This window comes from Gossypium hirsutum, chromosome D12 (assembly GCF_007990345.1).
Source record: "Gossypium hirsutum isolate 1008001.06 chromosome D12, Gossypium_hirsutum_v2.1, whole genome shotgun sequence".
Classification (NCBI taxonomy): Eukaryota; Viridiplantae; Streptophyta; class Magnoliopsida; order Malvales; family Malvaceae; genus Gossypium; species Gossypium hirsutum.
In genome coordinates, this window is record NC_053448.1 from 3,967,288 (window position 1) to 4,038,142 (window position 70,855).

General features: G+C 33.3%; 6 protein-coding genes and 2 non-coding genes across 14 annotated transcripts; 5 read left to right on the plus strand and 3 right to left on the minus strand.

Annotated features, from left to right (window-relative positions):
* The first annotated feature begins 6,095 nt into the window (after positions 1 to 6,095).
* LOC107945026 (phosphatidylinositol/phosphatidylcholine transfer protein SFH3) lies at positions 6,096 to 9,901 on the plus strand. The gene is made up of 15 exons (XM_016878837.2): positions 6,096 to 6,256; positions 6,383 to 6,541; positions 6,779 to 7,043; positions 7,127 to 7,226; positions 7,342 to 7,608; positions 7,705 to 7,782; positions 7,859 to 7,960; positions 8,041 to 8,090; positions 8,187 to 8,286; positions 8,383 to 8,454; positions 8,539 to 8,583; positions 8,728 to 8,842; positions 8,936 to 9,318; positions 9,427 to 9,501; positions 9,593 to 9,901. The coding sequence occupies exons 2-15, from the start codon at positions 6,496 to 6,498 to the stop codon at positions 9,614 to 9,616; spliced, it is 1,722 nt and encodes a 573-aa protein (XP_016734326.2). The 5' UTR covers positions 6,096 to 6,256; positions 6,383 to 6,495; the 3' UTR covers positions 9,617 to 9,901.
* A 101-nt stretch (positions 9,902 to 10,002) lies between these two features.
* LOC107945024 (phosphatidylinositol/phosphatidylcholine transfer protein SFH6) lies at positions 10,003 to 15,476 on the minus strand. 3 transcript variants are annotated; one of them, XM_041108257.1, is made up of 14 exons: positions 15,010 to 15,476; positions 14,723 to 14,818; positions 14,035 to 14,338; positions 13,527 to 13,626; positions 13,183 to 13,449; positions 13,006 to 13,083; positions 12,792 to 12,893; positions 12,615 to 12,664; positions 12,336 to 12,435; positions 12,129 to 12,227; positions 11,905 to 12,018; positions 11,337 to 11,469; positions 10,815 to 11,218; positions 10,003 to 10,398 (listed from the first exon to the last, which is right to left on the minus strand). In XM_041108257.1, the coding sequence occupies exons 2-14, from the start codon at positions 14,754 to 14,756 to the stop codon at positions 10,234 to 10,236; spliced, it is 1,950 nt and encodes a 649-aa protein (XP_040964191.1). In that variant the 5' UTR covers positions 14,757 to 14,818; positions 15,010 to 15,476; the 3' UTR covers positions 10,003 to 10,233. The 3 variants fall into 3 exon arrangements, with proteins under 3 accessions (XP_040964191.1, XP_040964192.1, XP_040964190.1); XM_041108258.1 differs by having other exon boundaries at positions 14,723 to 15,012; XM_041108256.1 differs by lacking the exon at positions 15,010 to 15,476 and having other exon boundaries at positions 12,985 to 13,083; positions 14,723 to 15,009.
* A 5,135-nt stretch (positions 15,477 to 20,611) lies between these two features.
* LOC107945023 (chaperone protein dnaJ 10) lies at positions 20,612 to 24,430 on the plus strand. 2 transcript variants are annotated; one of them, XM_041108260.1, is made up of 10 exons: positions 20,612 to 20,922; positions 21,290 to 21,402; positions 21,621 to 21,680; positions 21,873 to 21,955; positions 22,105 to 22,276; positions 22,367 to 22,496; positions 23,138 to 23,296; positions 23,415 to 23,587; positions 23,849 to 23,929; positions 24,057 to 24,430. In XM_041108260.1, the coding sequence occupies exons 2-10, from the start codon at positions 21,316 to 21,318 to the stop codon at positions 24,138 to 24,140; spliced, it is 1,029 nt and encodes a 342-aa protein (XP_040964194.1). In that variant the 5' UTR covers positions 20,612 to 20,922; positions 21,290 to 21,315; the 3' UTR covers positions 24,141 to 24,430. The 2 variants fall into 2 exon arrangements, with proteins under 2 accessions (XP_040964194.1, XP_040964195.1); XM_041108261.1 differs by having other exon boundaries at positions 20,833 to 20,922; positions 21,256 to 21,402.
* Positions 24,431 to 25,543: 1,113 nt separating this feature from the next.
* Positions 25,544 to 28,668, plus strand: LOC107945022 (uncharacterized). 4 transcript variants are annotated; one of them, XM_016878832.2, is made up of 5 exons: positions 25,544 to 25,754; positions 26,366 to 26,772; positions 27,160 to 27,206; positions 27,299 to 28,166; positions 28,403 to 28,668. In XM_016878832.2, the coding sequence occupies exons 2-4, from the start codon at positions 26,457 to 26,459 to the stop codon at positions 28,145 to 28,147; spliced, it is 1,212 nt and encodes a 403-aa protein (XP_016734321.2). In that variant the 5' UTR covers positions 25,544 to 25,754; positions 26,366 to 26,456; the 3' UTR covers positions 28,148 to 28,166; positions 28,403 to 28,668. The 4 variants fall into 4 exon arrangements, with proteins under 4 accessions (XP_016734321.2, XP_016734319.2, XP_016734320.2 ...); XM_016878830.2 differs by having other exon boundaries at positions 26,373 to 26,772; positions 27,299 to 28,668; XM_016878831.2 differs by lacking the exon at positions 25,544 to 25,754 and adding an exon at positions 25,757 to 26,192 and having other exon boundaries at positions 27,299 to 28,668.
* A 2,337-nt stretch (positions 28,669 to 31,005) lies between these two features.
* TRNAF-GAA (transfer RNA phenylalanine (anticodon GAA)) lies at positions 31,006 to 31,078 on the minus strand. Its single transcript has one exon. It is a non-coding gene; the product is annotated as a tRNA-Phe (tRNA).
* A 2,454-nt stretch (positions 31,079 to 33,532) lies between these two features.
* LOC107945021 (embryogenic cell protein 40) lies at positions 33,533 to 34,468 on the plus strand. Its single transcript, XM_016878829.2, has 2 exons — positions 33,533 to 33,958; positions 34,070 to 34,468. Exons 1-2 carry the CDS (start codon positions 33,641 to 33,643, stop codon positions 34,337 to 34,339), a joined length of 588 nt encoding a protein of 195 aa, XP_016734318.2. The 5' UTR covers positions 33,533 to 33,640; the 3' UTR covers positions 34,340 to 34,468.
* Positions 34,469 to 46,472: 12,004 nt separating this feature from the next.
* Positions 46,473 to 51,534, minus strand: LOC107945020 (SUMO-activating enzyme subunit 2). Its single transcript, XM_016878828.2, has 11 exons — positions 51,269 to 51,534; positions 51,082 to 51,171; positions 50,659 to 50,742; positions 50,351 to 50,569; positions 49,435 to 49,536; positions 48,823 to 49,272; positions 48,509 to 48,738; positions 48,167 to 48,260; positions 47,902 to 48,084; positions 47,666 to 47,763; positions 46,473 to 47,134 (listed from the first exon to the last, which is right to left on the minus strand). Exons 1-11 carry the CDS (start codon positions 51,299 to 51,301, stop codon positions 46,762 to 46,764), a joined length of 1,956 nt encoding a protein of 651 aa, XP_016734317.2. The 5' UTR covers positions 51,302 to 51,534; the 3' UTR covers positions 46,473 to 46,761.
* Positions 51,535 to 60,410: 8,876 nt separating this feature from the next.
* Positions 60,411 to 60,517, plus strand: LOC121224705 (small nucleolar RNA R71). The gene has a single exon (XR_005922450.1). It is a non-coding gene; the product is annotated as a small nucleolar RNA R71 (small nucleolar RNA).
* Positions 60,518 to 70,855: the final 10,338 nt, after the last annotated feature.

Consider the following 70,855-nt stretch of genomic DNA (forward strand, 5'->3'; position numbering starts at 1 on the left):
TTCACTTTTCAAATAAATGGGCTCATATTTTTTTTCAGAAATGCAAGAAATTCAATCTCAATTTTTGTTAGCAAGGCTCTAATAAATCACCTTCTTTAAGAACAATTAGCACATGATAATTCCTTAAAATGAAGAATCTTCAGGTTCTTTAATAAATATCCATGTAAATTCTCATTTATCGCATCATTGTTGATTGGGATGATCTAACCGATTGGGATGATCTAACCGATCATGTCAACTAATTAGTATATTTGGACAAGTAAACTTCTGGTTTACTATATATATGATTCAACAATACTAATGTAAACTTCTAATTTACCATCTCATATTATTTAACCATACTAATATATACATAGCACCAACTAAAGGAAAATGCGATAGTTTTCCAATACAAATTTCTTACCCAATATAATAGATTTAATTAATCATCTCCTCATCCATAGCCTCAATATGATATCCATTAAAATGTATATCCTTTTAAAACAAAATAATTTATTTGAGATTATCTAGAACATAGTGTATTAATTATCACTTTATTTCTTCAGATAACAATGTATTAGCTCTTCTGAAGCCTTGAATTAATTTTGTACTATGAAAGATTAACATGTTTCATTACCACATTGAATATAGGGTAACAATATATTAGATCTTCTAGAGTTTTAAATTAATTTTATACCTCCAAAGATTGGTTCGTTCATTACCAAACAAAAAAAAATATTTTTTATCCCAAAAGATGGTATGCACTGCTGTATTGTCTATAGAGCATATGTTTTCTTTCATTTAAGAACCGTTAATTGAATAATAAAATTTCAAGGTGTACGACAGGTACATAACCAACGACTTTTCATAAATTGTCTATTTCTTTGAAGAGTAGTATTAAGAACTCCTATTGTTCTCTTATTTATATCTATGTTTTCACTTTTAGTGGTCAAAAGTAATTATTACTAATAAGAAATTCAATAATCAACTAATGAATGCTGTAATTACAAAAAAGGATGCAACTCATACTTCTAAAAATTTTATCTTAACAAAATACATACAATCCATACAAAAATCAAAATCAAAATATAGACTTAAAGTTTAGTAATGAATAATAATAACAATTATAGCAACAAGTTCCTCAATATGAATTATAAAAATCCTTAAAATTAACATGCTAGAATTTAAAATGATAGCATCATAAAGACAATGCTAATATCTCTTTACTATTTAGGTTCCTCATGATTACCAATTTGGTATGCCAAATCAAATTTAACATCATTCTTATTATTCGTTTCCACATTGTCTTCATTTCCACATTGTTTCCCTTTCGTTTGATGGAATATTGATAAAATTTAACCAAATGGTTAGACGTACGACAGGTATGCAACCAATGGCCTTCGATAACATAAGTTATTTCCACTCCTTAAAGGGTTTTATTAGGAATTCTTGTTCATCTTTTTTCTTATCTTTATATTTTATGATTATTATAGTTTCACCTCCACATCCACAATTACATCTTTCGGATTTATTATGTATTGCTATATTCACTTTAGGGGATGGAGTAGATCTAGTAGGACAAACTTCATGATTTTCTTTAATATCGTGTTATTTTATTAAAGCATAAGTAAACATTCAAAATATATCTTAAAATCTTTTTCACAATATTTCTATTGTAGGAGCATGTTTGAAATATGAAAAGTTAAAACAAATTCTCTAACAAGTTTTTATTAGTAATATTCTTCTCATATGAATTTGATTGAGAACTTAATCTTCCCACATTAATTTAATTGAGAACTTATCTTAATAACTATAGCGTTATATTCACTCACAATTATAAAATCTTGCAACTTCTGAAGCATCTAATTATAACGAGCTTTAGATAAGAGATTTTGTAACTTTAAGTGCAACAAATTATCATATTTCGATGATCACATCTTTCAGAGTTGCACATTTGCATGAAGAAAGCTCACATCCGAAATATAAAAATCCGACATAATTTTTTCATAACCACCATCACAAACATGCATTAATTTCAATTCAAAATCTAATTGTTCATGTTTTTGTCGTGATTAGTCTCCAATTATAATAAACATACTATAATAAAATAAATCATAGTGAAATATACCTAAAGATCTTTAATATCATCGTATCACCCTGGCTATTATCACAAGCACTATTTACTTTCAGAATAACATTTATAAACTAATAGTAAAAACCATATATAAAACAATCAATTATTTTTTGTGTACAATGCTTGAAAGTTACCCAATATATATTGTATCAAATTTCAATACCAAATATATGTTATAAAATCTTATGATGCTCTAATAAAATATTTATAAATTATAATTCAACTTAAAAGATATAATACAGTCAATCAACAATAGCATCTTAATAAGACTTAATTAGATACCATCGACGATAATATTTTACAATGTTTCTCTTAAATCTATATTTATAAGCGTAAAGAGTATGCATGGTATAAAACTCTACTTCTAATAAACATTAAAATCCCAATGTATATTAAACTTATCTTAATATTGATAGACATCCCTTTAATAATAAAATATTTATAAGTCAACTTTAACTTTGTCAGTATTTTTTAAATATTATTCATTAATAAAGCTTTTACTATTTTATAATCTAAATTAAATTATATTAGAAAAAATCTAAATTAGAATTTGTAAAATAACATAAAATTAATTAAAAGTAAATATGTTTTCAAACATAATTAAATTTAACTTTTCAATAATAAAAAAACCTTTTTTTGGAAAAATGTGCAATCAATTTTGCAACAGTTTTGAAGTTTTCTTAATAACCTTAGTTTGCAAAAGTATAATATTTTTTAGATCTAAATTTTTAACAAATAGTTTTAAAATTTTTAAAATTGAAATATGACTTTATGAATAATATTAAAACTAAATTTGTTTTCAAATAATTCAACCTACAATTTTTTTACATAATAAGGCATTGTAAATTCTAAAATTAATTAAAAAATATTTTTAAGTGTATCACTATTTTTACAAAATATGTTTTAATTTCATAACCACATTATTAGAAAAAGATTAAAAAATTAAAAATTTTATAAAATAACTAAATGTAAAATAATTAATACATTCAATTGACCCATGCATTGCACATGTAAAAGAAAACTAATTATATATATATATATATAATTTTTTAACAATTTTAAATAAAATCTTAAGTACAATTTAAAAGAGTTAGATAAATTTTGAAAATTTTACCTCATTTTTGTATGTAAGGAATAAAATATATAAAATTATCATAATGATAAATAATATTACCATAACTTTCAATATTATTCAATTATCATAAAGACAAATATCATTTATCTTAATCTAAATTTGTTATCATTAGATTTTTTAAAAATTACCATTAGCATTATAATTTATTTTTATTTTAATTTTAATTTAAGATAAAAAATATATAAATTTTTAATTTTTAAATATTCTAAAAAAATCTATATAAATATCCACAACTATTATATTAATACATATAATTAATCTATGCATCACACGAAAAAAATTAATATATATTATATGACAAGATATGCAAGCATGATATTATGAGAAATGACGCTTTTGACATGTCATTATATAGCAATGGATAATATGGTTTTAATGATAATTTTAAATATATAAATAAACACTAAAATTTAGATAAATATTTTATCCTAAAATTTATTATTTGTATGAAATTTAAAATTGTACTATTAGGATAAATTACTTATATATTTAGAAAATTTTCTAAATTTTTTAGATAAAACTAGTTGTTTAAAATATCCTGTTAAAAATATTAAAATAAATATTTTTAAAAAACTATTGAGATAAGTTTACAATCCTAAATTTAATGATTAAAATATTATGTTATCCTCATTGTAAATTCCATACGAAATATTTAGGGGCACTAAAATATTTTTGGGAGTGGAGATGACAAGGAGTAAGAAAGAGATTTTCCTATCTTAAAGAAAGTAAGTGCTTGAATTGTTAACAGAAACAAGGAAAATAGGAGTCAAATCGGGCAACACTCCTATGATTCCTACTCTACATCTCACAAAAGAAGATGGTGGTTTATTTGAGAACCCTAAGAGGTATAGAAGATTGGTAGAAAAGTTGAACTATCTCACACTAACCTGTCTAGATATCGCACATGCAACCGGTGTTGTTAGCCAATTTATGACAACTCCTATGATTCCTAATCTACATCTCACAAAAGAAGATGGTGGTTTATTTGACAACCCTAAGAGGTATAGAAGATTGGTAGAAAAGTTGAACTATCTCACACTAACTTGTCTAGATATCGCATATGCAACCGGTGTTGTTAGCCAATTTATGACAGCTCCAACCATTCATCATTGGGCAGCTCTAGAACAGATTTTGTGTTACTTAAAATGAGCTCCTAGAAAAGGCATACTATACAAAAATCATGGGCATACTAATATTAAGTGTTTTATAGATATTGACTAGGCAGGATCTAAGGTTAATAGAAGATCCACCACAAGCTATTGTGCATTTGTTGGAGGAAATTTGGTGTCCTAGATGAGTGAGAAACAAAATGTTGTATTTCAATCTGGTGCAGAATCGGAATGCAAATTAATGGCTTAGTCTATTTGTGAAATTATGTGGATGCATCATCTCATGACAAAAATAGGCTTAAAGCTTCATTACCAGTAAAATTATGGTGTGATAATTAGGTTGCCCTTCACATTGCCTCAAATTTAGCATTTCACGAACAACTAAAACATATTGAAGTTTATCGTCATTTTGTTCGCGAAAAAATCCTAGAAGGATTGATTTATAATAGTTACCTAAAAACCAAAAACAACTCTAAGATATTTTCACAAAACCTCTTACTAGGAATCAGGTTCAATATCTATGTAACAAGTTGGCCATGATTGATATATATACTCCTGGGATGGCTCCAAATGGAGTAGATTTTTTTCTTGAAAAGTAGACGCGGGTGGGGCGGGATAGATTTTTTCTTTTGGATAGTGAGTATGGAGGTTACAATAATTGCTTACCCCACCCAAACCCATTCCACTATATAAAATTACCATTATATTATATATATACTATTAAAAAGGTAAAAGTGTAATAACATAATATAAAAAATATATTTTATGTTAAAATATTATATTTAATAATTATGTTTAAATATTTTACTTGACTTTAAAAAAATAAAAAAATAAAAAATAAACAGCAAAAATTAGATTGAAGCGAAGCAAGGATGGATGCATCTAACATCTATGGAGGTGGTAATAGTTTTCAAAATTATACATCCCTAATGAAACAGAGTGAATAGTGAAGCAGAACATATCAATTATGGAGTGATAGTGAATTTAATAATATTCGCCTCCACCACGCTTCATTGCCATCCCTATATATTCTAGTTTGAGGGGGAGTGCTAATAGGTTATAAATACATATATTTAAGGATTATAGATGATATTTAGGGATTAGATTTTATGCTATTTTCATATTCAACTAATAATATATATTCTCTTGTAAATCAATAGAGAAAGATAACTTATTCTTTCTAAATATCACTATTTTAACAAACTTAAATATTTAATTGCAGAACAAGAATATATTTTTTAGATGAATATTTAAATAAATAAACAAATAATTAGATAATTTATGCAATTGGTTTAATTATTTATGTAATATATATTACCTAAATATATTTCTCCCACGATATGGGTTGATGTAGTATATATAAGTCCGGAATTTAGGAGCAGTTTAGCATTACTTCTAAAAAGATTTTTGGGATAAAAAGCACTTATAAAAGTTTTGCTAAATAAAATGCTTTTAAATTTTTCGAAGGTGCTTTTAAGGAAAAAAATGATTTGTAAAAGGATTTTTTTTAATTAAAAGCAGAAACAGAAAATTTTAACTTTGGCTCAAAAATACTTTTTGAGAAGCAAGATTAAACTAAATAGTGTTTCAAATCTGGATATCCATGTTTCTAGGCTGCGACATCGGCCGAGAAAAAAGGTGAAGACAGTTAATAAGTTAGTTAAAGATAAAAAGACTGGAATGGTTTTTGAATGGAGTTGCATGCATGTCGCCAAACCGGAACAAATTATGTTTAAGCTTCTTCTCAATAATAGTAAAGCTTAAACATCTATGTTAAGCGAGAACTATATATGACAATACCAATCCTGGGGAGTTGTTTTTTTTATAGTTTTAGTCGGGTGTTATTTAAACCTATCCCTTTCTCCATTAGCCCTCAGAGTCTTAGACTCCTATCATATGGTATAATCATAATCTTGTTCTCTTCAATATTGATTGGATAACATTTCTGTCATTGGATTGGTTCAATCTTTTTCAGCTTTTTAGTTCTTTGTTATCATATTTGATTTCACTGGGGCTTATTTGCAGATGTTCGGATTCGATTCTGCAGGCCGTTAATATTGAACATCTTTGTCTGAGTGATAACATCTTGAACCTGCTGCCCTGTTTTGAGCTTAAACGGAGTCCTCAACATTGTATTCATGGCTGACACTTTGTCTCAACCTGTTGAACGACAAGTTAGAATAGGTGATCTTTTACAAACATTTTCAGCTTTTCTTTTATTTATTTATTTTCCATTTACTGCAATTCATGTACACTAATGGTGGATTTAGATGCATGCCAGATATTTGACTATGGTTTTAAATGGTGAAAGATGAATCAAGAACCCAAAAGAAACGCAAATTGCGTGCATGAAATTCAATGATATTAATAATTCTGGGTTTGTTGATATAATTCGGGGTTTGAGAGTGGCTTGTTTTACAGGTGCAGAAAAAATTGATATATATAACTCGGAGGATGAGAAGAAAAAAAAGCTTGGGTCTCTTAAGAAAAAGGCATTGAGTGCCTCTAGCAAGTTTAGACATTCAATGAGAAAGAAAAGCAGAAGACATAGTAGAGTAATGTCGGTTGTTAATATAGAGGATGGCCTTGATTCTGAAGAGCTGCAGGCAGTGGATGCACTCCGCCAAGCACTCATCTTAGATGAATTACTGCCTGCTAAACATGATGATCATCATATGATGCTAAGGTCACTATCTTCCATTCAACAATACTAAGCTTCGATACGAATGGCATTAGGTTAGGCCATTAACTCATTCTTTGATCATACAGATTTCTTAGGGCCAGGAAATATGATCTTGATAAAGCAAAGCTCATGTGGGCTGATATGCTCCAATGGAGGAAGGAGTTCGGGGCCGACACGATAATGGAGGTATATCCACATGTCTCTGTGTGTGTGTGTGGAAACTGTTTCCATATTGCAGAACATATAGAAATGCAACTTTTAAAACTGTCTGAAATTTTCTTCCTGGGACTTCTTTGTTAAGGATTTTGATTTCAAGGAATACAGTGAAGTGGTTAAGTATTATCCGCAAGGATATCATGGAGTTGATAAGGATGGCCGACCTGTTTATATTGAAAGGCTTGGCCAAGTTGATGTTAACAAGCTGATTAAAGTTACAACAATAGACCGCTATTTGAAGTACCATGTAAAGGAGTTTGAGAAGACCTTTGCTGTTAAGTTCCCTGCTGCATCCATTGCTGCCAAAAAGCAAATTAACCAGAGCACAACTATATTGGATGTGGAAGGAGTGGTATGTTATATTTTCTGCTTATATATATATATATATACACACACGCATATTGCTTCACTGCAGTTCTAAGACCTGGCATCATAAATGAATGTTCAGGGGCTTTCGAGCTTCAACAAGTCTGCAAGGGAGCTCCTTCAGAGCCTTCAGAAGATTGATGGTGACAATTATCCTGAGGTACTGAATACTCATTACTCCATAAGCTCAGTTTTACGTGTCAGGAGATGCTAATTGGATGCTTTCTATATTACAGACATTGAACCGCATGTTTATCATCAATGCTGGCCCTGGATTTAGGATGTTATGGGGCACAGTTAAATCGTTCCTTGACCCGAAGACCACTGCAAAGATCCATGTAAGTATTGATTCACCATTTTTACCTGACAATACATTTGATTTTTGCTACTATAATGTTGCTAAACAACTTTTCACCAGGTTTTGGGTAACAAATACCAGAGCAAATTGCTTGAAGTAATTGATGCAGAGTGAGTGTTTTTTTTCCCCATTAGTTGAGAATATTATATTCCATGAATTTCAAACTTTCTATATGTAAAGCATTTATTTCTTGTGGTTTTCATCAGTCAATTGCCAGAGTTTTTGGGGGGTACCTGTAATTGTGCTGACAAAGGCAGTTGCATGGTCTCCGACAAGGGTCCATGGAACGATCCCGACATATTGAAGGTAATCAACTTAAGCTTGAATGATATTTTGGTGAAATATCTATGTTATATTATACTTGGAATAATGAAATTGAATACATCATTTTCATGAGCTTAGAAGGTTCAAAATGGTCAAGGCAAGTGCACAAGGAAGAATATAACAGATGTTGAGGAGAAAACAAGTGAAGAGGTAATCCCTCTTAGCCAAGGCTCTGCCATCTCAATATCTAGCGCTCTACAAAATGAGTGCCTAACTTTTTCTTTGATATTTTAGGACATGAAGAAGAGCTGCCATGCAAAGACAGCTACAATGCCTGAAGTAAGTTTAGTCGTTCTCATGCCATGTCCACAATGGAAACATACGAGATAAATCATGATTCATGCAGCTAAACATTGCAATCAGTTTCTGCATCTATGTGAATCCCATCAGTCAACATAAAAGTACATGTTTTATATATTGCAGAATCCCATCAAGAGAAAGACCCAGAGCTCCTTTGCCTGTGACAAGTTTATGCCGCTGGTTGACAAGGGTGTACATCCTTCCTGGCCTGATGCTGAAAATTTTGGCATGCCCAAAGGTAGATATTTTGCATTTGAGTACGTTTTCTTGAGTTTTAAAGAATGTAGTAATAACACCATTCGTTTGTGACCCTTTTTTCCCAAAACTGTAGATTGTTACCAGACGAAGGATGTTAGGATGGCTACTCAAGGAATGGGCACCAACATTTTCGGAGGAATTGTGGCCTTGATTATGGGAATTATAGCGCTGGTTCGCTTGTCCCGCAAAATACCTAGGAGACCGACTGAACCTCTTTTGTATGGTAGTCAAGTTTACTATGCTAACCCAATGATCACAGGCCCTGCCGCTCAACAAGCACCACCTATTAATGACGCTGACATCTTTGCCATGATGAAACGCATGGCTGAATTGGAAGAGAAGGTGACTGTACTTGTCGACAAACCAGCAACGTTGCCACCCGAGAAAAAGGAGATGTTGAATACTGCTTTAAGCAGGGTCGGCACCCTGGAACAAGAGCTATCTGTAACTAAGAAGGTACATAATTACAACTTGGCCATCCTACTGAAGAAACCGATGAAGAACACAAATTTGTCACTATCTTTGAATCTTTAATTGATTGTGTTTCCTTTCTTGCTTATACAGGCACTTGAGACAGCCATTGATAAACAGCGGGAGCTTCAGACCTACATTGACAAGAAAAAGAAGAAGAAGAAGTTTGTAAGTTATCAAAAGTCAAATCATGCAAACTTTATATATGTATATATAGGTGTATCCCTCACATCTAATTTTCTTGGATTTGTGGCTGCAGAACCCATTTCGCTGGCTAAGATGAAAATTGGGTGCTGGATGGCGTTGGTGATATGCACTGAGATTTCAGCCCATAGATGTATTGCTTGCCTATATTGTTTTGCTTTGTAAAATATTCAATTCCAAGCCCCTTTAAGTCAAGAGTTAAGCAAATTTCTTAAAAGATATTGTAATATGTTGAACAATTATTGGCTCAAATGGTGGTCTTCTTGGTCGGCCCAAGTTGTAATGTTCTTCAAGGTTAATTTTGTGATTAAAAAAGTGAAGAAAAGAACTGCTCAAATCTTAGCTAAATAAGAGGATTTTAAAGTCCATTTCTCAAGTTTCCACAATTTTATGAACATTAACCAAGTTCCGGACATTTATTTGGCAAACGCGATATAAGTGAAACTCAAACTTTTGACAACGAAGTTCCGAAAGCGAAAAAATATATGAATCCCCTTTTACTTTTGAAGTACAGCAATTTCAAACATTACATGGAAGGAAGGAAATGAGACGAGCCTGAGAGAATTGACGGTTTCATTAGTAGGATTTATATTCGATTCTGAGCGGATAGGTAATTACATTGCTCGTGGATCAACATAGGCCGCTCCATAAAACCGTAAGCGGTTTTGTTTTTAGTCCCTTCATCAGCAGAACATATCACCAGCAAAACTTCTTTTTCTGAAACCAAGAGGAATACCAGTCACAACCATAAAAAGTGAGCACAAATCTAGAAACGTACATAAACAAAACCAATGAAAACCAAGTTGCACTGTCTAGGGATGCAAACAGCTCCTCTTGCCTCATCAAAGCTTCGTGAAGAGCCTATTTAATACAGCACATACATGCAAAAGAATGAAAATTTGACAATGAAAGCAAGAATGGCCATAACTGCAAAACTCTTAGAGAAAAATAATTAATTAATTAAAAGCCTTATCAGCAAGCCATACCCAAAATAAGTGATTAATCAGTTGATAATGAATATTCCATAGAAGACACTGAGATTTCTAGAAAAATGAGCAATCTGGGAAGCCAGTTAGCCTAATAGGAAATAAATCCAAATTCCCGAGAAGAATTATCAGAGCTTTGCACTAATGCAAAATGCAATCTCATTAGCCCAATCAAATACTTTACTGAAAATATTATTTAATGGTTTACATCACTCACAGGATACGGTTCAGGGAGAGAAATATGGATAATATTTGGAAAAGTAATACCATTATTAAGATTGCCAACAGTACCTTCTTGGCAGCAATGAGCTCTGCCTCTAGAGCTTCAACACGACATACAGCAGAATTCAACAACTCCTCTTTCTCATAAGGCATCTTAGATGGCTTCGCTTGTAGTGTACCAACTTTCTCTTCAAGCTCACCCAACCTCTCAATAACAGAAGATAGAAGATCTGCCTGAGTCTGAAGAGCTGTTGGAGAAGGGGCGCGACATTCTTCCTTTTGAGTTGCATTAGGTTTAGGTTCAGTAACATTTTGACAATGACCAGAAACTGAGTTAGGTAGCTTTCTGGTTATATTCAGTGCCACTGAGTGGAAGAGAGTATAAAGTGTCATGAAAAAAGCCATGAGCATCAGCAAAATCCAAGCTCGAATTCCTTCCTGGGCCTTGGGAGTTTCAGGAGCTGCTAATGTACCTGATTATGAAATAGCATATCATTTTCCTAAGCATGTTATAAAAGGTCTAAGCATGTTTTAAAGAAGAAATGTAGCTTATAAAAGGGTAAACCAGTATGCAAGAGTACATTTGTTAACCTTTGGAAGCAGAAGGCCTCAAGAGGGAGGTTTGTTTCTTCCAACTAGAATCAACAGCTTTATCAACCATGGGAACAAATTCATCATAGCCTGAGAAGTTGCCAGCATAGCTTGTTTTTCCAACTACCTTAGTCTGCATAATTTACAAAGCCAAACAAGCGAATTAGTTACTTCTAAAAAATGCTAATGATCCTAAACTTGGGTTTAGAAACTGATAAGATGCATAATGAAGTCTTTATCAAGTATCCTTGTAAGTCATCATGAAACTCATAGGTTATAAAATATTGTTAACTAACCACCAAAAAAGTAAAAGCAACTGTTAAAAGAATGCAAATAGCTGATCCAACAAGAATAAATCAAAACATCTAGTCAAGCATTCTTCTATTAAGGAACCCAGTACTCCAAAGCATTTTGAGTGTTCCAAAAGCAGAAATCCATGTTAAAAGCTCTTCTACCCAACCATGTATATCACTCATTATGAATGTAGTCTGACACAATTATCAGCTACAAGCAAAGTACTTCAATTCCCAAACCCGACAAACTATTAGAAGGTAAAATGGAAACCCACTTCTTCACAAACAGGGGTCAGCAGAAGTTGTGAATAACTCTTCATAGCTTTTGGGGATGCAATATCTTCAGCCTCTGATCCAGATTCTGCAGTGGATGTATCACTACCTTTCAACTGTCATACATCCCAAAAAGCAATGAGATAGCGCAATATTTTTACCTCAAAACAGGAATATCACTAAGCGACGAAGAAAAGGGACATTGAAAGTTAAAAAGATCATATACCATTGGACATTGTGGCTTAACATATGCAATAACCTTCCCATCACTATTCAGAACTTTTACAAATTGCCTGGCACCCAATGCCACACCATTAAGAACCATCTAAGAAAAAACACATGCATTAAAATTTTTTCGTTAGAAAGATTGCACGGATGAAGCCTTGAAATTAACAGCATTAACATACAATAAATAACAAAGCCAGTTTATAACCTTCATTATTTCTGGATTCTTCCAAGGCCCCTTATCAGACCGAAGGCAACCTCCCTGATCTGCACAGGTACAGCTACCACCTAGAAACTCTGGCAACTCACTGAATGGATTTTAAACATCATTATAAGCTATTAGAAAGGAGGCAACAGGAGAGTGAAATATAGTAAAAGAATATATACTTTTAAAGTGAAACAGATGATAAAAATTATACTATCATAGGAGTAAAAAAATATATAAATCGAGAATATATCATGTCCTGAAAGTTCTAAGTGTATTTACCTGGCATCAATAATCTCTAGCAGTTTGCTTTGGTACTTATTTCCGATAACCTAAAGTTATTCCCCAATATGTATATATGCATGTATAATTATGAGTCAGCAACAAATAAATAAGAAGTCAAAAGCCACAAAAGAAAGCATGGTCAATTTCAAATATTGCAGAAAAGTATTAACATACATGAATCTTGGAAGTTGTTTTGGGATCTAGAAATGTCTTCACAGTGTTCCACAACAGCCTAAAACCAGGTCCAGAATTGATGATAAACATTTGGTAAAGAGTCTGAAAAAAGAAAGATCAGAACAAAAAGTTCAGCTCGAAAGAAATTAATATAAAAATCTTTCAACAAGCATAAGTTCACAATTCATCCTACAAGAAAATTGAGATGGCAGACCTCAGGGTAGTTGTCACCATCAATCTTTTGCAGTCGCATAATCAGGTCCCGTGCAGACTTAGTAAAATTCTTAAAGCCCTGATAAACAAACAAAAAGAAAACAATAGTCAGTTAGTCATTAACTCAAAGCCAAATATAAGGTACTAACAAGGCAACAAGCGATTACAAGAAACATACCACACCATGAACGTCTAAAATTGTTGTGCTTGAATCTATATGCCTCTTTGCGGCAATAGTACATGCAGGAAACTTCATAGTGAAGGCCTTCTCAAACTCTCGGACATGGTATTTTACATAACGGTCCATAGTCGTAACTTGCATGAGCTTGTTGGGATCAACTTTTCCCAATCTCTCAATATACACAGGTCTTCCCTCCTTATCGACACCATGATGACCATGAGGATAATACCTTAAGACCTCATTCAACTCCTTGAACTCAAAATCCTGAAAATTAAGGAAGAATGCACTGAAAAACATGGATTATAACCAATTCTTTCAGGCAAATTATTAATTGTGATTACCTCCATGATGGTGTCAGCACCAAACTCATTCCTCCATTGGAGCATATCTGCCCACATGTGCTTAGCTTTATCGATATCAAACTTTCTTGCTTTCAAAAACCTACAAAAGAGTAAGGCCAGAAACTAATTATTATTGGTCACAGTATTCAAAGTTTGCAAGGCAAACTAAAAATGGGAGAGCAGAAGAGAAGATGCAGAAGGCTCCAAACAAAAACGAAAAGGACATATCATATCAGTAAGCAGAAAATAGATGTGTTGAAAAACAAAAGAAAAAGCATAACAATGATAAGACCAATAGACTCACAGATCTTATTGGTTTCTTTATCAAGCCAATTAAAATTCAAATCAAGATTTTAATTGGTGAACCATGAAGCAAACACAATCATTAAGGAAATTACTATATATAAAAGATAAAATGTTTCGTCATTAGGCTATCCACTGCTAACTTGACAAAAAAAAACCCTAATATGTTGAGGAATGTGAAATAAAATTAAGAGAAGGAGAGCACCTCAACATCATGTGATAGTCGTCGTGTTTTTCTGGAAGCAGTTCTTCCATGATTAATGCTTGTCGAAATTGATCAACAGCCCGTAGCTCTTCAGCATTGCGAACATCCTCAATGGATACAGAGCTGACACGGCCATCACTTTTCCTTCTATTACTCTTCTTTTTAAGAGAATGCTTAAATCTAGCAGATGCACTTATTGCTTTCTTTTTCAAGGATCCAATTCTTGTGCGCCTTTCATCCTCTGAGTTCTCGAAATCAGATTTCCTCTCTCTCCTCTCATCACTACCATAAAACCCCTCAAAGCCTGTCTCATGACATATATCAAAGCATTACAGTTAAAAACATGTAGTGTTTAGATAAAGAAGAAATAAAAGATGAAGTGAGAATCATTTTTTCCCCTCATTTTTACCTATATTTCTGAAAAGAAAATCTAAAGAAGCTACAAATCATGGCAAAAAATAACAAAATAAGAAGTCAAAAAAATAAATAAAATGAAAATAATGTCTATAATCTCCAATGTTATATCTGACAACCTAAACAAGAATCGAATTCATTTATTCTTTAGTAAAATCGAGTCTTTAATTTCTCTTCCATTATCTGCAATACCAAAATTTTCTCAGCAACCAGACTGTAGCAACAGTAGAACCCTAGAATAACAAGATGAAGAAACGAACGAAGTTAAACTCACAAGGCCGAGCGAATCGATCGAGTGGCCCCGACATCTATACTCCGTCTCGAAGAATCAAGGCTTGGCCGCCGGTGATCCGAATTACTGGCTTTAGGTCTAAATAGTGTGAAAATGGCATCAGTGTACACGCACGAACCGTACCAAAACGAACATTACGATCAAGAAGCAAGAACAAGGTAAGTAAAGAGCCCAAAATTTTAGGTGGTTAAAAATTTGCTTCTTATTTTAATTTTATCACAAAAAATAAATGAATAAATAAAAGAAGTGAGAGAAAATGAACAACTTACTGCGTCTTTCTCTTTTGAGAAAAATTAGTAATTGATGTGTTTCTACGTCACGGGTCACGAGGTAGATCCGACGGTCATAAATGTGTCTGACCAGAATTTTAACTCATCTCGGAGACTATGGTTAACAAGTAAAGTAAAAAAAAAAAAGAATTAGAATTTTGGATGAAAGTAAACAAATAAAAAGAAACTCGCGGAGTAAACGACGGCGAATTTAGAGAGAGAAAGGAATTGGTTGGGGACTTGTCTCAATGAAACGAGGGCATAAAGGAAATTATGGGAGTTGATTGAAGGGGAGGTAGAGCCAGGGGATTTTTCTTTATTGAGAGGAGGTGATGAGAGAGCAGGGAAACGACGAATCTGTCGGTGGTAGGTAAACAGTACCCGATTAAGGACATTGCTGGTACTGTAATTGGGTAATCATTCTGTCACTGCCGGTGTTTTAAATAAATATGGTACTATTCAGTGATAGGATAATAAGTTTCAATCCAATTTTTATTTTAAAGAAAACACCATCATATTTTGTTATAATTTAAACTTGAATCCAGAGAATTACGCAATTTATTTTTTAAGATTTACGTGCGACTGGGACTGAAATTTGAAAAAGCTGTCCCAACCCTTTCATAGCATCAAGAGTTTTTCTCAATTATTTATTATACCGCCCAATATTTGAAAGTTAGAATGGCAGCGAAAGTTAATCATTCTTTTCTTTGGTTTTTTAAATGAAATTACAGTGCTTATGATGAGACAAAGATTGGGTCACGGAACTCTTTTTGATAATGATCAGACCATGGTTCATACCAATATGTGAGCATCAAGGCTCTAATGTCATGGATTGCAGTTCAAAGTCCGTGATCATGGTATCAAATGCATCTAATAGAGGCCTATTATTTAGATGGAGATTATTTGGCTCATAATAATTGATTCGATTCAATAAACTGTTAAAAAAGTCTCTCAGATTGAAGCTTAGGTGGTCCAATGATGAAGATACGATAATATAGGCTATCTTGGTAAATATGAAAACTAATCTTAAAATATTGATAGGAATCATATCTTATAAAGGTGTATCTTATAAGTCTCATGATTTGAGGGATACACTAATCTCGTCCCGATTTAATGATATTGTTGTTTCTTTATTCTTTTGTGAATAAGAAAATATTGAAAGCATTTAGTCAAAGTACATTTTTTTTGTCTCTTTGTTGTTCTTTTATAGCTTCTTTTGACACAATTGCTTCCGCTATACAAATTGGTGTATTGGAAGAATTCTAAAGTAATCCTCATTTGTTGTGGTTAGGTTGATTTAGACAAATTTAAAATGAACAGATCGCTTAAGGCTATACGGGTCGTGAGACAAAAAAATCTAGCTCGTGACACTAGACGTTTGACTTTTTTGACGTTTGACTTTTTTCTGTACCCAATAACATATAAGATGTAGAAGCTTATAGAAATGCAAGGGTTGAATTCAAGCACCCCACAATATCCCAAGATCGGTACTGAAGGATGAGGGAAACCAAGCAGAGTCGAGAGGAGCAGATGCAAGAAGGAAAAGGATGATACGGTCAAATGATAAGACTCCACTGAAGCCGTGGATCAACCCGAATTATGAGGGTAATAACAACATAGGCTTTGCATTGTTGATTGAAAACAGGAATAAAGTTGATCGATGTAGCCATTACCATCGTCATTAACAGCAATGACATTTGCAAAGACATAATAAGGAATCATTTCTCTGCTTCTTGAAGTTTCAGTTTTTTGGGGTCAAATTTCTCAAGTTTCAGTGAAATTAGAGTGTTTCTTTTCGGCCACAACAGAAGCCCAGCAGATCTGATTTGAGAGGCTGCCAGAAACATAGTTCAAGTTAACATCCAGGCAGCCGTTTATGGGCGCCTTGACTGTGTATTGGATTCTCAGTTATTTAAGTGGTGTAGGGATGCATAGAGTAGATGTCGGTGCTCCCTGATTATTGATGCATAGCATACAAGAAATGGGTTGTTGATGATGTGAAGCATTCATATGAGCATTTCAAGGCCTCAATGCCTTCATTCAATAGATTCCCTCTCATCTTTGATGGGAAGGTGCAATAAACCATAAATGACTTTTAAATGCCTGCTTCTTAAGTTCTTGCTCAAAAATACCCTACAAACATGTATGACATAAACTAAGTGTATGTTTTTGGATTAAAATGATGACCCATAGTCTCAGCTTGATACCAAGATCACTGTTGAGACTTAGAACTCATGTATGTTTCTGGATCCATACCTTGTAGAGTGGTTTAGCAAAGTGTTCTTTCAGTGGCTTAAGCTTCTGGTACCTGACAATTATAAGGTTGCAGATGGATTGAATGAGACTAATTTTAGATGTTTTTTGACACTCAAAAAACTTCAGATGCAATATTAAAGCATAGCATTCGATAAATCCTTATTTGGATCTTAAAAGAAAAAAAAGGTAAATGAAACTTGAGGAGGAGGAAAAGAAAAAGAGTTGACGACGTTAACAGGAAGGAAAAATATAAAATTCACTATCATACGTGGACCAATTAGATTAGCGGGGCAGGAGTAAGAGCAAGCAGAGGATTTCAGTTCCCTTGCATCGCCAAACATTTACTAACCACACCATATCTTTTTTACACTCAGGATTAAGGTGTAGGGCCTGTATCCTACAGGGTCTTTCAGAGGGGAGCCCCTCAATCTATTGTCACAATGCACCGTATCTTCTGATTCAAGAAATGATGTCTCATTATGTATTTCCAAACCCCATATGTTATTTTTATTAGTGCATCAATTAATTTTATTCTTGTTTTCAATTGAAAATTATAAATTTACTTAAAAATATTTGATAGTTTTAAATAGGCTTAAGCCGTAAAAATCTCTCAAATTTTTTTTTAAAAATAATTAAGTCCCTCTTTTCTTTTTTTTAATGAATTGAACACTTGAACTTTAAAAATACATAAAAAAAAGTCTTCTAATTTCTTTAAAAAAATAATTAAGTCATTGCTTTTTTTTCACTCAATTGGGTACTTGAACTTTTAAAATACATTAAAAATACCCTCAAAATTTTTCAAAAAAGCAATTAAGCCATGCTCTTATTAAAAATTTAAAAAAATTATAAATAATAAATTTTAGAAAATTTATTAAATTTTAATAAAAATTTTAAAATTTATTAAAAATTATAACTTTTTTTATAAAAATCGTAAAAAAATAAAAAAAATTATACAATCATAAAAAAATTAATGACCCCTATTTTTTTCAATTAAAGACATCACTGTCGCAACATAGCGTGACATGTGACGAAAAATGATAAAAAAAATATAAATCAATAAAAGTTATAGAAAATTTGTAAAATGCTTCTTTTGGTACGATAATTTTTATAAAAAAAATTTACGAAATTTATATTTATTTACATTTTGTATATTTTTTTACGACTTTATTTATATTTTATAATTTTTTTATGATTTTTATAAAATTTTACAATTTTTTATATATTTTTTACGATTTTTATATTTTTATATTTTTTAATAAATTTTTAATATTTGGATTTTTTATTAAAATTTAATAATATTTATATCTTTTATTGATTTTAATTTTTTTATAAATTTTTTTCTAATTTTTAATAAAAGCAGGGGCTTAATTGTTTTTTTGAAAAAGTTTGAGGGTTTTTTTGATGCATTTTGAAAGTTCAAGGACCCAATTGAGTGCAAAAAAAATTAGGGGCTTAATTGCTTTTCTTGAAAAGGTTTGAGGGCTTTTTTAATTCATTTTGAAAGTTCAAATACCAAAAGGAGTGCAAAAAAAAAGTAGGGGCTTAATTTTATTTTTTATTTTTTAAAAAATTTTGAGGGCTTTTTGCACCCTTAAACTTTTTAAATATGATTTATATATTGTTTAATAATTTTATTTTATATGTTTAGTTATATAGGAAGCAACTATTTTTAAATTATAATTCAAGAAAGTAATAATTTTTTTCTTGTGATTCTTTTTATAAAAGAAAAGGAAGTCAGAATTAGTTGGCTCTCGGGCTACAGCTTATGATATGAGTCCTTGAATTAAAATAACTCAAAAGATAACTATATATTTTTTTGTGTGTTATTTGGATAAAATAAATTTTTTTATGCATTTCGATAATAGAAAAATATTAATTAATATAATTTTCAAGTGAAAATTTTGATTCAAGTTTTGGAAAATAAAGCTTAATGGATTAGATGATTTTAAAATTTTTAAAAAAATGTTTTATATTTAAGTATGTTGGTATGAATAGTTGTTGAGTGCAATAAACAGAGCATGAGTAGAAATGGTAACGAAAGAGGGCATTTCTTGTTAAACTGCAATAAATATCAAGGAAACAAAATCTAGCTGAATGAGTCATTAGCATTGAATTTAATTTAATCACTTGTGCTAATTCTAGTACACTCCAATAAAAAAATTTCACTTTTGTAGTACAAATATTAGACCTCTGGCCTCTCCCCCTAAGAACTTTGTTTGTAAAACCAACAACAAAAGGTTTTATTATCTTAAATGCATTGTCACAAATAATGTTCCCCGATTAATTGATAAGTGCTCTAAGTACAAGTCTCTAAAGTACATAGAGAATTTTGAAAATTACTAGCATACTAAAGATTAATCACAATCTTTTCTACCGTGGCTAAAATAACTAAATGCAATATAAGAATAATGACCAAAGTTAAGTGAATTGTTGGAAGATAAGTATTCAAGTTTGATACAATTCGATCTTTAAAATATGTTTGTACGAGTAAATTAATCTTCATTGATGGGTTTGAATAATCTTACGATAATCAAACACAACTCAAATATTTTGTTTTAATATATTGCCAAGTATTTCAAATAAGACAAATTATTGTCTATCACAATCACTTCAAATATTTGTCTCAACAATCTTCTTTAACAATTATTTTAACAAAAACAAGCAATGCAGATAAACAACCATAGCTCCCACTGAGTAAAATTTTCTTAATCCAACATTCTTAAATTAAAAGATAATTAGGCAAATGAACCGTCAATGACAATGGATTACGGGAAGCTACTGCCATATCCCTTGTGCTAATAGCATTGAAACTAAATTCTAGGGACTTAGAGATTGCCTTCAATTCGCTAGCAATCTTAACTAACAAGCTTGGAAATTGAAATTGATGTTGCAGTTGTGGTAAGCCTGATTAACAGCGAGAGTAATGCTAACATAATGATGTTTACCCTTGTTTCCAATTGTAGAACTGCTATAGCCAGGTTGGAGCAAAAGACGATGAAACGCATTTTTAGAGAGGACAATAGATGTGAGGATGTTCCCTCATATGGGGAGTAATTTTCAAGCCACCAATTCTCGGATTTTATTTTCGAGCATGATATTTTATCCCCTCTTTTGATGGTTGATGACTATGGGGAACATTTGTATCGAACTATTACTAAATTTTTATTTATGAAATGTTCAAGCTTTCGAGAAAAAAACTTAGATGAGAAGTTTTCCAAAGTTCATAGCCAGCTTGTGATGAGTTTCTAACATGGGCACGGCCAAGGTACGCGTGCATGGCTGGTTGAGCTGGCCCTTGGAAGCTTCCTTTCAAGATTCTCTTTCCACCAGAAAAGAAAAGAGAGAAAGTACAACGTTGCTGCCCTGTCCATTTCGATATGGCATTTTCACAAACATTTACTTAGCACACCAAGCAATGTGGTTCCGTCCGACAACATGAGACGTTGTTGCTTATATTTTATTGGCCAACGCGTTCATACACGTGTAATAATCAAAGCCTCATTGATGGACCCATCACGTCGCCTAATCTTCCACATATATATCTTAAGATTGTGTTTGGGTTATTTCCTTATTTCGGGCCGGTGAGTGACTGATTTCCATTTAGTTTATATCGATCTTTCGTTTCCCTAGCCAGTTCATCTTCACTTTCCTTAACATGTAAGTTGAATCTTCTTCTTTTTGCTTTTGTTTTTTCTTGTTAAATATGAGTTTACAATGCTTATTTTCAGCAGGAATTTGCTTATTATTCAGTTCCCATCATTTGTTGTTACTTTAATTTAGAGATCTGAATTTATTCTTATGTCATCCATGGTCATAGTTATAATTCAAATTTTCAAAACAATATTCCCTTTTCTTGGTTTTAACACTGAAAGATTCCTTTATTTTTCATAATTCGTGGATACCCATTTTGTTTATACAACTATAAACTTTTCTGATTTTGAGAAATTTGTCATTAGCTTTTTCTTGCTTTCTTTTTTGTTCATCATGAAGCTAATTGGTTGTATTCGGCTACCTAATTCTAAAGCTAAAAGCAGTTCCAAGAGAATAACAATGGTAAAAGACACTGCATATTATGACGTACTGGGTGTCAACGTTGATGCATCCGCAGCTGAAATCAAGAAGGCTTATTACCTCAAAGTAAGCTTCTAATTTCATCTTCATCTTGTTTAGACTTGTGGTCTATTTGAAATATGTACAGTTCCAGAAACACATATGAGATGCTGCTGTACTTTTAAGGGAATTAGGGTTGGATTTGTACTTTAATGGATGTGTGTTGAAACTATAGCAAGAATAAGAGATTTGGGTGATGAAATATGTTATGTATTATTATATGATTCGTATGCGGTATTTTTCAGGCAAGGCTCGTTCACCCTGATAAAAATCCTGGAGATCCAAAAGCTGCTGAAAATTTTCAGGTAAGCTCCCTGATTTAACAATTTTGAAAATTTTCCAACTTATTATTATTATTATTATTGTAACTACTTGAAAGCAGTATTTCTATTGAAATTGCCCTTTCATGTTTCTCAAACTGCTCAAATTGAAAGCCATGGTCACGAAAACTTATTTTTCATCTTCATTTCCTATAATGTATTTTGTACTTATCTTAGGCACTTGGTGAGGCTTATCAAGTTCTAAGTGATCCTGAAAAGCGTGAAGCATACGACAAACATGGAAAGGCAGGAGTACAACCGTAAGTTCTCTTTTTTGAGTATGATTTTTAAACTTGCGTTTTTAGGACAAAAAAAATTTACTAGAAAGTGTGACACATCAAGTTTACAAGCAAGTGTTCAGCTTTATTAACTTCTTAATCATTAATTAGTTTACTTTTTCTTGTTACAGGGACTCCATGTTGGATCCTTCAGCTGTGTTTGGGATGCTTTTTGGGAGTGAATTCTTTGAAGAATACGTTGGCCAACTAGCACTGGCTTCTTTGGCAACCGTTGAAACTGAAATTGATGATGATTCACTTGATAAGGATGCTCGAATGCAGAAACTTCAGGAAAAGATGAAAGTAAAACCTTTTTTATAAGTTTTTTTTCTCCTCTAAATGTTTGTCTTTTCAGTTATACTTATTTTATTTTGCCTTTTTTTCACCATGCAGACAGTTCAGAAAGAAAGGGAAGAAAAGCTCATCACATTACTGAAAAATCGCCTCGAGCCATTTGTTGAAGGTCAAACTGATGAATTCATTAATTGGGCAAATTCAGAAGCACGGCGACTTTCAAAAGCTGGTAAGCTTTTTTATATTCTCCTAATTTAATAATATTGGAAAGGTTATTCTATTCTTTAGAGGTATTTGCTGTGGAATCGGCCAATCCTTGTGAATTTTACACGATGCCGATTCAAATATTTTTAGGTCTGTTAAATCCGATCAATACTATTAATAGTGTATGACCAATGGTAAAAAAAAACTGTTTATTTCTTATAAGTTCTCCTGTACTGTTACTTTTTTATAATTTATTTAGCTTACTGCCATACAAGATTACAAGTTCAGGAATGTATTTCTTATAAGTTCTCCTGTACTGTAACTTTTTTATAATTTATTTAGCTTACTGCCATACAAGATTACAAGTTCAGGAATTTAGTAGCTTTATAGAATATTTTCAGTTTCTCATTCTTTACCAAAATGCTTCATCCATGGTAGTCACTGACCTATTCCTAAGAACTTGAGAATTATACATTTAGATATATATTACTTGGAGCAAAAAAGTAAAGGAAGAACAGATTGCGACATTTATTAGATTTGGTTTAAGTACTTTTAGACCAACATTTAGTCTCGTATTTGCTTGATAAGCATGCTAAGTAGTATTATCTTTCATTTTGCTTCTCGATATTATTATTGCCATTAATTTATAATTTCCACCACTTTCAGATTTTGGTGAGGCTATGCTACATACTATTGGATACATTTACACGAGGAAAGCTGCGAAGGAACTTGGAAAAGACAAGCATTACATGAAGGTACCATTCTTAGCAGAATGGGTCCGTGATAAAGGGCACCGTATAAAATCACAAGTAATGGCAGCTTCAGGTACAATATTATGCGATTAAAGATCTAGATATTGTTTAATGGCATTCAAAACCTTTCCATTTTATTTGAAGTTTGAAATTTTCAAATGAACCCAGCAAGTACATGCTTCACCTTGTAGGTGCTGTAAGTTTAATTCAAATACAAGAAGATCTGAAGAAAGCGAACCAAGGAGAGAACAGAGAAGAGAATATAATGAAAACCCTTGAAGATAAAAAGGATGCCATGCTTCAATCGCTTTGGCAGATCAATGTGGTTGATATTGAGTCCACTTTATCTCACGTCTGCTTAGCGGTGAGTTCAAAAAGAAGAAAAAAAAACAGTATGATTCATACCAAAAAGCAATGCATCTGTGGTGTCTTTTGCATTTGCTTTTACTCTTCAGTTTTTTCAAAGTACCTGTGTTCTGCTCATATTCAGACATGGTACGGGTGTATGACCCTCCCAATATATAGAAAAGCTTTTAAAAATTGAACATACTCATGTAAGACACATCCATATGGGTGTTTATGGGTAGTTAAAGACTTAAAAAATTCAAATCTGTTTGTTATCCAGGTACTTAAAGACCCCAGTGTATCCAAGGAAGTTCTTGTTTTACGGGCAAAAGCATTGAAGAAACTTGGAGCTATATTTCAAGTATGGCCTTCCCTTCCAGAATTTAGTGAACAATAAAGTCATTCAGCTGCTTATAGTAATTTTTTTCCATTTATGTTTTGTGGTTTAAACCCTCAGACGAATTCATCTTCCATTTTGAATTTCTCAGGGAGCTAAAGCTGCTCACAGTAGAGAGAACAGCCTGCGCCGTGAAAACGACAAAGCGATAAAAGGTGGCTCTTCTTCTTCATAATACTCATCTTTGATACTCCAGCTGTTTGCTTCGTTGTCAATGTATGTTGTGTTTGTAGTAGGAATCTGTGTATTCATCACTGCATTATTAATACAATGTTGCATTTTGCCGATTAGTGATTGTAACCTACAGTTCAGAAGCTTGTCAAAAGCAGCCTGAGGAGGCAAAGTTACTATGACCCTAAACCTAATCTACATAAATTTGTAACTTTTTTTTTTCTTTTTTTGCTAAATAATAAGCTTGTAACTTACTGTTTTCATGCTATAAAATTGCTCACTCAGATTTTTTAATGTTCTATGTTCTACCAGTTTCCAGATCTTCTAGGATAGTTGAAGAAATAGGCTAGAAAACAACATCGAAGGATTGGACCAGCTTTGAAACTATTAAGAATTGGGAAATTTTTATTTGTAATCTAATGAGATTTAAACTTTAACCTTTTAATTTTATATTTTATATTGAAACTTAGTCTTATGGTATAATAGGGTGAAACTGTAAATAAATTATTCAAGAAACGTTATTTGTTTTTGAAAAAATTTGATTGATAGTAAAACAAATAACTTTTAGAGATTCAAAAATATAATGGTTCACGTACATGCACGATTGCAAGGATAACATCTGACCATCATAAATACATCTCGTCATAATACGTAGAGAAATAACGCCATTAGTAAAAGCAAATTCGAGGATACTAGTTTCAGCATTAATGGTAAATACACGTGATTTATATGTATACCAAATATCAGACATGAAAAGCAAAGCAAAAGACTATAACGAAGGTATTTACCCATAGTTTTTTCTTAACCCTTAAACATTAGGATAATCGAGTTAAGACTCCATCGGCAACAGTAACAATTCTTAAAATGTTTTCTTTAACATATATTAAAGGATAAATTTTATTATTACTCCTTGTACTTTATAAAAGTTGTGGATTCAGTCTCTATACTTTAATTTTATAAATTTTAATCACTGTACTTTTTGAATTGGTCACTTTTAGTTCTCGTATTTTTTAAATTTTGAACTTTTAATCCTGAGCTATTAAACTATATGTTTAAATTCAATTACTATACGTACAATTGCAATGTTTCAATTAATCATTCTAAGTTGTAAATTTGAAATTTCAATTTCGACGCAAATGATAGTCGTTATTCCATTAACTGAATTTTTAGTGGAGAATATGTGGAAATAACAAGCCAATGTGACATTAAACAGAAGATAATATGTTTGGTGCATCAGATTTTGAAAATAACAAAGCTTAATAAATTTAACAATTATCATTCGATTAGGACTGAAATTTAAAAATTTAAAAAATACAGGAACTAAAATGATCAAATTAACCTATATTAAACTCTGAAACGCTTGGCGCGAACGAAATTTGTTTTTGGCGCGATAAAAGAATAACTTTGTTTTAAAAAAATCACGACCGTCGGTGTTGAGCGCAAAAGAGAAAATAGAACAGCCTTTATATCTTTATTAAAGCCAAAGAGATTGTAAACGACGTTAATAAAGCCGTTCTAAACGACCTCAACTCCTTGCCAAATGTAAAACAACCTCTTTCTCTGAAACCTCTCCACCCTATATGTTCAATGTGCTGCCGTATTTTGAAGCTCAAAACAGGTAAGCTACGCCTTCAATTCTCTAACCTTCTTAATTATCACAATTTTATATTTCCTTTCTTTGGCTACTGAAATATCCATGCTCTTCATTTTGATTTTTTATTAATATTTACGCATTTCTTCGGTTATTTTTGACTGAGAGTTTCTGGTATTTAGGCATTTATTTCGGATCCTTTTTGACCTTTTTTTGGGGGGTTTGATATTATTCTTTTCATTTGGTTCCCCATTTAATTCAGTCCTAGAATCCAGCAAATTGAACGGTGCTTGGTCTTTTTCTCACCTATTATATACATATATTTATAATTCGCTGTTTGGGTTTGCTTTCGAGTTTTGAGTGAGTCGGTGTGGATGCTTAGTGCGTTCTTCTCAGCCTACAAACTCTCACTTTGTCTATCAACTTAGTTTTTAACTGATTAAAGCTCGTTTTAACCAATTCATGGTAATTTCTTTCTTTCTTCATTTTAATTTTTTTGGTAGGTGTTTCGGTTAATTTGGGTTTCCTTTTTTTTTTCTATTGCTTACTTGCTTTGGCATCTAATTTAGTAAGTATAAGGGTTAGGTTTTATAATGAAGTGATTCAATTAGCTTAATCGTGTTTTGTTTTGATGTCAGCAAGCAGAGAATGGTTGAGTTCGCTTTGCGGATAATGTGACCGATGGTTGTTTGAATTCTGTTGGAGAATTAGTTTGCGGTTTGGTGGATCATGGGGGCTGCTTGTTGCGTTGCTGCTACAGACAAAACTATAGTAAATGGATCGGGTAGTGAGGTTATACGTAGGAATATAAGGTATTCACCAAGGTGTAGTTCACGTTGGAATAATCAAGGGCATGTAGTAGGTGAAGACACTTCTATAAGTTGGTTTTCCGATACAATTAGTCGGAATGATGGATCAGAGATCAAATCCGAGTCTGCATGCACATTGGAGGATCGAAGTCCATCGAAGAGTTTTCAATCTTGTACATTGCAAAAGTTCCCAACTTCAGAAGGAGCTGCTGGGCAACTGAGGACTCCTGCTTCAGGTAAACTCTTCGGGTAGCTGGTTTAAAGCGCATTGTACTATATTCAGAGACGTTAAAGTTAGTTATGGATGTTAATTTAATTTTCCTGGTATTACTCACCTAAATTTATTAGGTTACATCACTTGGTATCATCCAATAAAATCTTATTTAGTAAAGAAGTTGCATGCATAACAAGATTACTCTATTGGTTGACAATCATAGACCATATAAGGCCGATTCTTTAGGCTTTTCTTTGTTCTCCTTTGAGCAATTTTTTGCTCGTTGGATGTTCCCACTCATCTTGCATGTGAATGGCTTATCCTAATCCATTTTTCAAAGATCTCTTAATCGAAAGGTGAAAGGTACTCGAGTTGCTTTATTTGATGTTGTTTTACATATATTATGCAGACCAATCCGTTTCAAGAAGTCTCTCTATTGATGTGAACTTAGAGCAGGTAATGCTCTTTCCTTTAGGCAGTTAATACCAGGTTCCAACTCTGTGATAACTTCCCCTTTAATAAGGCATCCTTTGAGAATTGTGTTTCAGGCGAATGAGCTGGTAGAATCCCCTGCAGTCTCATACCTGTCGCCCTTTGAGTTATCACTTCCGTTGCCTTCAGCTTCCTTGTCAGTAACATCCCCTTCGTCATCCCGTAGTCATGCGCATCCTACCAGTTCAACTAATAGATGCTCGGTTGGTGGGGAAAGGCTAGTGATGCCATCATGGAGCAATGAATCAACTAGGGGATCCTGGGGTGGTTCTTCTAATGGTTTATCTACGCACACCTATTCTGCAGTCATGGCTACATCTCAGAGTGGAAGGTGGTCTTTTGATGATGACAAGTGGGGTTTTCTCAATGAGAATATAAGCAAATCCAGTGGCCGACTTTCAGCATCCTCCTCTATTGATCTGCAAGTATGTGGCGTTTGCTCAAAGTCATTATCAGAAAAATCTCTGTGGAGCAGTCAGAAGATTATTATGAGCAATGAGCTTTCTGTCGTTGCTGTCCTAACTTGTGGGCATGTTTACCATGCTGAATGTTTGGAAAATACAACCCCTGAAATAGACAAATATAACCCTTCTTGCCCGATATGTACATTGGGGGAGAAGAAGCATAAATCATTTAAAGCAGAAACAGATTTTAAGGCTAAAATCAACAAAAGATCAAGGAGCCGGGTTGTTGATAGTGATATGGATAGTGATCCTTTAGTATTTAACCATCTGAAAAGTAGTGGAAATGAAAAGAGGGCCTCCAGTTCAAGCATGAAAAATTCCATCGGCAGACCTTTCCTACGGAAACACTTTTCGTCTGGACCAAAGGGCATTAAGTCCCTTTCAGAGAATCATTCAACCGGGAAAAAGGGAATTTTCCACGCCAAATCTAGCAAGACGTGAACTCATCTCCTGTTAGAAGGTTGGTGTTCCTTTGATTGACGCACTACTTTCTTCAGTACAGGCCTCAAAAGCCTTCAGTTTTGGTTTCGTCGGGTTTACAAAATGAAACTGCCTTTGTTATCTTAATGTCACGTTTTCTCTTTGCAAGTAAATCGATTTTGATACCTAAGAAATACCCAAAACTATCCATCAAAATGTTGAGATTTCTTATATCTTGGAAGTCGGAGAGTAATTTGTTATGTTTGTGCTATACAGATTCTGGTTTTGTTCTCTTCTGCAGTCCTGTCGGATAGGGATTGCTCATAGTCTGCTGTGTGTTGTTGATGTCATTTTTCAAGTATCGACACGATTGTTTTGTAAGACTCCCACTATAAAGAACACAAAATTTATAGGTGAAAGAATAGCTTAACATGAAGTCAAAAGAATCTCTATATATAGCACAACCTAAGTGAACAGTGTTGATATTCTGATTTGTACAGATTGATCCGTGTCTTGCTTGGATTCTAACACGAATTGGTTCCTATCTTTGTGTTGAGGCCTTAGGGCTATTCCTATTAGTTTGCTTTTTCAGTCAGTTTTGGTATATTTCAATTTGATTTTATTTAATTTGTCCCATTTTCGAATTCATTTGCTTAAAACCGAATGGTGACTTAATGAGGCCAAGGCTAGGCATTCTTTAAGCAATCAAATTGAGAATTGAGAAGAATTGAAAAAAATTGAACAAAAAAAGTGAAAAATTGAAAAAAAAAAAAGGGGATGAAAATTGAGAAGAATCAAATAAAAATTATTTATGGCATATTGTATATATTATAAATATGAATGACAGGATTAAATTTTTACTTTCTTTTACTAAGTCCTCTTTTCTTTTACTTTTTCTCGTTTTAGCCTTTTAAATTCTAACTTTAATATTTTAGATTGGATTTTGAGATTGTGTATAATTTAGTATTTGAGCTTTAGATTGGATTTTGATATTGTGTATAATTTAGTATCTGAGCTCAGATAAAAAAAAATTAAAAATGAAAAGAAAGTAAAAGAGGAGAAAGGCATAGTGATGAATTAATGGTGGGAGGAATGAAATTGTTGTATGGAATTGAATAAAGGCTAAATCAAATGATTCTAATCTAGAATAAATTAAGAATATTTAAATAATTAAAAATAAACAGAAATATAAAGGAAACCATTTCTTAAGACTTGCTTTCAAGAATACTAATGAGCAAGTGGATTTTCCCTATTAAACCTGGATGAAACTATAATTTCACAATATCTTTATCCCTTTCAAATAGAAACATAACAAATCAGATTTTTCCGATTTTACAACTTTAAAAATAACAAACTCAAAGGAAAATAAGAGTCGAATCATTCAAGCCTTCAAAATACTTTTTGATTCTCATAAATTCAAAAACATAAGTTCATCGGGAAGAATATATTTTTATTGAATGAATAAATTAAAAATCACTCCAACCAATAAGGGTAGTGAATTACATAATGAGAGAAATTGAATAAATCAGAATAATCTGGGCTGCTTATGAAACATTGATTTCAATAAACAGACTTCTTAAACTCTTCACTTTCTTCATGGTTAAGTAACCATACCTTCATTGGTCCTTGGGAACAAAATTTTTAAAAATTTTGGGCTTCCAATGTTCCACATTTGCTCGCAGGTTTGGTCATCATACTATCCCTGACTTGGCTTCCAAGAATTCAAACAAAAATATGTCCATTAAGTTTAGGATTAATATGAAATTTGGTTTTTGAATTTATTATTTTTCTTTATTTTTTTATTTAATTTTTTTGGGTTTTATTTTGTATTTAAACTTCACACTTATTTTTTAATTTGATATTTGGACTTTATATTTTTTTCTTAATTTAATGTTTAATTTCTTTTTATCTAATTTAATGCTTGAATTTGACTCTTTTCTTTTTTTAATTTGATACCTAATTTTTTTTCCGATTCACGTGTCAATCACGCACTCAACAATCACTTTGAGTTTTCTCTGTAGATTTTAATTAATTAAAAAATATATATTATCTTTGTTATTCTTTTTATAAATTAAATATTTATTTGTAAAAATCTCTCAACTTCTATTTTGATTTTACTTAAAATTCAGACAAATACTGGCATCCCAATGCGAAGCGATTCACGCTAATTTATTTGTAATTTTAAGAATGCGCATTACCTCAGACACTTAAAATTCAGTGAACCCACAACTTCGTAAACCAACTTTATAGATTTATGTGTAAAAAATGTCACCTAAATCGTAGGAGGGGACGAATTATCGTAATTTGTTTTAATCCGAGACATAAACAAAGATAAGAATAATCTTTCTATTCTAAAAAGAACTCTTGAAAGAAAAAAAACTAGTCTTAAAGAAGGCGATAAACAAATAAAAATAGAAAATCTGTTTTTACATGAAATGGATATATTTATATATCTGATTTATCTTTATGAAATGATAAAATACGGCATTCACTGTAATACTTTCAAAATTCTCAGATAATAATTTGGTTTTATCAAAATTAGTTTATGCAAACCAATAAATGTTGGATGTGATATTAAGGTATTTTGGTTTTTTTAGTAAGAGTTGGAGATTCCAACATTGAAATTGATATTGTTAGGAGGGGTAGTTACAAAATCCGAATATGAATAAAATAATATGTAAAAATTTTATTCATAAAAATTTTATTTAAAAATTAAATGAAATTTTGGTTGAATCGGTAAAAGTTGAAAAGGCTTATATGTTAAAAAAAGCCCATAAGAAAATGCAAAAAAATTAATTAAACTCTTGTATTAAATTCACACCCAATTAAGTCTCTGCCATTAATTAAAATAATCAATTCAGTCCCTCAAATTAATCATATGCCAGGAACCAGATTTGAACTGGTGACACGAGGAATTTCAGTCCTCTGCTCTAGCAACTGAGCTATCCCGACCATTACCAACGCATTATCTTCATAATACTAGATGACTTGGGGTCTATGTCAATTAAAAATGAAAACGAAAAAGTATTAAATTAAAAGTCTTGAACAAGAATTTCTTGGATCTTCAAAAGGAAGACTTTGTAATTTTCTTCATTTATCGTGTTGACTATTAAAATAAATTGACAGACTAATCAAATGGTGACACATGGTACCTTCTAGTTTAATATAATATTTTTCTCATAAAAATATTAAAAAAGTCATAAAAATTATAAAAAAATCAAACAAATTATAAAAAATATAAAATTAATAAAACTTATTTAAAATTAAAAAACATATTAGAATTCTTAAAAAATAATAAAAAATTGTAAAAAATTATTATAAAAATTTAAAAAATCTTAAAAACTTGAGTTGGATCGGTTGGTCCGAAATCAACAAGGGTACCGATTTGGGGACATCCATTAGATCGGTTGACCTGGGAACCGAGTGGTTGAATTGATTTTTTATTTTATTTAATAATTTTATCAAACCAAATTTTCATTATCCAATTATTAGCATATGTTAGAATAAAATTTTCTAACCAAGGTTTTCAAAATTGGGTTGGTAGTTGAATCAGTCATGCCACCGGTTTGTCAGTTCAACTTATCCATCCAGTTCAATTAAATAAAAAATTTAAAAAATTAGAAAATTAAAATTATTTAAAAAAATAAAAAAACCGGTTCAATTGTTCCATTCTCAAGTCAACTAGTCTAATGGCTTTCTTCAGATAGATACCCTTACCGATTTCGGTCTAATTGGTCCAACCGATTGGTTCAGTCTAATTCAAGTTTATTTTATTTTTATAATTTTTATAAGTTTATATCAATTTTAATATTTTTTATTTTTATAAAATTTTAATACGTTTTTATAAAAATTTAAATATATGTTTTATTAATTATATAAAAAAATTATAAAATTTTATTTTTTTGATAAATTTTATTTTTTTTATTTAAAATTTTTATGATTTTTAATCATTTTTATGAGAAAATATTAGATTAAACCAAAAGTTGTCATGTCTCATCATCCGATTGGTTCGTCAATTTATTTTAATGGTCAACGTGGTCAATGATGAAAACTATTAAGGAGGGGGCTTAATTGATTATTTTAGTTAATAGTAGGAGCTTAATTGGGTGAAAATTTAATATAGAGACTTAATTGATTTTTTCACATTTTTTAAAGGTTTTTTTTTATTTACATATAAGCCAATTGAAAATTCAAAAACTACAGTGGTTTAGGTTGAAATATTACATTGTATTAATTTTATTGATTTTATATAAATATAAAAAAATACAAATATTCTCATAATAATACAAATTATTTTGTAATAATAATTTTTTATTTATGTTCCAACTAAATTATTGTTTAATTAACTTCTAATACCAACTTAATCAAAATTTTTAAATATAGTATATAGATATGGTTATTATAATTAATTTGATTTTTATTCGAGTTTCACTTGATTTAAATTAATTTTAAAATTTTAAAATACTTTTCTAATATAATTTAATTTTTTATTAATTAAAAAACATTTCTTTTATTAAAAATAAAATTTATTTAACTTAAATAAAAATAAATAAATAAATTTAATTACTATTCAGGCCAAAATAAAATTAAACTCAATAAAAATTAAATCCAACCAAATATTAGCTTAATCGGCTTCACCGCTTTGAATCAGTTTATTATTTATAAATAATAAAAAATATAAAAATACTAATATTTATTTTATTATTTTTTAAACCATAAAATAATTAATTCTCAACTACTATGATACCCTTCTTTGCTTCTGCTTCATGATTTACTGTTTTGTCTTTATATCAAATGAATTATAAATTTATTTTGAAAAATAAATGAATTACAAATATATTAATTTATAAAAGTATTTATAATTATTCAAAAGAATTTGAAAAATATAAAGAAAAATATTATAAATTACTTTAATTTGTAGCACATATTTAACCATTCCTACAACCCAAAAAGTAGGAAATATTACAAACAATCAAATAAATTAAAATTTGGAATATTACACCAATAAAATTAACAATGTTACTCAATTTAATTTAATTTAAAAAATAAGATTAAATTCTTAAAAATAAAAAAATAAAAAAATGTAAATTTAAATATATAAAAAATTTAAAAACTTAGAGCATGTTTAAAAAGAATTAACCAACACTAAATCATGCTATAATATTTTTTCAAAATATCTACGTACATGTGTGAAAGAAGGAAGGGCCTACCAGTTTAGGTTTTTTATCACAGCCTTACCTGGCCTCCTGCCTCCCAAATCTGGGTTACACGTGTCTGCCCCAGTATATAACGTGGCGATATGTGAATGCATTATCTGTGAACGCCTCGCCATCTGTAAAAAAACCGAAGTTGCATGCAAAAACGTACTCTTCCCACCGACTTTGGATTTTCCTTTTTATACTATACCTCATTGTTTAGTTGTCAAATACTGTTGTATCGCCACTACTAGTCAACTGTGTTTCAAGCTTCTTCTTTTTACTTTCCTTTTGGCTTTTCTTGTCGTACAAAAAAAAAATGTCTGATTTAAGAGATGTGCACGGCAACCCCATTCCACTTACTGACGAGCATGGCAACCCCGTTCAATTGACTGACGAACATGGTAACCCCGTTTACGTCTCTGGTGTAGCCGCCAAGCAGACAGATATGTATGGTGGTCAGATGGGATATGATCCCACTCTTTCCGCCGCTACTGAGTATCAGCAGCAACAGCAGCTCCGGCCTCAGTACCTGCAGCAGGAGGAACAGCAGCCGCAGTATCAGCCACAGCACCTGCATTACGAGGTTTCCACCACAGAAGAGATTCAGCGCTCCAACGCCTCCAGCCCTAGCTCGGTGAAGAAAACCACCTCACATCATTTATAAAATTATATATATTGATGATGACAGTTCAGGGTTTTGGCTGTATTTTGATTATATATAAAATAACTGCGTTTTTTTTTTTAGTCTGAGGACGATGGGATGGGCGGTAGAAGGAAGAAGAAAGGGCTGAAGGAGAAAATAAAGGAGAAACTAACGGGTGGAAAGCATAAGACGGAGGCGGGGGAGGAGGGGCAATCACAAACCGTAACCTACGTTGCCAAAACCAGAATCACAACAACCAGCAACGCAACAACGCCGCCGCCTGAGCAGCACTACCACCACCATGATCAACATGAGAAGAAGAGTATGATGGAGAAGATAAAGGAAAAATTGCCTGGTCATCACAGCCATTGAAGAGCTAGCCATGAATAATTTGGATGATGTTATCGTGTAATAATTAATAAAATGCATGGTTTCCATGAATTTATGCTTTTGATCTTTTGTGAAGTGTGATGATATGTAATAAATATTCAATTACTAGCACTTGCTTTTTCTTGCCCATTCCGTCAAAAGCTTTCTCTGACTCCAGTTCTTTTAATCCTTTGTTTTGGTTGATAATTAATCGCCAATATCTTCTCCTTCATAACTTCCAAGTTTAAGACTGTCCCAATCCTCAATGAGTTTCTCCCAACCTTAACCAACGATCCTACAAATAACTTCAAGTTTAAGTGTATTAGTTGACCATTTGACCCTTTGATTATTTACTTTAAGTAGTTAAATAGTTAATGATTGATTTAAGCACGGTTTCTTTAGTAATTAACAATGTTACACGTTTCTTCATTTTCACATGGTATCGAAGTTGCAATTGAAGGTATTAAGGTTCATTCATGGCATAGACATCAGAGTTTGTGGATGATCTAGAACATGAGGCTAAGAGCACAGTGCTCTTGCAAAAATTTCTAATGGAAGGGTCAATGTTTTGATTAGACGACAAAAATTTCTTGCAGTGGAAACAGGAAGTACTCATAGTTCAGATGGTATTGAGGGAAGTAGGTCTAAGCCTATTCCACCGAAGTATGTTCTTAAGGCCATGGGTGAAGAAGTTGTCTTGTATGTATAACAGCATTGAACACTCGCATCTTATAGTTGCCATCAACTGTGAGTGCTCATATCCTTCCAGGGAAGGTCGGAGACTCAGACGTCGATTTGATCCACGTTGATGCGACTTTTTTCAACTCATTCAACAAGGAAATTAGTCATGCACTTTCACTGCAAGTTGAGGGCTATGCAAAGAGGAGATTGCTGATGCTAGATTATGTTTTCTCAAATTTAAGAAATTTGTGATACCTTGACTACTTGTTGCAACTCAATCCCTAAGGTTGAGCAAATAGAGACGGTCTTGTCTTGAATGGCCTACCTCAAAAGTTTGATTCATTAATGGTCATAATTAATGCAAGTAGAGAACCTTAAGACTTTTGAGCGTGTAGTATCCGTTTTGATTTATGCTTAATCAAGGTTGAAAATTCTTGTGAGATTGCCACAGGCAATCAACACTGATGCACTATAGTTTTCAACCTTTTATGGTGAACACTCTGGATCAACATCACAGGATGCCATGTCCTTATTCCTAGTTTTATTGCAAGGGTAGAGGGTGTTACAATTCACAACATCTTCAATGGAAGTTATGTGGTAAGATGGGCTATCTAGTGGATCGATGCTTTCACAGGTTTAATCACCCTTACCTTAGGGTCACTTTCCTGTTCGTGCACCTGTTTCAGTGAATATATAGTTACTTAAAAACTCTTGTATATGTTGATTCTTGTCACTCTTATTTGGAAACTGATGTGGATGATAAGGTAGCTCCTATCACGTAAGGCAATAAGGTTGTTGCTCAGGTGAATTCAATGGTTTTATCCTCAATTGGCAGAGCTGATGGGAGCTGGTATCCACATTCTAGGGCCACTCAACATGTGATGAATGATTTCTTGAAGCTCATTATTAGTGACAAGTACATAGGCACAGGTAACAAGGGGCGTAGCAAAGGGGTAGGCAGGGGTTCCCCGGTTAAATGGGAAAATTTTTCCTTAAGTCCCTCTCAAACATTATATCATTCTATTTAAGCCCTTTAGTTCTTAATTGAATGAAAAATGTTCAATTTTGGCCCCTCCAAAAAAAAATGTAATTTAATTATTTTAGCTTTGACCCCTCGAAAAATTTATAATTCTATCTCAAACCCTTAAAGTAAAATTTCTGCTGGCTTTGCCTTACGAGTAAGGTTGATGATGTTCTAGTCTTACCCTAACTAATATAAGATCTTCTACTAGACATGTTCTCGAGTTTTGTTGTTAGATCATTTACTGCATGTGCCGACTATTACTAAAAATCTTCTCTCTATCTCTAAGTTTGGTAAAGATAATTTCTTTTATTTGAATTTCACCCTACCTATTGTTTTGTTAAGGATGAAAAATCAAGTGAAATTCTACTAAGACATGTGGCGCTTGATGGACTCCAAAAGTTTGGGACGTTGGATGAGGCTGATGGTTCATATACAAATGATGCTGACCGAGACTACACTAAAGCAAAGGGTGGATTAAGGACCAGTAATGAGCAGTTACATTGGATGTGTATGTTGGAAGCATAATCGACACTCAAAATCAAATTAATTTATTACTCACAAATATATAAGAAAGAAAACTTACAAATATATAAATTTTAGTCGCTAGTTGCTGCTAGTTATTTACTTATGCCACCAATTCTTTCCAACAGTCACACACTTTTTTTTTACTCTATACTAGCTGTTGCTGGATTTCTATCTCTCACACTTATTTTCTCTCACTTTCAACACACATTAATATACGAAATATATATATAAACATAATTTACCGCCTTAGTGATACTTATCCCTAAGTATATCATGAAACTTATCCTTTGTGAGTTGCAAGCCAATTTGTAAAGTTGCAGGCCACTTTGAAATCAATTTAAAAGCCACGTTTTGTAAAGTTTCAGTCCAATTTGAAAAGCAACCCTTGGCTTCAATTTTCTGCCGGCTTTGAAAGTCGGTTTGACTTCAATCTTCCCTCTCGAACCGAGCTTTCATTTCAAATTTTTCTTCGGAGTTTAGAGAATACGTCCGTTTTCAATGGCTTCGTAAAAATGTCTGTCAATTGATCTTTCGTTTTGCAGTAGATTAACTCTATATTTTTACTCTTCACTTGCTCTTGAATAAAATGATATTTTGTATCGATATGTTTGTTTCGACTATGAGACACCAAATTCTTTGTAAGAGATATTTTAGACTTGTTGTCGACATAAATTGTAATTGAACTTTCTTGTATAATAAACAATTCACCCAAAATATTCTTTAACCAAATTGCTTGACATGTAGATGTCACAACAACCATGTATTCTACTTCACATGTTGAGAGAGATACTATTTGTTGTTTTTTCGATTACCATAAAAATGTCACGGAGCCAAAATAAATATCCCACTGCGTACATGATAGTCAAATACCTTAAACTTCCAACGATACTTTTAAACAACATTAAATTTACTGGCTCTCTAGATGAACCAACACTTAATTTCATGCTTGGTTTTGCTGGCGTGGCAACCGGCTTGCAATCTTTCATTCTTCTTTTGAGACATAAATATTCCATCTTTCATTTGTTTCACTTCGACTCCAAGAAAGGATGACATTTCACTAATATTTGCGATTTCAAATTCTTTAGTTATAACTTTCTTAAAGTCATTGAACATATCTGAATTGTTTCATGTGAAAATCATATCATCCATGTATAAGCACATGATCATGATGTCACCAACTCCATTTTCTTCGTATACAGGGCATGATCATATGGGCTTTTCATGAACCCGTTCTTCTAAAAGTATTCATCTATTCTTGTGTTCCATGCTCTCGAGGCTTGCTTCAGTCCATATATAGCTTTCTTCAAGCGATAGACTTTGTCTTCCTGTCCTTGTTTGCTATAGCCATTAAAGAATGCTGACTTCACATCTGTCTAATAAATCTTCCATTTATTTTGTGCTACAATTGCCGTGAGAAGCCTTATACTGTCAATTCTGGCAAATGGAGTAAATACTTCATCATAGTCCACTCCATATCTTTGCTTGTAGCCTTTTGCAACTAGTTTTACTTTGTATTTCTCCACTTTTCCTTCTTTGTTGGTCTTCATCTTGTACACCCATTTGACTCCAATTGGATTATGGCCTTCTGGTAGACTTGTTAACTCTCACGAGTCGTTTCTTCTTATTGTCGCAATTTCTTCATCCATTGTATTCATCCATTTGACATCTTCAATTGCATCTTCATATGTTATTGGATCACATTCTGTCATTAAACATAATAATGAACAATCGATTATTGTTTCTATAGGTTTTGTGACCTCATAAATATCGCGTAAACTATGCATTCTTACAGGTGCTTCCTTTAAGCTGCTGGTATTGCTGTTGATCGGTGATGACAATGTTGTAGGAGTTGTTGCAACAAGACTTGGTGGAGGTCTTTGATCATCACCTTGTTCTTAATTGATGAAGTCATCTTTGTCATCACTGGAAAATAATCATTCAATTTTCTTGTCTTCTTCGCTCCATATAATAAACTTCATCGAATTCAACATTTCTTGAAGTAATAACTTTCTTGGTGAGAGGGTTGTATAGCTTATATGCCTTGCTTCTTTTTTCATAACAAATGAAAATACATTTCACTCCTTTGTCGTCGAACTTCTTTCTCGTCTGGTCAGGAACATGAGCATATACAATGCATCCGAAAATCTTGAGATGTTCAACTCCTGGCTTCTGATTGCTACAGGCTTCACTTGATGTCTTATATTTTACACTTTTTTTTGGACACCAGTTCAACAAATAAGCAACACATTGAACAACTTCAGCCCAAAAAATTCTTGGTAAATGCTTACATTTAACCATGCTTCTTGCCATATCAAGAATAGTGCAGTTTTTTTCTTTTAGCGACTCCATTTTGTTGTGGCGTGTACGTAGTTGTCAACTGGTGAATAATTTCGTGCTCCTTGCAGAAGCTTTCAAATAGCTTTGAAGTATACTCACCGCCTCTATTAGTTTTGAGTATCTTAATTTCGTGCTCCTGGCTCGTTGAGATTTTCCAACTTCAAAACTCTGTCTGCATTGTTTTCATTTAATGCAAGCTTCACACAGTTGATCAGGAAGATTAATTTTTGGCAATCTATTCACCATATTTTCTTTTGACAATAACTTTAGACTAAAAAATCCAAGATGCCAGAACCTTAAATGCCATAATCATGAATCATCTTTGATTTCATTCTTCATACACTTCACTTCTCTGGATTCAATGTCAATAGTAAATAGACGGTTACACATCATATCAACTTGGACAATTAATTCACCACTCTTAGTTTTTAAAGCGAGCGTGCAATCCTTCATATTTACTTCACATCTTTTTTCTATAAGCTACCCAAGGCTGATGATGTTGCTTTTCGAAGCTGATACGTAATAAACATTTGATATGTATTTCTTCTCTCTGTTCTTTTGTGTATCTGTAACTTTGCCTTTACCTTTGACCATGGTGTACAATACATCTCCAAATGTTAATTATCTATAAGTATTCTCGTCCAACTCTGAAAATAAGTCTTTTCGGCCACACATGTGATTGTTGGCACAATTATCAGGATATTAAATATTTTTTGTAATCACTGAATTTTGTCCGGGATTAATTTCGTGTTAAAAAAAAGGAATTTTTTTTAAATTTTTTTACATTTTGACCCCTAATCTTTTCTAAAATTACCTTTTGACCCCTAAACTTTCTCGAAATTACATTTTAACCCTTGAACTTTTATAAATTACATTTTGACCCCTAAACTTTCTTAAAATTTTATTTTGACCCTGATATTTTCTCAAAATTATGTTTCAGCCCCAAAACTTTTGCTACGTTTACATTTTGCTCCCTCTGGCAGCTACTGACGCAAGTTGCACCTGCAACGCGCGGCGGCCGACCTAGGCCCTCCCTAGCCCCCTGCTACCTGCAAAAAGGAAGAGAAATCAACAATTTAAAAGGGTTTTCAAACCCCCAATTTGGGCGCCAAGGAGAAAGCAAAAAAGAAAAAAAATAAATTTTGGAGCGAAAAAAGAAAAAAAAACAGCAGCCCACCGCCGGCCGTCGCACCAGCACCGCCGTTCGCCGACACCTAACAAACGAAATAAGAACCAAAGCAAAAAGAAAAAGCAAGCAAAGAAAAAAAATTTTCAAAGAAAAAAGAACACCCACGAAAAACAGGAAAGCAAAGAAGGAAAAAGGGGGAGGAGGGAAGTGCACCGTCGTCGGCCGTCGTCGGCCGTCGCACCGTAGGCGGAGGAAGCGCCGGCAGCAACAAAGAAATTGGTAGGGGGCTGATAGAAGAAGAAGAAGAAAAAGAAGAAAGAGAGAAAAAGAAGAAAAAAAATTAACAGTCGGGTCAAACTGACCCGACCCGGGTCCGACCCGACCCAGCGAGCCCAATAGCCAAGCCCAAAGCAAAAAAAAAAGAAGCAGCAGCAAAAAAAAGAAAAAGGAAGCAGGCCATCTTTAGCAAGCCCAATAGCTGCCCAAACAGCAGGCCTACAGCAGCCCAGTCCCCATCAGCCCAGCAGCACTTCAAGCAGGCCCAGCAGGCCGGCCCAACAGGCCAAAAAGAAGAGAAAGAAAGAAAAGAAAAAAAAGAACGAAAAAGAAAAAGTGAAGCAAAAAAAAAGGGGGTTTAATTTGTGCAACCCGTTTGGTGAAGATCGTGTTTTGGACATTTTCGGTAATTTCGTTTATTTCACTTTTAATTTAATGCTCGTATTTTTATGCTATTTCGTTTTAATATTATTAGCACTTTATACATTTTTATATTTTTGTATTTATATTTTTAATTTAATTTAATTTCAATTTTATTTTAAATTTAAATAATTTCAATAAATAAGGCAACGAATCGATTTAACATTAAATCGTTGATTTCATCGCTATGTTGGGTGAATATAATCGGTTTGTGTTAAACACGATACACCCATTTTAAAAAAAATCGAAAATATTCTAAAATTCTCGTGTTTGTTAAATCCCCGTGTTTTAATAGAATCACGATTAAATATTAAGTTGAATCGATTTGGCACTAATTCGATGATTTCATCGCCATGTAGGGATGAATATCATTGATTCGTGTTAAATACGGTACTTCTTAAAAAAATCTCGTGTTTCAAAATTTTCGTGTTTTTTAAAAAAAATTCGTGTTTCTAAAATTCTTGTATTTTAAAAAAAAATTCGTGTTTTCAAAAAAAAAGTTGTTGTGCTTTAAAATTCTCGTGTTTCAATCGGATCACGACTAATATTAAATTGAACTCGTACTTTTGAAAATGAAGACAACGCGCGTTTAACGAGATACCAATTTTGGGCGTCGCGAGGGTGCTAATACCTTCCTCGCGCGTAACCGACTCCGAACTCTAATTTTCTCTGGACTTTTACGTAGACCTAAAACTACCTCCTTTTTTTTAGAAAAATTTAAAAAATAAATTTTTTTTCTAAAAAGAGAATTTATTAGGTGTCCGATCACACCTAGGAAAAAAGATCGGTGGCGACTCCTTTTTCTAATAAAATCGAGATTCAGTTTTCAAATTTGCAAGAATTACTTTGACAAGCGCTTGTGCAAAGAAATTTTTAGGTTGCTACATTTTTATTTGATTTTTCACTTTCTTTATAAGTGAGGAATACATTAGATTCCATATTTTCTTCTTCTTTAGCTGCTGCTACATGATTTCTCTCCTCCACCTTAGGAGTGGATCTACACTCATAACTAAAATGACCATATTTATGGCAATTATAACATTGTAACCGGGATTTATTTCCTTGTTGAAATCTACCTCTACCTCGGCCTCGAACTCCTCATCCATGACTTGATGTCTAATATTCTTCACTTGTTTAGCCTCTACCATATGATTGATTGCCTCATCCACGTGTTCCTCGTCCACCTCTATTTCTACCTCTATATCCTCCACGGTATCCTCCACGATTATTTGTACCTTGTCCAAAACTATTGCTAGCTCCACTTTCATTGAAGGACAGCTTGCTTTGCAAGACTTGCTCCAAATTTTCAGCATAATCATTTTGTTTGATTTTATGCTCATGGGCTTGGAGGGAACCCACAACTTCATCGATTGATATTTGTGACAAACCTTTTGATTCTTTGATGGCAATAACAACATAATCAAATTTGTGTGTCAACGACCACAAAATTTTTTCCATTGCTCTTACGTCATCAAGTGTTTCTCCATTCCTTTTCATTTCATTTACCACCGCTTTCACTCGGGTGCCATAATCATCAATACTTTCTTAAACTTTCATTTTCAACATCTCAAATTCGCCTCTAAGGGTTTGTAAATGTACCTTTTTGGCCTTTTCTGCTCTTTGAAGGGATTTTTACAAAATTCACCACGCTTCTTTTGATGTCTTCGCATTTGAAATTTTTTTAAAGGTTGATTCATCAACACCTTGAAAAATAAAGAACAACACCATCTTATCCTTTTTACGAGCTTTTTTTCAATACTCTTTTTTCTTCATTTGTCAAAGCCGCTTCAACAGCTGCATTTTCGAGCTCGACATATCCTTCTTCGACAACATCCCAACAATCTTGAGAAGCGAGCAAGGTTTCCATTTGGATGCTCTAATTGCCATAATTTATTTTTGTTAATTTCAGGATCTACGGTTGAATTATATTTTCCATTGTGACGTCGACACGAACCTAGCTCAAACATGAGTTCTATCATCCCTACCTCTTCTATCTTGTGAACTAGTAGAAACATTTATTTCAAACAAACTTGGATTTATAAGGATATTTACTCATACCTTAGTTTCCATGAGAATGGATAGAATACCTGTGTTGATCAGCACCACTTGATCAACAACTTATCACTTTCTTCATTAGATGAAGTAGGGTTTATTTCATCCATGTTTACGTAAGTTTCTTCATCAAGATTTTTATTATCAGTTTTATTGAGTAACTCTTACAACCATAAAGAATTATCTTCATTATCAAGCGTAGCTTCCTTCATTGTTTCAACCCATGCATTTAAAGGATCCTCCTCTTCAAAAATATTATCGAGATTTATCAAATTAAACCCATCTCTAACTCTTTTACACTTTTTCTTTTCAAGCGTATAAGCTTCAACTTCATATTATAATGAACATAAAGTAATTTTTGAAGCTTTTTGTGTTGTAGCCTATGTCTCTTCTTTGTATGAATCAAGCTAAATGTACTTCAACTGCACTCACAATGTGAAGATGTTTGACTCAAAACTCTAATTGCAATATGCTAAGTTGAGGTGCATAATTTCCATAATGAATTCGCCGGTCAGCTACATATAAAATAAGTAATAAAATATGATTCTTAAAGTATCTATAAACATATCTTCAATATCTACACAATTATAAATATTAAATTTATTTTTACTAAGATTAATCTTTGAAATTGTAACTTTGAGCAAATGAGGTGTCAAAAGAATCCACTTTATCTCAATACAACTACAATTGAAGATAAATAAATTAGTTATCACATGAAAATATGATAATTCATAAGTTTCTTTAAGATGAGTGTTTAAATTCATACATGATTCATTGCTAAAATTTGATTATTCAAGTTAAGCTCTATCTTTAGTATAACATTTCTAATGCCTTCTCTAGTTTCCTGAAACATATGATTTGTGGAGTTTCCTTGATACAGAAACATTAAATTTAAGAAATATCTTATATAACAAAAAATATATATATATATGATAAGGATATAAATAGAATCCTTTTATGATTTACAACATTTAATTTTTTTTCAAAATGAAAACATACAAATCAATCTAAAAACGTCAAATTATATACAGGGGATTGTTGTGCGATTAAGATGAAAGAGGGTAAATTACTTTACTAAAAAATCACATTAGGTTTAATTTATGGGAAAGATTAGAAGAGTTACAAACGGTTCCACTTAAAACTTAACATCGTAGATAGAATCTTACTACAATGTAATTTAATAGCACAATATGTAACTACAACTATATCCTAAAAAATATTGAAAGATAAATAAAACAAATAAAAACACCAAAAATTATAAGTATATTTCACTGCAAAAGATAGAAATGGAAAATTATAAATAAGAGAGAAATTACCTTAACAATCTTATATTTTTTTAGATATGAAATTGTGTTATTTCAACAGAGATTTATCAAATAATGATGTTTAGAGTTTAGATTCACAAAGGCATCGATATTGAAAAAAGTTATGCCACTTTGACATTTGCTATAAATGCAAATTTTTGAGGAAAAAATTGGAAGGAACACTATGGAAAGTTAATTCCTAAAACGCATCAACATAAAATAAATTTCCAGACATTTGTTCTACATATTTGGAATAAGATTGAGACAAACAAATACTCATATAAGCAACTGCTGTTGAAAGTCGAAACAATAACAGAAAAACAAAGATAAAAAAACACAAAGCTGCCTTCTAACACCATGAAGTAACACAAGGTTATTTGGATCAAGTTGTCAGCCCTTCCTGATATGTTGTGTCATACTCAATGTTGGAATGTGTCGTAATGCTCCAGCTGCGGGCTGTTGCGGTCTTGTACCACAATTTATCAACTGTTATGGCGATACGTAACGGGTTGCAATTACACACTAGTATTGTGCTGATATTGCAATTTGATAGTGTTATTTTTCATTACGACACAACCGTTACATTGCGTTGTGGCAGCAATTTACCCAAAAGCTATTAAGGGTTCAGCTGAAGTTAAAGCCATTAACGAACACTCCAGAACCACAATGTTTGAACAATTTCATGGTAGGTAAAGCAGTTGATTAATTGGACGGCAGCCATTGCATTTCTCTCATAAAAATGTGGACTCGCCCTGCCTCACCTCTGTTTCCTTCATAATCGAGACTCGAAGATACCTATGGCGTGATTAGTAGTACTGGCTAATAAAAATAATGATGATGATGCAGAAATCAGCTTCAAGTTCCTAGCTTTGTGATTAAAATAGGATATATGGAAGGTTAGAAGTATGGCTAAAAAAATTGTGGGTTCTATTTCAGGTAATGGGAAACTTATCTGATGAGACCTTTAACATGGGAATAAGTTCCTCATCAAATGCATATAAAGTTGGAATTAGGAATCTAGATATATATTAGGGATCCAAATTGAACCCAAAGTTTAATCTAGGTATTCCACTAAGTCGCCCTTTAAAACCTAACATTCAATATATTTACAATTTGAAACTTAAATATGCAACCCTCTTCACGTATCTCACTCTAAAGCCCTTCATTAAGCGAGGGGGTGCGGGAATCCAACATAGATTTCATCTCCTACCTTCACCTTTATCCAAGTCATTTCGCAAAAATTATATCCTTCGTTAAAAAAAAAAACAGTTTTGACTTCTGAGCCACACAAATAGGTTCCAACACCAGGCATTTGAGACAAACAAATTGCATTACGTATTCATTCTTTGCCATCAGCACACCATTATTATAAACAACAATGGCATGGGTAATCTTAACTCTCCACCACCACTAAACAATCAAAGTTATTAGGCAGCATAAAAAAACAAGTGGGCAATAGGGAGTAGAAAAATTAAATAAATGAAAAGGTATGAGATGCCTTTAACCTTTTGACCGAACAACAGGGATTTTAGGTAAGGATGTGGACACCAACTTGCATCCATCTTTTTCCTAAACCAAAAAGAAAAATGCAAGACAACTCATAATTGTAGAAATTCCAGCAGTTAGCATTATAACTTACGTCTCAATAACTGTTTTTTTTCTTTTTCACATCAGATAACGGAGAATCAAACTGAAATGACAGCTTTTAACATGGAAGCTTTGAGGGTTAATGCGTTTCTGGATAATCATGTTATTTCATCATTTACAAGGGAAAAAAAATGCATATAAATGTCTGATGATTCAATGTTCACTCATATTGGATAATATTTTTTTTCTTTTCAGAAGAAGGTTGTCAAGGTATTACTTCGGCAAAGCTAGACTATTTGCATACACTGCAGATGTTAGTGGCATTGAGGATCTCAAGAGCATCACGATGCTAAGGATGAAATATTCAAAATTGAAGATCAAAGAGATGCAGCTTTATACACCTTATCTATATAGAGATGGAGCTTTATGTACTGCACTTGAGCTTCACCTTCACCTTGCATTGGTCTGGCAATATAATCAGAGATACCATCTGCCATCTGATAGTGTACATTTGTTAAAGTTAACTAATAAAATACAAGAGTGTTGGATATGCACTAGCAGATTTGATAACGAAAACTTTGTGATGGTAAGAATTAAGATGTACCTTTCTTCTAGGACACAATCGGCATGCTTTCCTGCCTGCTAAATCCATTGCTTCAGGCCGAAAATTGAATGGTGTCATCCCTGAAGCATGATACAACTAATGATAGGTATTGCTTTTTTCTGTTTATCAAAGAATCCATCTAAGAGCTTGCATTGCAAAACTGTGAAACAGGTTAGTTCATATTCCAGAGAGCATTGTTTCTAATAATCAGAGTAAGCAGTTTCACATTGATGTTCAAAGAAACCTGGATACCAATGTTACAACCCTTGGTTAATCTAAAACTAGGACAAATACACATTGTTGCTACGCTTGAAAACCAACAAAAAGGGAATGGACATAACAATTCGTAACATCAAACCAAGCAAAATACTATCGATTTGGTCCTAATGTAACAATTATGGCCTCCAAAAGAATTACCATTTAACCTAACCATACAAAATCAGAGGTAAGATGTGCTGTCCACAATCAACATGAAGTAAAAACCTATTACAACCTTTTCTTTTTGGTGAGTGATTCCCAATCATTAGATATGATGAGTTCATCATCCTCATCATCAACATCAAGCTTTTCAAGTTGGTTTTGATTTCTACTACTTTCATCAGGAAGACCTGAATGATCTGGAATACTGCCTTTGGAAACCTCAGACAGTTTTCTTTTCTTCCCAGTAACATTTTCAGCCGACTCAGAAGTTTCCTGAATTTCAACATCCCTCTCACCCTCCTGAATCTCCTCCGTTGACAAAGCACTGGATGTACTTTCACCATTCCCAATAGGCTTATTACTGTTCTTATCCACAGGAGCTTCAACCCGTCCAGAGAGAAGCATTCCATCAGGTTCCTTCTCCTCATCAAATTCTTCCCTGTGAGCATGAAGAGTATTTTTTTAAAGAAAAATTGGTCTTCAGATTTGAGGACAAATGTCCCAAACTCAGGAAAACAATAGATGCAACTTCAATAGACATTAAAAGCATCATTTAGGCATTTCCAAGCTGATTGTATTGCAATCACAAAAAGAAAACTAGAAGAGGCATTCAGAAATGAAGTCTATATCAAATCACAACTTTGGGATCAGCCCTTACCCTTCATAATTGAATAATAATAATAAGATGTCTAGCCTAATCATATAATTAGACTAAAAAGGATTTTGGTTTAGCTAAATAAGTTAGACAAATAATTTTCATGTTTTAGCCATGAGTATGGTACAAATGCCAGGAGAAGATGTAACAATTATGCACACAAGTAATACCAAACAAGAACACAGGCGATAAATGAAAAATTAATTTGATGAAGCCAGTCCAACATTCAACACATATTCTTAAAAAGGCTTCCACAAAAATAATAGAAAATGGATTTTAATTTTTTACATTAAGGTTATCAACATAAAGACAAACCTATGCTTGATATTGATCCTGCATGAGAACTCCTGTTGTAGATCCTCTACGGTAAGTACAGTCCCACTAATAACTGGAGAAGGCAGCTCTGATAAGGCCTGTTAAGTGAAATAATTCAGAGAGCCAAAGTGCAAAAGAAAAATTCCTGTACTTTCCAGACACACGTTTTGCAAAAAGGAAAACAAATTCATATTAATAGTTTTTATGTTTTTGGAGCAAGGGAAGAAGAATTTTACTTTCTCAAGGTTTGCAGCATAAATTGCTACCATATCCTCTTCAAGATCTTCACCAACTTCATAAATAATACTTGCTCCCGACATAATTACTGGAAAATTCATGCCAAGTTTGGCTTTAACAATCTTTTCAACAAAATCCCTCAACTTAGAATGATGAGTGTTAACCTCAAGCGATAGTGGTGTCTGTTTATAAGATATTAACCGTGAGCAAGTAAGAGTTCAAACATACAAAAAGAAATCATTCAGATACGTGTTTTAGATATACCTCTGAACAAACATAGCAAGACTTGTTAGGTTCGTAGGGTTCTACAGGCATTAGAAGCAACTTTTTTGAAGGATGTTCCAGACAATATGTCATCCTACATTGGCATCCAAATCAGGTTAAGACCACACAATTATCATAAAAAGAAATTTGCATTAGGAAGCATGGGATAAGAACTATAATTCCTGGCAATAACAAGACTGCTATAGATTACATCAAACTAAAACGAACAGGAAAACCTGTGCTCAATACTTGAGATGAACTGAACTAGATAGTTACTTCGTATTTAAATGCCTAAAAAACTCAAAAAGAAAACAAATTCAATGAAGAATTACTGAACTAAACCTGTAATTGTTGCTATCCTTTTTTAAAACTTTAATTGCTTCAATCACGATTAATCCAGCTATGATAGCATTTGTCGTTGCCACAGCATGCACAATATTACCAGCTATTCCTTTAGCTTCAAAAAGACTATGTAAAGGAATCCCAAAAGAAGAAGCCCTAATATTTGCAGCAGCAGTAACAAATTCCACAGCCAACTGATCATCCTTATCAAAAGTCAGGTTCCCAATTTCCTGTCAAATGGTAAAATAAATCAGTATACCTTGGTCAGAACTAACAACCAATCAAGTTTTCAAAAGCAACAGATTAACATTGACCTTTTGTCTCTTCGAGAAAAATAATCTCAAAGACTCGTAGAAAACTCTTGAATTCTCGGCAAGGCTCCATACATCTTGAGGATTCTTCAAGCCCAGAGATGCCATGGCAGAGACATCTTCTGTTGTACTACCTTTTTCTGTTTTTCCATTCTCTTTAGTTAGTTTATCAGGAAAGACATCCTTACTATATATAGGCCACGGTTTGTTACGGTTTTTCCAAGTTTCTTCATTAGACAATGCCACTTCTATGTTATGACCAAATACATGATCATATATTCTTCTTCCATATTGTTCTATATCTTCGCCCTTTCTACATTCAAATACATCCTCAGAATGTTCAGACAAGTTTGTAGCATCACTAGAGCGCACATTCAAATCATTTTCCAGATTCTTGTCCCCAAACAACTTTGCAAAAAGGAGGTCCTTTGCCCACACAATACAATGAACAAACTACAATTCAAAATTTTTTTATTAGAACCTGTCATTAACAGTTTTCCTGGTAACAACTAGATTTAATCATCGTAATAGTAGTTAGTGACTACTGGTTACTATGATAGAACCAAATGAACTCCCACCCTAAACCCATCCCAAAGAAAAACAAACAATAATTACCTTTGAGGGAGTGCTCGTAATTGTACAGACAGGATAAGTCTTTGGGGCAGGTTTTGCCTGACACTCATAGCACTCCGTTTTCCCCTTCAAATGTACAGTAACCTGCACCAAGGAGAGTTATCGTTATACAATACTATCATCATTAAAACATCAAAAACACACAGATTAAAAGCATTAAACGTAATCCAAAGCCAAGGGAAAAAAAAGGAGTATCAACATATAGCATTTATAGATAGAAAGAAGTTGATAACAGAAAGAAAATACAAAACTCGTTGTTCAAGTCAAATAACCAACAGATTTGGTAGTCAAACACAGGCAGGAGTTCAGAACCTAAAGCAAACATAAGATTATGTTACTAAACAAGTAGAGAAAGCAAAATAATACACACACTTGATGAACTAGAAGTAAAGGTACACTTTGATATTTATTAAATAAAATTTAATTGCTTAATACTCTTTCTTTCACTATTGAACAAAACAGCTTTTCCGCCAATGGAAGAAAAAAAGAACTTTTCAACCATATTTTAGAGGTACCTCTCTGCATAGATAACATTTGCATAGGACCTATTTGCAATAATGTTTTATGAAGCCTTCAATAGAAGGTACCGAGGGAAACAAACTCGGTGCAAATAGAAACTATGATGCTGCTCGTATATAGGATAAAACAGATCACCTGTTCTAGGATTGAGTTCCTTCAATAAGTAACTATTTGCATAAAATAGCGGAACTTTAGATTATAGGTTATATAGCATGTAAACCAAAGCAAATTGTGTGAATTTGTAGTTGCACAATGAAAAATTAGATGAAAGCATGAATATGAGCAACCTCGACAGGCAACCTAGGTAATCGACAGGCAACCTAAGTAAGATAAGAATGGGAACATATATAAATGCTAGACATGAAAAAACCTAAATTACCTGTCCCAAGAACCCTGTGGTCCCACTTTCAACCAGTGGGACATCAGCTGCCAAGCAAAGACGGTTTACATGGCGCCTTGCATCTAAGTTATCAAGCCCATTCAGAACAACATCAAACTCTTTATAGAAATCAACATTAAAGCGAGACTCCTTAACATTTGCATGGTATGGTGTAATGCTTATGTTGGGCCTGAATCTTAAGACCGCATCTCGAGCAACCTGATAAGAAAACATTGATGAAATACAAGTCATCGAATTATAACTACCAATGCAAGAAAACAAGGAAAAATGCTTGAGGATGTGCTTGCCTTGGCCTTAGACTGCCCAACATGGGATTGTCGAAACAAAAATTGTCTATTCAGGTTGCTGACTTCAATAGTGTCCATGTCAATCTACAAGCATATGTATTTAATTGCATGAACAAAAAATTCCAGAAAAGGAAAAAGAAAACACTGGTTCAAACCCACATCATTGACTTGACCTCAAAGCACTTGGTGAATAACATAACAAATGAAACAAACAGTTTTACAGCCATAAAAATACAAGGTCAAATGCTAACACCTGAGCGCAAGCTCCAGTTATACAAAGATTTAAAACGAAAAGAAGAAAAAGTATGTATAACCCGAAAAAGAAAAACCCTACTCGTCACTAAACAATGCGGAAAGTGAAAACAGAGAAATTTAAAAAAAAAACATTTTTTAAGAAATTAAAGAAAAAGTCAATTGACTTACTATATGAATATCTTGAAACCCAGAAAGAGCGAGAGTCTTGAGAAGCTCACAACCAATACCTCCTGCCCCTACCATAAGTACTTTCGCCCCCTATAATTTTTTTTTTTGAAAAAAAAAAGAGTTCAATTATAGTTAACCTAAAAGCCTTTATATTGCTTTTCTTTTTTGGAATACATTAATTTCGTACCTTAATGGCGGATATTTGTTCTTCAGAAGCCATTTGGGAAGTCAAGCCAGAGGGAAAGCAAGAAGAAAGATTCAGAAGAGAGAAGCAACGAAGAGTGAAATAAAAGCCAATCTTTCTTCTTTTTTTTATTTTTCACCCTTTTTATATATAAGGGAGAGAGAGAGAGATGAATATGACAAGGAAGTCTTCGGCATTTTCTGGGGCTTATGGGAATCGAACACGAGACGTGAAGAAACGGTTCAGGCCCTCAGGAAACTAAATGGCCGCCATTAGGAAAGTTCCTCTAAACTACTGAAAATAAAAGAAAGTTCCTCTAAAGTACAGGAAATAAACGGTTCAGGCCCATTTTTTACTGTTGCCCTCTCTTCTGCTGTATGTTAATGGGATTGTTTTGTCATAATAATTATAATTATAATTATCAAATAAATATTCAAGTCAAACCAATTGAATCAAATTAAACATGCCTGAATTCGGTGCAAATGAATAAATCATTTAAATCTTGTCGCTTCAATGGTTAATCAATCGATTGGTGAAAGAAATTAATTTTTTAGGGATAATTCAAGAATCACTTTTTAGGGTTTGTTTAATAGTGGTAAAAATAATATTTTTAACTTAGAAAAAATTTTTGGAAGAAAAATTGTGCCAAATAAATTGTCATTTTTAGTGTTTAATTATTTTTTCATCCTTCCAATAAATAGTATTTTCTTTTTTTGTGCTTAACTATAAATGTGTTAAAATTATTAATTAAAAATGAAAAAATTTAAAATAATACAAATGTGTTAATATCCAATTATAAACATTTAATGGTTATACTTAAATATTTAAAATATAGTTCATATATTCTAATTAAATTTTATAAATAATTAATATGTATTGCTTAAAAATATTTAAATTTTATATTTCATATATTAAAATATTAACAACAAGTTATAATAAATTATTTTTTATATTCTTATTAAAATATAATAATATTAACTAATTTGAAATGGACATTTTATTTCTTAAAAGTACTTTTTGACAGTAATGTTAAACACTCAAAACTTAAACCAAATTTTTCAAAAGCACTTCTCCACGAGACTTTTTAAAAACACTTTTCAAAAGTATTGCTAAACTAGCATTTAATGTGTTACATTTATTTTTAAAATGTCAAATTTTAGCATCTGAATTTTAATATTATTTATCAATGTGATATGTTCTTATAACAACGTTAAAATTTTAAGAATGGAAGAAGAAACTATTGTTGATTCTTATGTATGTTTATGTGAGAATTCTAATGAAGCATTTTGTCTTTGATCAATATTTTTTTGAGGTAAAATTGGTTCACAATGTTCTTCAATCTCTGTCAAAAAAGTTCTTTATAAAAGTCACTATAACTCAAAAGGTTAAAGATTTTATCACTCTCAAACTTAACAAGCTTATAAGTTCACTTGGAGCTTTTGAAATGAATTTAAAATAATCAACAATGAAGAAGATGAAAGCTAAATGGAACATTGCATTCAATGTTCAAATTGTTATTACAACACTAGATTAGACAATTGCCTCTATTATTGAACTTAGAGAAACTAGTCTTATTTACCAAGGATTTTAACAAAATCCAAAATATTTTCAAAGAATAAAGAAACTGTAACACCCTTAACCCGAATCCGTTGTCGGAACAGGGTCACGAAGCATTACCAGAGTTTACAGAACAAATAGACAGAAATTTCAAACATTTCATATCATATAGCATTCATGTCAAAAACCAATTAAAATCATACATATTGTCCCTTACACAAGCCCTCAAGGCCCAAATTAAGCATTAGAAACAAATCGGGGCCATATCAGAAACTTAGAGAATTTTTCAGAAAATATCAATTTTTTTAAAGGTGCAGGGGACACACGCTCGTGTGGCTAGGCCGTGTGTCTCACACGCCCAAGAGACATGCCCGTGTCTTAGCCCGTGTAGGCATTCAAAATAGGGACACACGGTTGTGTCTTAGCCCGTGTCCAAACTTATGAGCTCTCTGACTAGTGTCACATGGCCAAACCATACGCTCGTGTGCCAGGCCGTGTGAATATACTGATTTGTACTCTTTAAAAGACACAGGGGACACACGGTCGTATCACCTGGCTGTGTGTCACACACGGCTGAGACACACGCCCGTCTCTTTACCTATGTGGACGGAAATAGACTATTTTATAAGTCATTTTTCTCACCCAACAAGGCTTGTACCTATAGTTATCATCATACATACAAACAAGCCATATTATGTCATCCAAAACAAGTAAAAATCAAGCCTTAAATATTTAAATATATAATATCTTAACATATTCAAATGACAGATTATAACATGTGTGTTCATGTATTTAATATATTCATATATACAACTAACATATATGCATAATTGTACCCAAGGTTTTCCAAGCTAATTTGCATGATTTCAAACCAAGTCACTTACCTACCAAAACATACCATCTGGTGCCAAAATGTATTTTAAATACTAATATATTTAAATATATTTATACATTATATATTAAGGTACCGATTCCTGATCAATTCATCACATCCCAAAATACATGTATATAAATGCACTTTTAGCTAACATTTTATCTTTTACCATACAATCATAAACCAAATCACACATCAATCATATAAGGAAAATATGCACCAAACCAAAATGTGCCTAAACATAAGCCAAATAAGTGACTAATTTTAACAAAACACATATAGGCCAACATTACCCAGAATACCTATACATGCCATTATAATAAAAATAAAAACATCCGAAAGTACCAATAGAACTGATGGATAGTGTGATATATCTCTGACAAGCTTCCAGCTCGATCGAGCTTCCGATAATCTGGAAACTAAAGGAAAACAACTACGTAAGCAATGAATGCTTAGTAAGCTCATATAAATTTTAATCATATCAATTCATTTCAAATATGAAATTTATACATATCAAGAATAATCCAATATTGGCACCACAATACTCGTGAAGTTATATTTAATAACTCACAAGGTGAATAAATCCACAACATCACTTATACATATTATTCCTAGCATAGTAAGATTTTAAACAACTTTAACTCTTACAAATTTCTTTATTTTCATTTGCATTTCTTTACTTTCCACACTCATTTCATATGCATAACACATCAGTCATAAACATATCATTCAACCATAGCCACAAGCTAGTGCATTTAAACATAGCCTTTTTCGAATTAATCACATGATAAATCATTTCATAAGAAATTGCATAACTTAAACCTTACCACTCTTTCATGAGCATTAGCATATTTTCTCTTGAATTCTTATCATTTCAGTGCATCATATAAATAACATATTACCATCTAACCAATAGCTTGGCACTTACCTAAGCATCAATAACAACACTGGTTAGCGTACTTGCACATATTTCATATAAATTCAACATTGATAAATTTATTTTCTCGACATGTCACACTTGAGTTTATTACTCGTCTCAACTTACATAAATTTCCTTGTATTGTCATATCAAAAATATTCATATATGTACATGTCATGATACATATCATTCTCTTATCGTTTCTTCATAAATATGTATCATTCATTTTATTATATCAATATATTACATACCATCATTTCCATGTATTTCGTATAAATATCAAGAAACATGTATGAGCTCAATAATAATCAAATTTATATATTCATGTACTTTCCACATTACGTGTCCATATAACATGTACAAATCATATCCATATATTTCAAATTTATTTTCGTAATAATTCGTCTCAAATTCAAATCATTTCATACCAGAACTTTGCCCGTTGAATCGTTCATTATTCGATGGATACACGGGTAGTACACACGAAGCGTACAATTCTATAAACCATCAATTCATATACAGGTATGCCATACGAGCATGTAATCGGGAAGCTCTTTCAAGCCATATAACGGGAAGCTCATTTGAGCTATGTAATGGGAAGCTCATGTGAGCCATGTAACTAGAAGCTCCAGAGAGCCATTAACAGGAAGTTCAAGCAAGCCAATATCGAGAAGCTCGGAGATCCATTAACAGGAATCTCATAAGAGCCATTTATCGAGAAGCTCCGAAGAGCAACAAACGGGAAGCTCAAAAGATAGCCATTAATCAAGAAGCTCGCAATAACTATTTAACGAGAAGCTCGTGAGAGCCAAATATCAAGAAGCTCATGAGAGCTAATAATGGGACACTCTTTCGAGCTGTGGTGTGTCCACGACACATACAGGACTACAACCAATTCGGGAACCCTGTATCCATCGAATTTCATTTATTCATACGAGACTTAATATTTGTCGAACATTGTCAGATATGTGATTGACTTTCATACATGACCATTACACAATTCACATACATAACATTAAATTCAAACATATAAATATACAATTTAATTACACGAACTTACCTGGCTAAATTGCAACAATACTAAAGTTCAGGGGCATTTTGGTAATTTTCTATTTTCTTGATTTTCCACCCGATCTCAATCTAAATTAATAATTTCATTTAATATATTAATTTAGACAATAAAACCATTCATTTCATGAAATTTAGTCATTTTGATATTTTTACAAAATTGCCCCTAAAGTTTAACTTTTATTCAATTTAGCCCTTAAACTCAAAACATGCAAATTAACCATTTTTAATACAAATCCAATCTAGAATAATGTTCATGGCATTTAATACAGTCTATTTTGGCAATAATTTCACAACAAACCCTTGTGTTTTTACTATTTTAACAATTTAGTCCCTAATCGGGAATTTCATCAAAATTACTTAACAAAGTACTTTTAAATATCAACCAATATCTCAAATTCTTCATTTTACATCTAAAATCATATAGATTCATCAATGAAAATATTCAAAATCTTTAACAGTTTCAAAATCGAAGGTACAGGTTAGCTAAACCTAATTGTAACGATCTCAAAAACATAAAATTATTGAAAACAGGGCTAAATTAAACTTACCTGCAGCAAAAATATGAAAACCAGCTTAAAGCTCTCCCTCCATGTCGGTTTAAGCAGAAGGCAGAAGATGACTTGCATAGAAACATTAATATTCAATTTGTTTGTTTTGATTTCAAATAATTTACCATTTTGCCATTAAATCCTTTTATTTTATTATTTTCCATGCTTATGCCGCCTCATCATTTTAGTTTAGGTATATTTGCTTCTTAAGCCCTTCCTCTTTTATTAATCAAGTCATTTAGTCTCTTAAATATTATAATTAGTAAATTTTGTACCTTTTTCAATTTAGTCCTTTTTAATTAATTAACTATCGAAACGTTAAAATTTTTCAATGAAACTTTAATGCCACCTTATTGACACTCTATAAATATTTATAAAAATATTTACGGCTTGGTTTATAGAAATGAGGTCCCAATACCTCATTTTCCAAAACCACTTGAACTAGCGTTTTATCATTTGAATCTAATAATTCATTATAAGACATAAATTATTAATTTAAAAATATTTTTAGAACCATATTTGACTCATAAATATTAAATAATAAAATTTATAAGCTTACTCGCTGGATTTGGTGGTCTCAAACTATTATTTTCGACACCACAGAAAAACAGGTTGCTACAGAAACGAAGAATATGAACTGCCTTGTTGAAAGAAAAAACACCTTCTCTAAATAAGATAAGAATTAAATTCATGGATGTTAAAGTTGTAGCACCCCATACTCGACCCGATCACCGGGTCCGAACTATAAGATGCTACATTCTAATTTAAAATTTAACTTATACTTTCAATCACGTTTATCCGCAATAATAAAATAATGAAGACAATAATATACTTAACACTTCTACTAAGAAAAATTCAAAACTTTCAAGAATCTATGTCGATAAACTTTAATTTAATATAAAACAGTTTCATCAAGTAAACTTTAATGTTTTAAAATAATCACTTAGTATTAAAACAATTTGTATTCAGACTAGTAAATTTCATTTACAGCAAAGACCCTGAGACTTCGCTTCTAGGTCGCCCCACTATATGCATATTACAACTAAGTAACAAAATTTGCCGATGCACGACGATCTCTGGCCTAGTCCCTTCTCGAACTTTCAAAATCCCCTATTTACCTGCAATGCATAATAACATAAGTAAGTTTTAAAGAACTTAATGAGTCTTAATACCTTACTAACATACCTCTAATACGATTGCACTTCGTGGATGGAATTTCACGATTTTCTTGCTCGTATTAGGACTGTACGCCATCCTCTTTGTCATAGTAGATGATTCTTTTGCGATTTTTCGTTCTAATTCCATTTTTTATTAATTGCCTTCATGGATCCTTATGCATCTACCTTTTCAAGAGGGAAATCCTTGCAGATTATTACTTGCGAATTGTAAGAGATACTCCATGAACAATTCCCATGACACGCCTTACACCAATGACAACCGATATTCACATAAGACCATTCTTGGCAAATAGTCCTTATTGTAGACTATTAATAGAGATTTGTCTTACCAAACTCAGACTCGTATTACAATCCTCCTAGTGGTTATCTCTTTGAAACAAATGACTTGTAGACAGACTCTTAACAGTGAATCTTTTATTTTCAGGAATCATACTTATGAGATAGTTGTGGTGGACTACCATATCCTTCATATACGATTTCGTATAAACAAGTAGCTCACATAGTATTTCGGACACAAAATTACTTAGATAAATAGTTTCCTTCACTTCGAAAATACAAGAAAATACCCTTGTATCATTCCCAAAAGGACCTGGCAAATTATCATTTATAATATGACTTCCATACAATTTGCCCGCACATTGGGTTTGAGCTTAGGTTGCGCCATTAGTATGCAGATTCATCCTTGGCGGACTTATAGCATTAAATTTAATTTTTCGAATGAATCTGTTGTCTCTCACAAGAGTGAATTCCATGTTTTTTATAGATACCAACTGTACGAACAAAGCCGACAGATCGACTTACTTGTATTAGTCTCATATTATTCGATAATACCGACATAGTAGCCTTCTCATGATAGATTGCCTTTTTGATGACTAAACAATTTGACTTAGTGCAGAATCTTAATTACAAGAATGTTCTTATGAACTTTCCTCACATACAATATTATTCCTGGTGGACATTCCACCCATCAGATAGTCTTGATGGACTTCTCACATTAGATAGTCTTGACGGGTTCTCCACATATATGGTAATGCCATGGCCATGGACTTTCATTCGTCCCACTAAGGGCTCTCAAATGTCCCACACAAAAGGCTTTCAAATACGGGTGCGCATCATTCTTCGTATCATTTCAAATATACTTTCCTAGCTCATTTCAACCAAACCTCCCTCAAAGCCACATACATAAAATGCATATGCAACCCATGCATGACCGTTCGAACCTCCACAAAGCCATATAAATAGAATGCATATCATACACACATTTCACCAATAAAGACTATGAACCATACAACATATATCTCGCCAAACATTTCATTGATATATCATAATAATATTTACTACCAGTCATTCTTATCAATTCAATTACGCAACAATACATCACGCCAAACATTTCACTTACTTAACATAGTTAACTCACAATTAGTTGCTGAAATGCATACCATAAACATACAATCACCATACATCATTAATTCGCCATAACATACACATTATTTGCAAGTTCATCATTAATTGCTTCAATTTGATGCTTGAATTGTGTTATAAAGCTCAGATTATGGCTAGTAATAAAAGTCTTTTGAAGATCTGTTATAAAATTTTACTATATGATGACTTGCAAATGTAGCTATAACCATTGAAACAATTTTGGGGATAAAATCGAACATAGATACTTTGGGTATAATACTGGACCTATTGTGCCATACACAAATACTCCTAGCTTAATACTGGACTTGTTGGGAAGGTTCATAGGTAACATTTTACAGATTTATCTCCGAGCATCAAACTCCCTTACAGTTGGATACCATTAGTCACTTTCATGAACCAAGAAAAAACAATCCGAGTGTTGAAAGGGTAGCCATGAACGTGAGCTTGCCGATTTTGTAAGTGCCCATGTTGCTTCCAAGATGCTTCATTTTTATTTGTTTCGAGTACCCCTACCATTGTTTCTCATACTTGTTTTCACAAAAATAGTCTCTACTCTCTATAATACAACAAATTTAATAAATGATTTCATAATTAGGTGGAATTTTTAAAGAATGTTTTTGTATTAAGCATTTTGGTAGATTTTGGAGAATATGAGAATTTTGAACAAAGGTCCCTCAACCTACTGTAGTAAAAATATCGTGGGGGTCTTTGCATTAGGATTCAAATTGTATTTCATCTCTCTACTCAAAAAATAGAAAATTAGTCCATGTACACTACATCAAAGAGCAAATAAGTCATTTCTGTTATTAAAAACTAGTCATTATATGTTAGCATGATGTACACATGGCATGTGATTTCATTAATTGCGCCAGTTTTTAACAGTATAGATAGATGAAAATTTTAACAGAAAGGATCGATTTGCTCTTTAATCTAATTTAAGTTTTTGAATAAAAGGGACAAAATGTAATTAGACTCTCCATAATACTTTTACCAACGGCCACCAATATAGTGAACCAGCATTTCTCCCTCAATTCTATCCAGTCGTTGACCACACGTAGTATGGTCATTTAGGTTGACCCTATCCTGGAGTTTCTACAAATAAGGAGGTTGGTAATTAATATTTTTAACTTGATTTAAATTATTACCTGCTCCTTGATTTCCTCATCATCTCAGATTTGGGTAATCTTTCTAGCCAGGATTATATGTATTCAAATAAAGGTTTCCACTCCTATTCCCGACGTAATTTACATCATTGGCAAGGTAGTTGATATAGTGGAAGAGTAGTTTGTCTCCCCTATGCATAGACGGTGTAGAAGCCGATTCGATACGGTTGAGTCTATCCACTAACTATTGATCCTTATCATTCTCTTGGATAGCTTTTACCGAAGCAGGTTTCTGACCATATGTGAATCGTTCAATTGGCCACTAGCACGAGTTTAGTGCCATATTCTCGATGATCTTGTACGCATCCTTGTACATTCTATTAATAAGGGCTCCTTGCGCTACTCCGTCTAATCCAAATCGTGCATTTGAAACCAACCCATTATAAAACACCTACAGTCACATCCACTCAGGAAATCCATGGTGCTGGCATTTTTGAATTAACATTTTGAATCGTTCCCATGCCTCATAGAAACTTTCTCCCTCCATCTATCTAAAAACAACAATCTCCCTTATTAGTTATATTGCTTTGCCAATCGGGAAAAACTTCTGTAAGAACTTTCTAACGAGTTCATCCTATGTCGTGATAGACCATTGTGCCTACAAGTCTAACCAAGAAAAAACACTATTGTCGAAACCGTTTTTTTTAAAACAAAAAATAAAAAATTTTTAGTTTTGACTTAAAAATAAAAACGAAAACTGGAGTCGCCACCGATCCTTGATTAAGGTGTGATCAGCTCACCTTAAAAATGACTTTGGTCTACGAAATTTGAAAAAATGGGCTCGGGAGTCAGTTACGCACGAGAAAGGATTAGCACCCTCGTAACGCCTAAAATCGGTACCAAATTGATTATTTAATGTCTTGGTGTCGAAAATTTGAAAAGATTTTTAAAGGAAACTTTTTATTTCATGAATGGATTAAAATAATAAGACAATTCTTATTTCAAAGAAATAAAACACCACACCCAGTAAGTTAGGGCACAATGTTTTTAAATCTTCAAAATACCCGAATATTGCCTTTTGTTTTTGAAAATTCTTATTTCGAGAAGAAAATGTCATGACCAGTAAGTTAGGACCCAACATTTTGAATTCCCGAGAATAAGTTTTTTATTTAAAATTTGCGAATTTATTGCAAAACAAATACTTGGCTTTCTAAATTCATCGAAAAAATAATCGCGATCCAGTAAGTTAGGACACGACCTCTCACGAGAACTATGAATGCCAAATATTTTGGAATTTACAAAATATGATGATTTAAATACTTTGAGAAAAGCAAAATATATTTTTAAAAGGGAGGCTAAAAGGGGCTAAGGTATAACATGAAACGGATACCCTGATTTCAAACATGTATGAATAGATGTTTACAAATATACAAGTAAGTATAATATACAAATAAATTTACAAATATGTGGATACAATTGTAAAAGTAAAGTAAAACAAATGTTTAAAAAAAAAAGATAAAAGATATATGTTTTGTAAAAAATGTATTTATAAAAATAAAAAAATATTAAGAAATTATGAAAATGTATATATGTATTAAATAAGAGAACCACGTATGTACAAAGAAAATAGTAACAATAATAATAAATAAGATAATAATAAATAAAAATAAAAATAAAAACTAAAATGGACCCAGTTGAACTTAAAACAAAAAAATGGGCGAATTTTGAATAAAATTGTAAAAGAAAAGGGTCCACTTGAACACGCGCGTAACAACGAAGGACCAAAAGGGAAATTATCCCGTCTTTCCAAAACGCTGCGCAGCAAAGGGGCCAAATTGAAACAAAAATAAATGTGCGGCCCAATTTCTAAAAAAAGCAAAACAAGTTTAATTGAAATGCGCTGCAAACAGGAGGGGCCAATTACGCAAATAAACCATGTGACGTCAGAGCGCGCGGATCCTCCCCTTCGGGCGGGTCACCGCGCGGGTCAGGGCCTGGACGAAACGGCGCCGTTTTGCATGTCATTTAAAATAATGTTTTTCCTTTTCAAAATCATTTAAAACCGAAATGAAAAAAAGGAAAAGAAAAAAAACACAGCCCCTCTTTTGCTCTGCTAGGGTTTCACCCCTAGCGTCCTCGCGCCGCCTCTCACTCGCGCCGCCTCTCAGGTGATTCGGCCGGCCCGAAGTCCGGCACCGGTTCCGACCCCAACTCAGGTAAGCCTCTTTTTCTTCTTGTTTGTTATTTTAAATGAAACAAAAAAAGTGTAAAAAAAAAGAAAAAAAATGTAGAATAATAGTTACTGTTGACACAAAAAAGAAATCACCTTCGAAAGAAAACAAATTTTCGCTGCTTTTGTATTTCTGATTCTTTCTCTCAAAAGATCCGTCCCCCTTACATATAAAAAAGATGGCCTTTTATAGGCCGAAAAAAGAAACAAAAATACTATTTTTTGCTTTTTTTTTTTCTCCGGACTCTTTGTGTCCGTTTTCGCAGGTGAAAGTGGAGCAAACGGCGCGCGTGGGGTGATCGATTCCGTGACGTGCGGTGCCTGGGAACTGCTGGAGGCGTTGGGTGCAGCGTGAGGCTGCTGGGTGCATTCGGGCTTGCTGCGGCGCTCCTTAGGGCTTAGGGTTTTTTTTGTTTAATTTTGCTTTGGGCCAGGGTTGTTTTGGGTTATTGGGCCGTGTAAAATGTAGGCCTGTTTATTATTTTTTGTTTTGGTTTATCATGTGGGCCTAGGCCGATTGGGCCTTATTACAGCTGCCTCTCTTTGCCATTTTCGTGTAACGGGAATAGAGCAAAGACTACATGACCCAATTGTGCCTAGTCCTGCAGAGCCTCAACTTCTTCAACGCTTCTCTTCTTTAAGTAGCCTCGTTCGTTCCTACTGCATCTTCAGAGGTATAGGAACTGGTGCTCCAATCTACCCTACTGGAATGTCGGGGAGATAGAATTCATATGTTGTAGCTTCTCAAAAGAACAAAATCTGCTATCTTTAATCTGCTCCACTGCAACTTCAGGGAGATAAGACTTATAGCTTCAATTTGTTCCGTTACGACTTAAGGGTAAATCTAATGTGATCTGCTCTACTGCAACTTCAGAGAGATGAGATCTGCGGTTTTAATCCACTCCATTGCAACTTCAAGGAGATAGGATTGGTTACTTTTGTCTGCTCCACTGCAACTTCAGGGAGATAAGACTTGTATCTTCGATCTACTTCACCACTAGTATGGGAAGACAAGATCTGTTTTTTCCGATCTACTTCACGCCAATACATGAAGACAAGATCTGCTTTTTCCGATCGATTCCACTACCAACCAGGGGAATTGAATTACTGGCTTCAATATACTCCACTGCAACCTCAAGGAGGTAAAATCTGCCATCTTTGATCTGCTCCACTACTGCTTAGGGAGATAAGATCTGTAATCTTCACTCTACTTGCCGCCAGTATGGGGGGATAAAATATGTTGTATTTGATCTACTTCACGCCGATACATGAAGACAAGATCTGTTTTCTTTGATCTACTTCACGCCAGTACATGAAGACAAGATCTGCTTTCTTTGATCTACTTCACGCCACTGCATGAAGACAAGATCTGCTTTCTTCAATCTGTTCCACCACCAGTATGGGGAGATAGAATTACTGGCTTCAATATACTCCACTGCAACCTCAGGGAGGTAAAATCTGCCATATTTGATCTGCTCCACTACTGCTTAGGGAGATAAGATCTGTAATCTTCAATTTGTTCAACTGCAATGTTGGGGAAACCAGATCCGCCGTCGTAGCTTCAATCTGTTCCACCGCACCGTCAGGGAAGTAAGATCCGCCGTTGTGGCTTTAATCTTTTTAATTGCAATATCAGGGAAACCAGATCCGCCGTTGTAGCTTCAATCTGTTCCGCTGCACTGCTAAGGAAGTAAGATCCGCCGTTGTGGCTTCAATCTTTTTAAGTGTAATATCAAGGAGACCAGATCCAATGTCGTAGCTTCCATCTGTTTCGTTGCACTGCTAAAGAAGTAAGATCCGCCGTTGTGGCTTCAATCTTTTAAATTTTCAACCCGCTCAATTGTTATTCAGGGAGACAAGGCTTTATGATTTCACCGATCTGCTCTCTGTGGAACATGACCTGTATGACTCACTTTGTGAGCCTAATTATGCCTAATGATTAGGATGTCATGATCAAATGAATCAAATGTTCCTAACTAGGCGTGTATGAATGACACTTGAATGTTATGTCATGTAAAATGAATATTAAATGTTTAAAGTCATTATTGCTCATTAAGGCTTCCTTTGTGGCAACAATGCTTCGTCAAAACTTGAAAATTTTAATCTTGACTCTTGTCTTCCTAGATATCCCCGACCTTTTTAACCCAATGAAGGTCTAAACAATAGTCCTGTTTCAGGTTCCTGAGCTGTTTAAAGATTTCTAGAGTAATATGAAAAACTTCCCTTGTGAAAGTTTTACTAGTCCATTAATCGTCATTCTAATACAACATGCTTGCGAGAAGACCATAATGATGAATAAAACAAAATTAATTTGGGAGCATAGCTCGCGATGGATTGTCAATGATAGAGGAATTATCTGGGGACATTTATATTGAAAGAAAAGAATGAAATATTCTAAAACAATGAATTCAATACAAATATTATGAACATGTGCCCCAGATATCTCTGCTTTAATTTCTCTATACAGCTTTTCGAAGACCCTTCTGAATTCAACACGTGTTTAGGAAATTCATAGTATTTTGTTGATGCCCCAAGATGTCGTCTATTCCTTTCTGCCGATTTAGGTACAACAAGACTACCACGCGACAATCAAAATTTGAGCCGCTCTTTTCGGGTTTTCAACTCAAATCCCCTTTGGTCTTAAGATGCCCTTTGCGGGTTTTCACCCTAGCCTCTCCATTTTTTTTTTTGGAATCAAAGCGCCCTTTGCGGGTTTTCACCTTGGTTCCCTCCCTTCTTCAAGTAAAGTACCTCTTCACCGAATCTGAATTTACCATATTAGGCAAGTTTTTCCCATCCATTTCAGCCAGGATCAGGGCTCCTCCAGAAAAGGCCTTTTTTACAACATAAGGACCCTCCCAATTCGGCATCCATTTCCCCCTAAAATCCTTTTGTAGAGGAAGAATTTTTCTCAACACCAGGTCCCCCTCGTGAAATTCTCTGGGTCGGACTTTCTTGTTGTAGGCTCGCATCATTCTTTTCTGGTACATCTGACCGTACTGAATAGCCTTTAGCCTCTTTCCCTCTATCAAGTTCAACTAATCGTATCGAGATTGAACTCATTCTGCTTCATCCAATTGTAGCTCAGACAAAACCCAGAGAGAAGGGATTTCAACTTCGATGGGTAAGACTGCCTCCATGCCATAAACTAAGGAGAAAGGCGTTGCCCCGGTGGAGGTCCTGGTTGACGTTCGATAAGCAAGGAGGGCAAACGGTAATTTCTCGTGCCAGTCTCTGTAAGTCTCAGTCATCTTTCCCACAATCTTCTTTATATTTTTATTAGTCGCTTCCACTGCACCATTCATTTTTGGGCGATACGGCAATGAATTATGATGTCTGATCTTGAATTGACTACAGACTTCTGCTATTGAGCTGTTGTTCAGGTTCAGCGCATTGTCGGATATGATTCTTTCAGGCATTCCATACCGACATATGATCTCTCTCTTCAAGAACTTACTGACTGATGACTTTGTAACATTAGCATACGAAGCAGCTTCTACCCATTTGGTGAAGTAGTCAATAACCACGAATATGAAACGATGCCCATTTGAAGCTTTTAGCGATATTGGCCCGATAACATCCATACCCCACATGGAGAAAGGCCATGGAGAAGTCATGACATGAAGAGGTGAAGGAGGTGCATGCATTTTATCACCATAGATTTGACATTTATGGCACTTTTTGGAATAATTGATGCAATCCCCTTCCATGGTGGACCAGTAGTACCCGAATCTCATAATCTGTCTGGCCATTGTGAAACCACTAGCATGCGTTCCACAGATGCCCTCATGGACTTCCTCCAAGATTTTCTTTGCTTCCACAGTGTCCACACATCTTAGCAGAACTTGATCCTTTCCCCTCTTGTATAAGATCTCCCCATCTAAGACATAATCAATGGCTAGTCTTCTCAGACTTCTCTTTTCATTCTCCGTTGCCTGGCCAGGATACTCACGATTTTTTACATATCGTAGTATATCTTGGTACCAATGACTATCATCAATTTCTCCTTCTTCAATATTGTAACAATGAGCCGGGTCTTCATGGATACTCATTTGGATAGGCTTCATATCATTATGTCTGTTTACTTTGATCATGGAGGCTAAAGTAGCTAGTGCATCAGCCATCTGATTCTCCTATCGTGGGAGATAGCAAAAAGTGATGTCTTCAAACTCTTTAATCAATTCAAGGACCAACTTTCGATAACTGACTAATTTGGGATCTCTCGTTTCCCACTCACCCTTGAGCTGATATATCACCAATGCCGAATCTCCATAGACCTCTCACACTTTGATTCTTCGCTCGATAGCTGCACGAATACCCATGATGCATGCTTCGTACTCTGCCATGTTGTTTGTACAATCGAAATCCAATTTGCAAGTGAAAGGATAATGATCACCATTCGGGGATACTAAGACTGCCCCAATTCCATTGCCTACAGTGTTCGAGGCTCCATCAAAGTTTAGCTTCCAACTGTGACCTTTTTGGAGATTTTCTTCAGTAGCGGCTACATACAACAAGTCCTCATTCGAAAACTCAAAACTTAGCGGTTCGTAATCTTCCAAAGCCCTGCTAGCCAGAAAGTCAGTTATTGCACTCCCTTTTACAGCTTTTTGACTCACATAGACTATATCGAATTCAGACAGTAAGATCTGCCACCTGGCCATCCTCCCATTCAGAGCAGTTGACTCCATCATGTACTTTAACGGGTCTAACTTTGAGATTAGCCAAGTCGTATGGTATAACATGTACTGCCTTAATCTTCGGGTTGCCCAAATCAAGGCACAACATAACTTCTCAATCGGCAAATATCTCATTTCACAGTCAGTGAATTTCTTGCTGAGATAATATATCGCTCTTTCTTTTCTCCCTGTTTCATCATGTTGGCCTAGCACACACCCCATGAAATTATCAAATACTGCCAGATACAATATCAGTGGCCTATCCGGGCTAGGTGGTGATAGCACTGGAGTGTTAGACAAATACTGCTTCACCTTGTTAAAAGCTTCTTCACATTCTTCATCCCAAGTACCAGGATTATGTTTCTTCAGAAGACGAAATATAGGGTCACATTTCTCAGTCAGTTGTGAAATGATCCTAGCGATGTAATTCAGTCTTCCAAGAAAACCTCGAACTTCTTTCTGAGTGCGAGGTGGAGGTAAATCTCGTATTGCTTTGACTTTGTCTGGGTCAATCTCAATTCCCTTTTCACTGACTATGAAGCCTAGCAACTTTCCTGACCTGGCCCCAAAAGTGCACTTCGCTGGATTAAGCTTGAGCTGGAACTTTCTCAATCTTAAGAATAACTTTCTCAAGACTCGCACATGTTCGCCCTTTGTTCTAGATTTCGCGATCATGTCATCAACGTAAACCTCGATTTCCCTGTGCATCATGTCATGGAACAAGGCTACCATGGCTCTTTGGTATGTCGCTCCTGCATTCTTCAATCCAAACGGCATCACTTTATAACAAAACGTCCCCCATAACGTAATGAAAGTAGTCTTTCTCATGTCCTCGGGATGCATCTTTACCTGATTATACCTAGAAAAACCATCCATGAAGGAAAACAATGAAAAGCCCGCAGTATTGTCTACCAATGTGTCGATGTGGGGCAATGGGAAGTTATCCTTTGGACTAGCCTTGTTCAAATCCCGATAATCCACACACATTCGTACTTTTCCATCTTTCTTTGGAACTGGTACGATGTTAGCCACCCACTGAGAATACTTGACTTCTTGCAGAAATCCGGCATCCAACTGCTTTTGGACCTCCTCCTTTATCTTCAACACGATATCAGGCCTCATCCTTCTGAGCTTTTGCTGCACTGGCTTGCAATCTTCTCTTATAGGGAGACGATGGACTACAATGTCGGTACTCAACCCCGGCATATCCTGGTATGACCATGCAAAAACGTCCTTGAACTCTCGGAGTAATTCGATGAGGTCTTGTCTTGTCTTTGCAGAGATATCCGATCCGATCTTCACCTCTTTACCTTCCTCTAAGCTTACAATTTCTATTCATTCCCTGTGAGGTAGGATTTGCTTTTCGGCCCTTTCTACCATCTTCAACAAGTCAGGAGACAAACCACAGTCTTCGTTGTCTTCAAAATCATGCGATCCCTCTAAACACATGTTTCGTTCAAAAGGAGACTCTAAATTTGTAAGAGTGACTTTCGCATCATTGATATCGCGGGACCTGTTATAAGTATGAAAAACAATATGGATTCAGGAATTTGTTTGGTGCAATATGGTCATGAATGAAATGCAGGTGTAGTTTAAGAGAAACTTAAAATAACTGCTCAAAAAATTTGCTCAAAAATAACGATTTTCTGGACATGAGCCTATTTCACAAATAGGGGTGATCGATTCCGTGACGTGCGGTGCCTGGGAACTGCTGGAGGCGTTGGGCGCGGCGTGAGGCTGCTGGGTGCATTCGGGCTTGCTGCGGCGCTCCTTAGGGCTTAGGGTTTTTTTATTTAATTTTGCTTTGGGCCAGGGTTGTTTTGGGTTATTGGGCCGTGTAAAATGTAGGCCTGTTTATTATTTTTTGTTTTGGTTTATTATGTGGGCCCAGGCCGATTGGGCCTTATTACAACTATCAATCGAGGAGAAGAGGAACAACCGAAGACGAATAGCATCATCAGTGGCCCCATTATACGTAAAAGTATCACAGACTTGAAGGAACCGTTTTAAATGGTGATTAGGGTCCTCTGTTATAATGCCCCTAAACTGCAGATTATTCTAGATTATTTGAATCATAGCTGGTTTTATCTCGAAATTATTAGCTGTAATTGTCGGCCTTGCTATACTTTCTTGGACCATATCCAAACTTGGTAAAGCATAATCCTTTAAAGTTCTTTTGTTTTAAGCCATCTGAATGTTTGCAGGAAGCTGTGGTACTGGTGGGTCTCCTAGGGCATTATTGTCAGCGCCGTTAAAACAGTGGATCTTCACGTAGTACGTTACCCATAGCATCTCCCCAATTGGAATTGTAAACGATAAAATAATCTTTCTAAGCATTTGAATCAAATGCTTACTTTGATTCTTTTACGGGATTACAGACTTGTTTAGATTATCTACTGAGGTAAGTTGTCTTTCTCGTAATGTAAGCGTTCTTACAATGCCACTTATCATTAATTTGAATTTAGACAATCAATGAGTTAATATTTGTTTGTCACAATTTCGCTATGCATGCAAAACATGAAAGACAAAAACACAAAAGATATAACAGTGAAATGAGAAATTAACTTTATTTATTTATTCATCGTTCAAATACATAAAAATAATTACATGTTTACTACAAAATAGGCACATTTCCCAACACCGAATAGATTAAGTTTTGTGGTAGTTGGATGATGTTTTAATTAAATGTTATACCTTATATTCTAGTAGAAAAATATATATTGGATTTATTGTATATTATTAGGTGCTTTTATAAAACAAATATAGTTTTTCTTTAGTATGATTACTAAATGTTTATTGTCAGATAATTATCATATAAATTGTATAGTTAAAGTGTGAATTGATTGCAGTTGCTCTGATAATAAATGTGACACACTGTAGTTCGAACTCGACGATCGAGTCAAGTAAAATAGTATTACACCTTCTTTTTTATAACTCATAATGATTCATACACGTCTTTCACCTCAAGCGCACACGATTGGTAATGTACATTCTTGTATTGATAGCTTCTGCCCAAAACTTATGAGGAATGTTTTTACTATTGAGAATAACACGAGCCATCTATCAAATTGTCATAGATTTTATATAAGTATAGAGTATATGTTATTTTTCTATCTTAATTTCCTCTTTTAAACTTAATTTTAACAATTTAATTTAATTTTTTAATATATCAAATTTATTTTTTTCAATAAACTAGTATATATGGATGCATATGATTGTTGGTTCTTAGTTGCTAGAACTAGTCTAGATTGCCAATTGAATTAAGAACTGACAATCTAGTCAATTTATCCGATACCATAAAATAAGTAAAAACTAGTTGAATTAAGAGCGAGGTAAACTTGATTCGATTCGGAAAAAAATTCAAATTTCCAGTTAATTGAATCGAATTATTCGAGTCAGCTCAAATATGTAATTTGAGTTCAAAACGAGTTGAATTTTACGATGCTAATAACTCAATTAATTTGAACAAAAAATTAGTCTAAATACCCTTTTGGTCCCTATTAAGTTTGAAAATGAGCAAATTGGTCTCCCTCTTAACAAAAATTACAAAAAAAATTCAAAATAATTTTTAAAATTCAAAATATTTATAAAAAATCCAAAATTTGTATTTTTAAAAATTTATTAAAAAATAAAAAAATTATATAAAGAAAGTTGAAAAAATAAAAAAATTAGAATAATAATTTTGGAACCTAAATAAGTTAATTAATGATTAAAGTTTATCATATTAAAGTTTTTTTTTTTTGCTTTGAAAAAGTTTTCAAATATACATGGTTTCAAATTTATGTGCTCTAACATGGAATTAGTTATACTGCAACAAGATTTAATTTTGACATGTTTAATTTTTTAATTTAACTCGAATAATTTCACTCAATTTGACTCTACTCGAATTTCATTTCACTCGACTCGATTCGAATTTTTTTTAAATCAAGTTAGGATGATAAAATAGGACTCGTCAACTCGATTAACTTGAAATTTTTTCACTCGACTAAATTCAATTCGATCGAACGCT

Coding starts and splice junctions, on each gene's coding strand:
- LOC107945022 (XM_016878832.2), top strand. CDS start 26,457: ATGGGGGCTGCTTGTTGCGTTGCTGCTACAGACAAAACTATAGTAAAT. Junction 26,773..27,159: donor ACTGAGGACTCCTGCTTCAG/GTAAACTCTTCG, acceptor TATATTATGCAG/ACCAATCCGTTTCAAGAAGT. Junction 27,207..27,298: donor TTGATGTGAACTTAGAGCAG/GTAATGCTCTTT, acceptor ATTGTGTTTCAG/GCGAATGAGCTGGTAGAATC.
- LOC107945020 (XM_016878828.2), bottom strand. CDS start 51,301: ATGGCTTCTGAAGAACAAATATCCGCCATTAAG. Junction 51,172..51,268: donor AACAAATATCCGCCATTAAG/GTACGAAATTAA, acceptor AAAAAATTATAG/GGGGCGAAAGTACTTATGGT. Junction 47,764..47,901: donor ATGCTGCAAACCTTGAGAAA/GTAAAATTCTTC, acceptor TTCACTTAACAG/GCCTTATCAGAGCTGCCTTC.
- LOC107945023 (XM_041108260.1), top strand. CDS start 21,316: ATGGTAAAAGACACTGCATATTATGACGTACTGGGTGTCAACGTTGAT. Junction 21,681..21,872: donor AAGCTGCTGAAAATTTTCAG/GTAAGCTCCCTG, acceptor TACTTATCTTAG/GCACTTGGTGAGGCTTATCA. Junction 21,956..22,104: donor GGAAAGGCAGGAGTACAACC/GTAAGTTCTCTT, acceptor TTCTTGTTACAG/GGACTCCATGTTGGATCCTT.
- LOC107945024 (XM_041108256.1), bottom strand. CDS start 14,756: ATGTCGGGGCCACTCGATCGATTCGCTCGGCCTT. Junction 12,436..12,614: donor CTAGAGATTATTGATGCCAG/GTAAATACACTT, acceptor AAATCCATTCAG/TGAGTTGCCAGAGTTTCTAG. Junction 12,019..12,128: donor TTAAGCCACAATGTCCAATG/GTATATGATCTT, acceptor GATGTATGACAG/TTGAAAGGTAGTGATACATC.
- LOC107945026 (XM_016878837.2), top strand. CDS start 6,496: ATGGCTGACACTTTGTCTCAACCTGTTGAACGACAAGTTAGAATAG. Junction 7,044..7,126: donor GATCATCATATGATGCTAAG/GTCACTATCTTC, acceptor TTGATCATACAG/ATTTCTTAGGGCCAGGAAAT. Junction 7,609..7,704: donor TATTGGATGTGGAAGGAGTG/GTATGTTATATT, acceptor ATGAATGTTCAG/GGGCTTTCGAGCTTCAACAA.
- LOC107945021 (XM_016878829.2), top strand. CDS start 33,641: ATGTCTGATTTAAGAGATGTGCACGGCAACCCCATTCCACTTACTGAC. Junction 33,959..34,069: donor ACGCCTCCAGCCCTAGCTCG/GTGAAGAAAACC, acceptor TTTTTTTTTTAG/TCTGAGGACGATGGGATGGG.